The sequence below is a fragment of the Mustela erminea genome, chromosome 19 (assembly GCF_009829155.1).
Source record: "Mustela erminea isolate mMusErm1 chromosome 19, mMusErm1.Pri, whole genome shotgun sequence".
NCBI lineage: Eukaryota > Metazoa > Chordata > Mammalia > Carnivora > Mustelidae > Mustela > Mustela erminea.
Window position 1 is genome coordinate 9,869,601 of NC_045632.1, and position 70,665 is coordinate 9,940,265.

The 70,665-nt window shown below is 46.3% G+C and overlaps 3 protein-coding genes, 1 non-coding gene and 1 pseudogene across 4 annotated transcripts; 2 read left to right on the forward strand and 3 right to left on the reverse strand.

The window, feature by feature from the left end:
- Positions 1-2,213: 2,213 nt before the first annotated feature.
- Positions 2,214-16,787, forward strand: ZNF331 (zinc finger protein 331). The gene is given in 6 exon segments (XM_032324535.1): positions 2,214-2,446; positions 3,155-3,218; positions 9,625-9,669; positions 10,903-11,029; positions 13,496-14,673; positions 14,675-16,787. Coding segments are annotated over 4 exon segments (1,473 nt in total). The 5' UTR covers positions 2,214-2,446; positions 3,155-3,218; positions 9,625-9,660; the 3' UTR covers positions 14,834-16,787.
- Positions 16,788-23,923: 7,136 nt separating this feature from the next.
- Positions 23,924-27,804, reverse strand: LOC116580077 (cationic amino acid transporter 3-like). Its single transcript, XM_032326106.1, has 10 exons — positions 27,480-27,804; positions 26,533-26,710; positions 26,218-26,330; positions 25,836-26,058; positions 25,550-25,689; positions 25,227-25,346; positions 24,954-25,076; positions 24,612-24,778; positions 24,213-24,321; positions 23,924-24,045 (listed from the first exon to the last, which is right to left on the reverse strand). The coding sequence occupies exons 1-10, from the start codon at positions 27,802-27,804 to the stop codon at positions 23,924-23,926; spliced, it is 1,620 nt and encodes a 539-aa protein (XP_032181997.1).
- A 112-nt stretch (positions 27,805-27,916) lies between these two features.
- On the forward strand, positions 27,917-49,602 carry DPRX (divergent-paired related homeobox). Its single transcript, XM_032324536.1, has 3 exons — positions 27,917-28,579; positions 47,826-47,980; positions 48,807-49,602. Exons 1-3 carry the CDS (start codon positions 27,991-27,993, stop codon positions 49,155-49,157), a joined length of 1,095 nt encoding a protein of 364 aa, XP_032180427.1. The 5' UTR covers positions 27,917-27,990; the 3' UTR covers positions 49,158-49,602.
- LOC116580416 lies at positions 43,930-44,036 on the reverse strand. The gene has a single exon (XR_004281651.1). It is a non-coding gene; the product is annotated as a U6 spliceosomal RNA (small nuclear RNA).
- A 13,267-nt stretch (positions 49,603-62,869) lies between the features above and the next one.
- LOC116580079 lies at positions 62,870-65,681 on the reverse strand (annotated as a pseudogene).
- Between the last annotated feature and the right edge of the window lie 4,984 nt (positions 65,682-70,665).

Below are 70,665 nucleotides of genomic sequence, written 5' to 3' on the forward strand. Positions count from 1 at the left end.
TCTCTCTCACTCACTCACTCTCTCAAATAAATAAGTAAAATCTTTTATTTACTTACGTATTTGATTGATTGATTTGCGCAAGACAGAACATGAGCGGAGGGAGGAGCAGAGAGACAAGCAGATCCCTGCTAAGCACAGGCCCTGACATGGGACTCAGTCCCAGGACCCTGAGATCATGACCTGAGTCTTTGTCAGGTGCTTCAACAACTGAGCCACCCAGGTGCCCCATCGGCTTTACCCATTCTAAAGACAAAAGGAATTACAGAGAACATTTCCAACTTTCTTAGTTACATCACTCATAGTACTATTGACATTATTATTCTGAAAGTATATATTGTAGGTAACAGGAAATAATTGTGTTATAAAGTTGATGATGTGGGAAACAAAGGAAGAAGAAAAATTATTAAATTCCCTTACCACCTACAGCCCATTGACAAGTGCTTGAAACAAGCAGAGTGACATTCCTCTAGGAACTGCCTCAATGTTAATACTTTGCTAAGGGCAAAAGGCAACCAACTGTCATCTAACCCCCAGGATCCTGTAAGTCTATTTAAACATATAGAAATCCCATTGGAGGGGCACCTGGTGGCTCAGTGGGTTAAAGCCTCTGCCTTCAGCTCAGGTCGTGATCCCAGGGTGCTGGGATCGAGCCCCACATCAGGCTCTCTGCTCAGCAAGGAGCCTGTTTCCCTGGCCCTTTCTCTGCCTGCCTCTCTGCCTGCTTGTGATCTCTGTCTGTCAAATAAATAAATAAAATATTTTTTTAAAAATCCCATTGGAAACTTCGTTTGTATTTACCCTTCAAGATACAGATGGGCAATCATCCCCCAAACACATGATCCACCGATATACATCTGAAGGGTCTCATGACTCAGGTTTTAAAGATTTTTATTTATTTGACAGACAGACCACAAGTAGGCAGAGAGGCAGGCAGAGAGAGAGGAGGAAGCAGGCTCCCTGCGGAGTAGAGAGCCCGATGCGAGGCTCGATCCCAGGACCCTGGGATCATGACCTGAGCTGAAGGCAGAGGCTTTAACCACTGAGCCACCCAGGCGCCCCATGACTCAGGTTTTATTAGTAATAAATAACTTTCTCCCAACAATAGTGAGCCCACTAAAGGTCTTGGAAACCTTGGAAACCTTGGCTTCCAAAATTTCTTAGAGACTGGTACTATCCCTAACCCCCTCCCAATTTGAAAGTGTATAATGGGCCACTCCTCATGACCCCAGGGTAGCTCTTTCTGCCCCTGGGTCCTGTCCCCATGCTTTAATAAAACAACCTTTTGGCACAAAGACATCTCAAGAATTCTTTTTTGGCCTTTGACTTCGGACCCTAATGAGGGAACAATGCTATAAGATTAAGTTTTATTTGAAAATACTTGAATAGAAACAAAAGGATTCTTTTCCCACTTCTGTTCACTGGAAATACCTAAAAGGATTGTCAACCCAAAAGTACAGAGTTTGTGTTCTCTAATGTCATTTCCAAACAACAGGAGCCAGGGATTTTTGGAGAAGTGGCTGGTTCTGCATCTGGGACAGAGAAGGAATAAAGTAAGCCTACAAGAGGGGGCCTGGGTGGCTCAATTGGTTAAGCCTCTGCCTTTAGCTCAGGTCATGATCCCAGAGTCCTGAGATCAGGCCCCACGTGGGGCTCCCTGCTCCCTGGTCGGTGGAGAGCCTGCTTCTCCCTCTCCCTCTGCCCTTCCCCACACCCCACTTGTGTACACACACTCTCAGATAAATAAAATCTCTGAGAAAAAATGAAGTGTGCCTACAAGAAAAAGCCAGAGACAACTTATCATCACTAAAGGTAGCTTTTAAAAATGACTGATGACTCTAAAAAGGGTTAAGAAGACAAAGATGCTGCCTTTACAAGGGATCAATACTAGAGTAGAACCACATAGTCCACCTTTGTAAGGGAAAGCCTTACTTTCCCTTATAATGGATATTAATGGATGTAGAAGGGATGTCAGAATTAGAAAAACGGGTTTTTTTTTTTAATCAAATAACGAAGGACAAGTCTGAATCACTCTAAAATCAATTACTGATCAATGAGTAACGTCACACAGATGGCTAGCCACCCTTACGTAAGAGAGCGAAATGCATGTTGGGAGCAGGGCTGGTCTCTCGTCCCCAAGCAAGTCTTTGCTCTGAACTATATTTCCCAGAAGTCTGTGAGGCACAGCTCCTTGTGGGCCGCGTAGGGTTCCATGCTGGCGAAGTAGACCGCCTCATGTGCAGCTCCGCGTATTCCCGGGCTGCTGAACTACATTTCCCAGAGACCCCTGCGCCGCTCCCTCCCCGGAGTCGGAGCGCCCGGAGGTGCCGCCTGGGAGAGGTTTACTGCGCGGAGGATTGTCTGGGTTCAGCATCCCGTGGCCGCGGTCCCGAGTTGACATCCAGCCTTGCGCCCCCTCCCGACGCCCTGAGTCCTGGGGTCCCGAGAGGTGAGTGACTGGCCTCCTGGCAGGAAACCCATGCGCGCTGCGGCGGGAAAGGGCGGCCAGGAGGGCGCCCCGGGAGAGGAGGCCGGACGCGGAGCCGGGGCCCGCCGCCCGGTAGAGGAGTGCGGTGGTGGCGGGGGTGTTGGGGCCCGGGGACCCCGGGGAGGGGACAGTCCCCGGCTCCGTGGCTGTGACGCACTTCGGGGAGTGTGTGGGGGCGGGGCGGCGCTGCCCGGCAGCGGCTGCGCGCGGGGAGGGACCCCTGCGCTGCCGCGGGGGTGGCCGCGGGACCGATTGGGGGGACCGGCCGGGGCGGGGGGACAGTGCAGCCTGCAGCTCTGAGGTCCGACTGCCTTCTCCGGCCTCGCAGGCCAACTCAGGGGCAGTGGTCTCGGAGGGAGGAGAGAGCCCGCGCCCCGCAGATAGTGACCAGCAGGAAGGGCGCAGGCACAGGGCTGAGATGACTGAGGGGAGCAGCGCTCTCCTGGCTCCCTGAGTAGCAGGAGGGAACGGGGAGATGCGGGCAGGGGGCTGCTGCATACCTCAGAACCCCTTTTACTGCGGCCTGGTCCCCAGAAAGCTCAGAGATACCAGATCGCAGTTCCCCCTTGTTTGCGATCGGGTTGAGTTAGGGTGCGTTGGTCTGGACGGAGCTTTCTGATTCCACGTGTGCTCCAGAAAGGCCCTAGTATCTCCTTCTCTTTCCCCCAGGCAAGCCGTCCTCCGGAACAAGCACCCTGAAGGAAGAAGACTCGTAGCGCATCTTAAAGTCAAGGTTCAGATGAGTTACCTTTTCGTTCGGTACATGTCTGGTGTTGAGAGGACTCTGGAATATTTGCTCTCCCTGGCCTGAAATGCCCCCCACCAAGACGAATTCTTTGCCGAGAGGCGAGATGGGGCCTTGCATTTGTATGCGCAGAACAGAAGGACAGGGCCGGGAGGTTCGCGTTGTGCTTGATTTTAGCCTGTGGTTTGGTTAGGAAGATACTTGTTTTAAGGTGGGATTCTGTCTTTCCCACAGGCCTGACTGTCAGAGTACAGTGAGAACAGAGAAGGTTTGATTCTTGTGGCCACTAAATAACAACGTTTCCAGCTTGGTGATGCTTTTAAATTTAAAAATTTTAAAAGTGGGGTTTGAGTGGCGCCTGGCTGGCCCAGTGAGTAGAGTGTGCAACTATTAGGAAGTGTGCTGCCCCAGCGAGCAGGTGGGCGTGGAGCTCCTGATCCCTGGGTTGTGAGTTCCAGCCCCACGTTTGCCAAGGAGCCCACTTAAACTTTTAAAAAATAAAATGAAATAAAATTCTAAGGAATTGAGCCATTATTTTAATAAGTAAATAAATAAAAATGGGGTTTGAACAAAGGTCTTTATCATCAAAGGCAGGGTTGTTTTTTTTTTTTTCACTGATCAGTAAATAGAAATTTGTTGTATTGTCCACATCTTTTTGGAAGTCTGACAGCTTCAGTCTGTTTCAGTTGCATCTTTGCATGAACTGCGAGAAGCAATGTGGCTTGATGTTAAGTGTGAGTTCTGAGACTTAGAGCAGGGCTTGGCAGGCTTTCCCTCTGAAAGGTCACATATCGAACAGTTCATGCTTTGTAGGCTACGTATGGTTCCATATTCTTCTTATTCAATTGATCTTGTTAATTTTTACAGTGGTTTTAGATTTGCAGAAAAAATTGCAAAGTTGGTAGGGAGAATTCCCCGATACCCTGTACCCACTGTCCCGTTGTTAACAACTTACCTTAGTATGGGATAGTAGTTAAAATTGGTGAGCCTGTTCTGATATGTTAACTGAAGTTCATGCTTTATTCAGATTTCCTTAGTTTTTATGTAACATTCTTCATGTATTCCAGGATGCGATCCCGGAGATCACATTACATTTCATTGTCATGTGTCCTTAAGCTCCTCTTGGCTATGACAGTTTCTCAGACTTATCTTGTTTCTGATGACCCTGAAGGTTTTAAGAGGTACAGGTGTTTGGTAGGATGCCCCTGTCTTGGAACCTGGTGCTTTTCTCGTGATTGGCCTGGGCCTTTGGTTTTGGGAGTGGGAGATCACTACTTTCGTCATGTCGTGGCAGGAAGACAAACCGTCAGCATGATTTATGATTGCGGAGTGTGTGCTTGGTTATCTAGCTGAGGTGGTTTGTCAGTTTTCTCTACTATGAAGCTACTCCCATTTTTCAAAGACCAGGTCTCCCCAGGGAACAGCTGCATGTTTCAGAAATCCTGTCTAGACTAGAACCTAGTCACACTGATCCTGACCCTGCCTCGGTGGTCACATCTTTCTTTCTTCTCTCCCGCTCATTCGCTTGTAAGGACCCCTGCAATTATGTTGGGCCTACCTGGCGTAATTTGGGCCACGTCCCTGTCTTGAAGTCAGCCGACCAGCAACCCCGAGTCCAAGGCAACTTAACTCCCCTTTGCCATGTAATATAATGTGTTCACAGGCTCCAGGGTTGGGACACGGACATGTTGGGGAGACAGGCCTATCCACACCCAGTTAGGCTCATGACCACAATATACCCACTCCCCCATAACTGTGGATTTTTTCTTTATTGATTTGTTTTAAACTGGGGACTATCTTAAATCCTGTTTCTTATCATGGAATTAATACAGGCCTGCAGCAAAAGGTTGTTTCCTAAGGAGCTCGTAAAGAAGACACTTGAAATTACCCATAGCTGTACCATCCAGAGATAATTGCTGTTAATATTTTGGTATGTGTGTTTCCAGCCCTTCCCCCACCCCATGCATGGGTGTGTGCATATATGTCTCCAGAGCATTGGATCCTGCTGATACATAATTGAACCAAACAGTCTCCAAATCTTGGTTTATAGAGGAGTCCAGCTCAGTTGTGGGTCACGTGATACCTGTGTGCATGTGGAGAGGAGAGTGGTGTACTGGTGGGTCGCATCTTGCTTTCCAAAAACCTCTCATACATTTACACCTTAAAGGATTAGAAAGACATCATTTGAAACTAATGCCACGAACACATGATCAGTAAAGACAGGCTTTCAAAATTTGATTTTCTAGGATTTTAATTTTTCTTTCACAGAGCATGACAGGAGTCACTGATACTATAAATACAAACTGCATGTAACATTTCCATGAGTGGATATTTGAGAAAAATGTAAGAAGACAGTAGTTTAAAATGTTCACGTAAACAGAGGCACCTGGCTGGCTTAGTGGAACATGCGACCCTTAGAGTCATGGGTTCAAACCCCATATTGGGTTTAGAGATTGTTTATTTTTTTTAAATTAAAGTGTTCACAGAAATCTTCCTTGGAATAAAAGATCTGGCCACTTGCTAGTGTTCTCAGTTTGGCCTCTCCTCAGTTTGTTTTATTTTATTTATTTTAGACAGAGAGTGTGAGCAGGGGAGTTGCAGAGGGAGAGCCTCAAACAGACTCCATGCCCAGCATGGAGCCTGTTGGGGGGCTCGATCTCACAACCCAGAGATCATGACCTGAGCCAGAACAAAGGGTTGGACACTTAAGACTGAACCACCCAGGTGCCCCTCAGTTTACATTCTTTGAGCTGGATTTTCCATGCAGAAGCATGTCTGTCCCTCTCTGCGGATGGAGAGGAACATTTCCTCCTTATATGTCTTAGACCCTTCTTTTTTTGCTAATGTTAATATAAAAGAACTTCGTTTTTAAGAGGCTCTGAAAGTTTTGAGTTAGTGTGGATTATAGAGGCCACAGTTGTGAGTGCGTGTTTTAGCATAAGAAGAAAGGAGAAGGCGGGCTTGAGTTTTTTCTATAAAATCAGATTAAGGGTTGTGTAATTTACTGATTTTCAATTATAACTGCTAAATTGTATTAAGTAACTGTTGATATTACTGTGTTTCATGTAGATTATCTTCCTAAAAGTTCAGTGCAGTCTTAACCTGGCAGGTGCTGTTTCTAACCCCAGTCTTCCGCGGGGAAGAGACAGTATGGGGTTAGTAATGGTCAGAGCTCAGATTCACATCCTGAAAGTCAGACCACAGAGCCTTATTCTTACTTTCACCAAGAGCTCTCCTCCCACATTATGCATACATTATTAAACCTACCTTCTTCACTTAGCACTTCAGCTTAAATTTCTTTCTCAAATAGTATAAATCAGTGTCGTTATTAGTAAGCACATTAGATGCAATTATAGCAGACATAATTTATTTAATCTCTTTTATATGAGATATTTCTGCTTTTTTTTTTCTTTCATTTTTAAAAATGATTCTCTGGAAAATCTGAATAAAATTGGTGGATGACATCAGTATCAATGTCCTGGTCGTTACATCGTACTACATATTTGTGATGGATTACCATTGGGGTCAGTCGGGGGAAGGGTGCGGGATCCTGCGGTATTATTGCTTACAGCTGCACATGAATCTACACTTAGTTCAGAAAGTTTTTTGGAACCTAGCCCTTGAACATTCTGATACATACATTTGTGCACTACTCTACCTGTTTCCAAGGGATAAGTCCAGAAAGTAGAATGCTGCAGCCGAGCCATACTCTTGTTAAGTGCCTGCAATACGATAGCAGTGCTTAGAACAGCAGGTGACTGAGAGGACGTTGTTCCCTGCCCATTTCTTATGAACCAGCTGGAAAGGGAAACTGAATGGAAGCCCAGGGCAGCCTGTGGTCACGGCCTATGGAGACTTCTAGGTGACTGTGCCATGAGAGGTGCTGGGAAGGGGACATCATTCTCTTGTCAGGTCATGACAGGATCATTCTGAACACATGGGCTCTGTGTGGAGTACAGTGGAATTTGTTTGCTAAGTGTTACACCATACATGTTTTATAATGATGTTGATGCAAAGTGAAGCCTACAGGGTCCCGTGGTGTAGGGTTCCACAGGACGCCATGGCTGGAGGAAAAAGCTCAGTCAAGTTCAGCCTCCCACCCAGATAGCTGTCAGCACGCACAGAACGTCCTTCAGAATCTTAGTCATTTTTCTAGTCAGTGCCCTGACATATGTGGGTGTAGGTAGACATCAAAGAGTTGCTTTAGGGGTTAGGAAGCAAAAGGAAACAAAAGTTGTGAGTAAAATAATGCAAAGATACCTCAGAGGGAAACTGTTTAAAAAGAAGTTTCTCTGAGAGTCTGTCGTTTCATGAATTAAAAAGAAACGCACACACATACACATGTCAGGCCAATGTCTTGCTCCTCTTAGACACCCCATGAGGTGTACTTAAAAAGAAGAAAAGCAAGGTCAAACGGTGTGTCTGGGTGTCACCAGGACCACCACCAGGTTCTTGTTTCTCTGGGTGGACTCACAGGATTCAACACGTAGTCCTGTCCAAGGCCAGGATTTATGCAATGAAAGGATACATAGTACCATCAGCAGAGGGACAGGTGCATGGGACAGACGACACCAGAAGGAAACCGGGCACGTGCTTCCCAGAGCGCTCTCCCAGTGCAGGCAAGTAGGACACGCATAATCACTCCAGCAGCAAGTTACAGCAACACCCTCGAAGCCTTGTCCACCAGGGAAGCTCATGTGGGCAGGGAAGGCCAGGGTTTTTATCAGTCACAGAGGACCCTCTCTCTGGCACATACCAAAGTTCCAGACTCCCAGAGGAAAGCACAGGCTCAGCAGGATAAACCACATCATTCATACAAACAGCTGAAGAGCCATGAGCCACTCCTGTCAGGCAGGGAACCGCGGGGACCCTCTGGAGGTCCAGTCATAGGCCAGTCTCACAAGCAGTTTTTGCTCGTTACTCTTTCTGCACAAGGGATCATGACCTTTCCAGGCCTTTTCTTTTTCTTTTCTTTTTTTTTTTTTTTTTTTGCTGTTTCTCTGTTTCTGTTTTATATCTCTCTCGGAACTAGAAGGATTCCTAGAAGTCCCTTGAGACCCGTTCTACTCAGAGTTCCCAGTAAATACAGGGAGAGGATATAGATTCACCCCAGCCAGGGAAACAAGCCTATAAACTCAAGTCCCGGAGTATCCCCAGCATGGAGCTTCCAGTGTCCTCTCCCACTGGAGTTGGGACTGGGTGCTCTGTTGGCATCGATGTAGAACAGTATGCATAGAGGATTGCCAACCGGGGAAGGTCACCGAGCTTCACGACCCAGAGTTTCCGCTGGGGCTTCAGCACTTAGGCACAGTTCACTGATCGATCATCCAGATGTGGCTGACTCATCTACGTGTCAGTCTCAGTTCCCAGGCCAGTTGATACCACATGACCCAAAGCGCCACCCTGAATCTCCTGGTGGGTCTTCTTGGTGTAGTCAGTTCCCGCCCTACGACTGGTCAAAACCAAGACCTTCCTATCAGGTATAATGTAGATTACCTCTTGGAAGTAGGGGACAAAAAACAAAAAGGAATGAGATCTTGCCACTTGCAACAAGATGGATGCACCTAGAGAGTATGATGCTCAGTGAAAAGAGAAAGGTAAAAACCATATGACTTCACTTATACGTGGCATCTAAATAATAAATCATACGAACAAACGTAAACAAGAACAAACCCATAAATCCAGAAAACAGATAAACATAGTTTCCAGGGGGCAGGGGGGCCAAAATGGGTGAAGGGGAGCCGGAGGCCCAGGCTTCCAATTATGGAGTGAGTCCTGGGGAGGGAAGTCACCGCATAGGGAACATAGTCCATGGTGACGTGTGGTGACGGAAGGCAGCTACACCTGTGGCGTGTACAGTATAATGTACAGATTTGTGGAATCGCCGTGTTGTACACCTGACACTAACTAATACCGTGTGTCAGCATAGTTCAGGTAAGAAAAAACATGTTGAGGGGTGCCTGGCTGGCTTATTCGGTGGAGAATGCAACTCTCAATCTAAGGGTCATGAGTTCAAGCCCCATGTGGGCAGTAGAGCATACCTCAAAAAAAAAATTGTTTTTAAGTTACATTGAGAAACAACAGATAAAAATAGGTATGACTTCAAGGCAAAAACAAATAAAAACTCTTCTGTGTGCACAGCTGGGTTTTACAGGGCTTCAGGAAGGTTATTTTTCTGTTTTGTTCACATCCCTCTTCATCCTTTCTGGATTCATCATGTTGGTGTGTGTGTCTTGTGGGAGAGGAAACAGCCAGGGTCGGGAGGCTTGGAAACAAAGATGGAGGACCAGTAAGCTCGTATGAAGTCATTTGGGGACCAAGGTGCACTTATTTTAATGCCTGTTTTTTTCTCATCTATCTCTGGCTTCTCTGGATTTTGTGTCTTTGATAAAAGAAACCCCAAGAGGACAGATCAGTTGATTCTAGAACTATGGCACACGTAAGTATATATTTCTTTCCTTCTTAAAATGTATTTAGGTCCCGTGGCTGTTCTTGTGAAATATTCCTGAAGCCTCCTGCCCATCCCAGGCCCATGTAATGACCCACTGCCAGGTTCTTCCTATTCTGGCGAATGGCAGTGCCGTATAGCCCCTGCCCACCTCTGTGACTAATGCTCTCTTCACCCCCGAGCTGGGCATTTCGTGTCTCCTCTGTGCTCACCTTGCCGTCAAGAGGAATGCGGGAGCAGGACGGGAGGAGAGTCCCTTGGGAGAAATACGAGTCATGGGTGTGGTTTATGAGTTGCAGATGTTGGTCCCCGTTTGACCGCATGCAAAAACGGAAACTCCCTGCCGTTCTCCACCGGCGTTTTTCCCCGGCGGAGGGGAGGGAAAGTTCACGTTGGCGGCTCTCCGGGTCAGTGGTGGTGAGAGCTGGAGCTCCGTGAGGCTTTTGGGATTGGCTTGGACTGTGATGGGGGCCCGAGCGCTGAGAGGCCGCGAGGTTACCAGGGGATATGAAGGGTGCCTGTTGAGCACACCCTCCACACCCGCCAGCGTCCACAGCGTCTGACAGCAGTTCTCTCAATCAGGAGCAGAGAAAAGCCCGGGGTGGTGGGTTGTCACGGCCACCCAGTGCAGAAGTTGCAGGTGATCATATACCCCCAGAATTGGGGAAAACCTTAGATGTTTGGTTGTACCTAAGTGTACAACTAAGAATTAAGTCCAGTCCATCCCTGCGATGGAATAAGAAAATGCTTTTGTCGTCACGTAGGAAGAATGCTTAAAACCTTGGCAAAATGATGACCTTGAGGCTGAGAATATTCAGGCACATAAACCCTCGTTTCAAAAATAAAAGCTCTCACTTCACACTTCAGAATCAAAAGCCTAGGCCTTTTCCTTCCCTGGGAGGGTGGAAAGGTGCCGCAGGCATCCACGCTTGCCGAGATGTGACGAGGCAGGCCCGTAGCGGGCCCCGTGCTTGTGAACAGGAGCAGCCCGGGATGGTTTCGTGCCTCCTGACAGCTTGGGGTGATGAGGTGTTGCGCAGGGTGTGCGCTTTCTCTGCAGCAGCGAGCTCTTCAGGAGCATTAGGGGCTCTGCTCTGTCCCAGTCCCCACTGTGCCCCACCTACCTCACAGGCCTGTGGTCTGCTGCTGGGTCCAGCCCAACCCAGAGCAGAGCCCTCTCTGTGCTGTCCTTCTCCTCAGGGACATGTGGGTTTGTGTTTTCAGGGTTTGGTGACATTCTCAGACGTAGCCATCAACTTCTCTCAGGAGGAGTGGGCGTGCCTGAACTCCTCACAGAGGGACCTGTACTGGGACGTGATGTTGGAGAACTACAGTAACCTGGTCTCCCTGGGTGAGTTGCCTGTCCGCAGGAATGTCTGTTCCCTCCACTGCGAGTGTCAGGACTGACTTCCAAGAATGGGTTGAATTTCTTCCTCTTCTCAAGAAGTGTCTTGAGCCTTGTCTCATCTAAAATGGGCATCACGCACCTCCATCTCCTCACCCTCTTCCCATCTTGGCCGGGCCCTTCCTCTAAGCCCCTCTCCTCCTCAGTGACCAGAGGGTGAATTCCAGTTCTAACCGTCTTCAGAGTTGAGCTGCACCCCGGCTTGGTGTGTTCATGCCCGACTGCTGCTAGTGGTCTGCGGCACTCTGGGGGGCCACCTCAGGGAGCTTGACTTCCTCTAGTAAGCCAGCCTGCATTGGAAGTGGAGCGAAGCGGCGTTTTCCAGGGGCTGTGCTTTGTACCTGAGGTGAGGCGGAAAGTTACAATTCCTGAATTCTGAGTTACAGTTTGGAGGAAACATCTTATATGCATCTCAGGCTATGTCTTGTTTTTCTATTAGAGAGGTAACAGCCGTAATAGTAGTGGCTGATTGCTACACTTGGCCTCAGTCCCACGAGTTTGTGGGGTAGGCACGATTGCTGTGTCGAACTTGTGGGTGGGTTTATTCAGATACGGAGTAACTTGATCAGACAGGGGAGGCAGAACCAAGAATCCACACTGTCACCTCCCCTCTTGTCCTGCCTCCAAAGGTAAGACCCTCGGAATTTGAAATAAGACCTTTCTTCTCTGGTTGCCTGTTCTTTAATCCCTTTTCTTTTCTGCATTCTCATCATTTTGACTTTCAGCTTGACATAAATTTCTACGTCTCCATCAAAGGTTTTTTTGTGTTTTTTGTTTTGTTTTGTTTTTAAGGTTTCATTTATTCATTTGAGAGAGAGAGAGCATGGCGGGGGGTTGGGGAGTAGCAGGCAGAGGGAGAGGCAGGCTCCCTGCTGAGCAGAGAGCCCCAGAGGCAGGACTTGATCCCAAGATCTGGAAATCACAGCCTGAGCCGAAGGCAGATGCTTAACCCTCTGAGCTACCCAGGCGTTCCTCCAAAGAACTTTTGAGCATATAATTTTTTTCTCAAATTCTACACCATGTGACATTTCTTTTTGTGAAAGCAGGACCTTTCATTTCTAAGCCAGATGTGACTTGCTGTGTTGGGGAACAAGGGAAAGAGCCTTGATGGCTGAGAGGGAGCACAGTGCCGAGGAGAATGACAGCTGTGCTGACTGGGACAAGCCATCGCTGCAGTAAACAGCTCTGTGAGGCAGGAATGGGTGTACCCCTTGGGCATTTGGAAAGCTCCCTATGAAGGCCACGGATGGCCTCTGGGGAAGAAGTCACCACCATGAACCTGATCTTCGTCCCATTCCCCTCTTACTGGTTTGCTTCTTGCTTACTCCTGCTTCCCATGTTGCTGATGCTGCTGGTCCGTGGGCCACGCCTTGAGTAGCAGGGGTGCAGACCGCATGACCCCGTGCCCTTCGTAGCTCCTGCGAGGTGGTTGGTATCCCAGCCTTGAGTGCTCTTTTCCTTTTCTCTAATGTTCGCTAATGCTCCTTCCTGGATGCTGTTACATTCTGACGTCACAGGACGTCATCCAGTATGGTTCTTCCTGTGCGGTTAGCCCTCACCGACACCCAGTATGCAGACCCACAGCTCAGCGGGCATGCACCGAGCGCCCTTCTGTTACTGCTTTGTTTGTTTGCGCTCCCAGTTCTTACAGAGAACTGTGCTGTATCTGCTATTTGGTTATGTAGTGACACTGTTCGTAACGAATAAAAATGTTGTTTTTAAAGGAAAAACTGTTAGTTCTTATAATAAAGGGCTGGTTGGCTCGCTTGCCCCAAAGCTAATCATCTGACGCTTTCTGGCACCATTATGAAGTCATGCACTTAAGTGCGTTCTGGGTTTTGCAGCCTGGTGGAGTTAAGCGTCCCCATTGACGGTCAGATCCCCCAAAACATTCCCTCACAGGCGTTGACCATGTTTGTTGCAGTTACTCCTACAATGTCCCTTTCATTGCCTTTGATGGTGGGTCTTTTTTTCCAGAATCGTTTTCGTTATGTGACTAACAGGTACCTTAACTTCAGAATGTTAGTTTTATACCCAGGTTATTTTCTTGTTTTTCACATTAGTTCTATATTTGATTTTCCTGGGTTTGTCCAGGTGCATCATCACATCATCCACACGTTGTGTTCTGTTTTTGAGATCTGCCCCTCCGATTGCTTTTTCCTTAATTATGGCAGCTGATAGGAAATCGGCGGGCTAAGAGGCGGTTCCTCTTCCTTGTCTGACTTCAGCAGGAGCGTCTGCGATGTTTCCTCATTAAGTACAGTGGAGCCATACATTTAATGAGAGCCCTAGGTGACTTGTGTTGTTCTCCTAGAAAAGTTTTATTTCTGTCAGAGAAGTTTTTGGTTTGTGGTTAGGTTCGTTTGCGTTTTAATTTTCCTTAAAATGAAACAAACTGTTAATTTTTTCCAGATTTAGAGTCACCATATGGGACCAAGAGTTTGCCTACAGAAAAGGGCCTTTATGAAATGAATTTATCCAAATGGAACTCAAATGGAAAATGTAAATCCCTTGGCCTTGACTGGATGTGTGAAGGTGAGTGTGAAAGACCACGGGGCCCTCAAGAGGGCTGTTTCAATCAAATGATAATCAACTGTGAGAAAACGCCTGCTTGTAGAGAAAATACCTCTGTTAGACCACAGCAGAGACTTCATACTAGGGAGAATTCCTATGAATGTAAGGAATGTGGGAAGGCCTTTAGTCGTGGCTACCAGCTCACTCAGCATCAGAAAATTCACACGGGTGAGAAACCCTATGAATGTAAGGACTGTAAAAAGGCCTTTCGTTGGGGTAATCAGCTCACTCAGCATCAGAAAATCCACACTGGTGAGAAACCCTATGAATGTAAGGACTGTGGGAAGGCCTTTAGATGGGGTTCGAGCCTCGTCATTCATAAGAGAATCCATACGGGAGAGAAACCCTATGAATGTAAGGACTGCGGGAAAGCCTTTAGACGTGGTGACGAACTCACTCAGCACCAGAGATTTCACACTGGGGAGAAAGACTATGAATGCAAAGACTGCGGCAAGACCTTTAGCCGTGTGTATAAACTAATTCAGCACAAGAGAATTCATAGTGGTGAAAAACCCTATGAATGTAAGGACTGTGGGAAGGCCTTTATCTGTGGCTCGAGCCTCGTTCAGCATAAGAGAATTCATACTGGTGAGAAGCCCTACGAATGTCAGGAATGTGGGAAGGCCTTCACTCGAGTCAATTATCTCACCCAGCATCAGAAAATCCACACTGGTGAGAAACCTCACGAATGTAAGGAGTGTGGGAAGGCCTTTCGCTGGGGTTCGAGCCTGGTTAAACATGAGAGAATTCATACTGGTGAGAAGCCATATAAATGCACAGAATGTGGGAAGGCCTTTAATTGTGGCTACCACCTCACCCAGCACGAGAGAATCCACACGGGTGAGACGCCTTACAAGTGCAAGGAGTGTGGGAAGGCCTTCATCTATGGGTCAAGCCTCGTTAAACATGAGAGGATTCATACAGGGGAAAAGCCCTATGAGTGTAAAGAGTGTGGGAAGGCCTTTAGTCATGGCCATCAACTTACACAGCATCAGAAAATTCACACTGGTGAGAAGTCCTTTTGAGTGTAAGGAATGTGGGAAGGCATGTCACCACGTGAACCATCTTAGAGAACATCCAAGTGTTCACGCTGCTGATAAACCTTTTGAACAAAAAGAAAGGACAGAAATTTCTATGCAGCATTCCTTCCTTCCACAGCACAAGGAAAATCCATGATACAGTTTAGCATGGGAAAGCCTTCACTGGTCACTCTCCTGCTTTCTTATAGCATCTCAGAATAGTCATGCTCAAGGCAGATTTGGAGAATGGAGAAATCACTTCTTCATGATCACAACACACTAAGTGTAGACTTGTTTTTTGTGGGTTTTTTTGTCTTGCTGAATTGGTTTCATGGGTAGATAGAAGCCTCCCTCCACCATTCAAGCTCTATCTCAGATTTGTTCTAGGGAATAACTCTGCTAATGGAACCCATGTGGGAGAGCGTCCCGCCATGGTACACACCCTCCCTTACCATCACCATCCCACCCCTTTACTCCTGTGACACACTGGAAAAATGACCTTGTTACCCCTGTGCGTTGTGTGTGAGATGGGGACAATCACACCTGCCTAATACTGCTGTTGTGGTGACTGAGTTTGGTACATGTAAACTCCGGCGGTGTATCTGGAATACTGTGTATGCTCAATAAATATTAGCTGTTGTTCTTACCATCATCACCGTTAGTGTTGCTCTTAGTGAACTCCTACAGGAACACCCCCCGTGGGCACAAGAATTTAGAAAAGACGGTCCAACTTGTAGAAGGAAATACGGGAGATTACTGTCACAGCCTTGGGTGGACGGTGTTCCTTAGTACACAGAAGATGCGAAACATAAAAAGTTTATACGTTGGACTTCATCGAAAGTACAGAGTTCTGTTCATCGAGTGACACCTCAAAGACTGAAAAAAGTCAGAGGCATACTGGGCAATGTAATAATTCTCCATGCACCTGACAGAGGACGCATATAGAACACAGAATCCCCCAAGTCAGTAAAAAGTCTGTTTTAAAGGGGTGAGGGGACTTAAATAACCACTTCCAAGAGAAGTTGGCCAAATGGTCAGTGAGCAAGTGAAAATGGGCTCAACTTCATTTTTCATCAAGGAAATGCAAAGTAAAACCACCATGCAGCTTCACTAGACACTCACTAGAATAGTTAACATTAAAATCACGTATGAGCCTGTCACTTTGTTGGGTGGTCACATGCGATCTGTTCAGGAAGGAATGGGACCAGTACTCGGGACCTCCACCAGATCCTGGAGGTCCTGCAGCAGGGGCAAAGAGGTGATGTTTGAGGAGGGCAAGTGACTGTGTCCTGTGGGAGGGGCCAGGGCCCAGGATCCAGTCCTGGAAGAGTTGAGGGAGCTGTTAGACTCAGGATGGGCCTAAGCCATCTGAAGTTGTCAGCCCTGGAGAGAAGGGTGTGGGTCCTTTTGTGGAAAGAACCAGAGCCCACAGGAGTGAGTTGAGAAGCAGGAAGAGGGGTGGAAGGGCCTGGTGTTGGGGGGAGGAATGGCTAGTGCTCAGGTCCTGGGAGACCCAAGGAGAGTCCAGGGTAGCCTTCAAGAGCTGGAAGACTTGAATGCTCATGAGTGTGGCCTGGGAGACCTAAGGAGAGCCTTGGCACCATGCTGGCTGTGTGGTTAGAGCACAGAGGAGTGTCTCACAGAGGTCAACAAGGATCCAGAGTCGGGGGTACAAATAGGGCTTATGTGTGGTTTGCCCCAGGGCTGGGGTGCCAGTATCCATAGACTACAGGTGTGGGTGGGTGCTGTCCTGAATAAATGGAGGAGGTGGAGGAGTAAGGAGAGGAGTGTGGTGGGGAAAGGACATGAGGGGATAGAATTGGAAGGGTAGCATGGGGGGCCATAAAGAGGAGGAACAGGAGGGTCACAGTGGAGACAACACCGACAGACTGGAAGCCCCAGGGGAGATGCAGGACACTGTCTGGACACACAAGGGTGATCCGCAGAATGAAACCAGAAGATTGTATGTCCATCAGGACTCCTAGTTCAAGGAACAAAAACCTATTGAAAGTAGCCAAAGGGAGTAGGGTGGGGAGAAAAAAAATGGGCTTGTGCAGAGGAGTCACTGTGATATAGCCTCTACACAACACCTCAAGATACCTGCCCTGAGTTTGTGCTCTGCTTTCCTAGGGTAGCTTTTCTGCTGGTGCTGCACACGGTGGTCCTGACCATGTCAGGTTCATCATTCTTAGGACTCATAACACCAAGAGAAAGTCTCCCAGACCCTTCCACAGGTTTTGCAGAATGGAGTCTCGCTGACTGACTAGTTCATGAATCTATCCTGGAAACTTTGCCCATGGCAGGATGGATTGGAAACATCTCAGTTGCCACCCAAGCCTTATAACCACTCTGGAGCTCACCTAAAGCTTATGGACACAGGGTGGGGCTGGGAAACCTAATGCCAGGAGCCCTCACATACGTCAGCCAGATACCAGACACCAGAATCAGCAGCTCTCCACACCAGGCCAGGAATCAGAACGTTCCTGCAACTAGATGAGGGCATGGATTCGGAAGTGGCTGACAACCCCTCTGCCGGTCTGTGTAGGGGCAGGAAGTGGAGGCAGCTTCTCAGCTCTTCTGTCCCTCTTCAGTTTTAAAATCACCCTTACAGAGCAGTGCAATCCTGGATCGGAGATGAAAGGAGGTCTGTAAAAGCCAAGAGTTTAAGTAACTAGTCACATGGTGCACCCTTGGCCTGGCCTCCTTTTCTGTTTACAGGTGCTCCAGAGTTCATCATAAAATTGCAGCTTCCAATTTACACAGAACATTCCTGTACTCCACTAATCCATCAAGGATTAGAAGCATATGCTGTGTGAATGCCCAGTGTAATTTTCTAACACCATATTTTATACTTCTGACACATCCGTCTGAAAGTGGTCCATTTTATGGGCCTCCAGCACACACTGTATTACTTTGTTTGCCACGTCCTGCACTCAGTTCAGATTCTTTTTTCTAGTGCTAGCACTGCTTACCTGAAAATCACCAAAGTTCCCAGTATTGTGCTACTCAACAAAGGTTTCCATTTTTGGCCTGGGAGCCAGACCCATCTCAGAATTTCATACTCTACATTTGACTTCCATTTCCTTTACAACAAAGCCCCCCATTTGTTCCACAATTTCAACATTAAAAACCTTCAAACTCTGCTTTCTTTGGACTCTTTTTTTAATCTAGTTTTGAAGAGTGCAGTCTCCCAGCAGTTGCCACTCTGGCATCAGAGTTCTGGGAAGTTTTCTTCTTGCTGCATATCAAAGTGTAAGTACATAACCCTTGCTTCAGGCTCAGTTGTTGAAAGACTGAGGTTTAAGGCATCTTGTTGCAGCTCTCTCTGTTATATCACTATTCCTTTGCTTCTGGTGCATATCCAAAACTGAAGATTCTACTGGTTCAGTAGTTTATTGTCTGCGTTCTCCATTAGAGTGTGAGTTCTTGAATCCTGTGACCTGTCTTGGCTTGCTCACCTCTGACTCCTTACCCCTTTGAACAGTGAGAACCATATACATTGTAGGCAGTCAAGAAATGTTTGTTTCACAAATGAATTTTGTTGAGCCTCATTAATGCATGAATTGCTGATTCTCTTCTATATGAGTATAAGACATACTTTATCATTAAGGATATGTCTAAAAGGGACTGCAAGACTTCATGAGGTCTCATGGCAGGGAGGAATGATACGAGGTGCTGAAAGAAAAGGCTGCCAACCAAGAATTCTTTATCTCTCAAAACTGTCCTTCAAAAACAAGAGAGAGGGGCACCTGGGTGGCTCAGTGGGTTAAACCTCTGCCTTTGGTTCAGGTCATGGTCCCAGGATCCTGGGATCAAGTCCTGCATCAGGCTCTCTGCTCAGCAGGGATCCTTCTTCCCCCTCTCCCTCTGCCTTCCTTTCTGCCTGCTTGTGATCTCTCTCTCTATGTGTCAAGTAAATAAAGTCTTTAAAAAAAAGAAATTAAGACAAAAGGAAAAGGAGTTTGCTTGCTAACAGATCTGCCCTATAAGAAATACCGAAGAGTAGTCCTTCAGGCTGAAACAAAAGGACCTTCAACCATAATTTGAAGGCATATAAAGAAACAGTAACTACTCAGGTAAATATGAAACACAGTGAGTGATACGCCTTTTGTTTGTAATCCCTCTTATTTCCTACGTGATTTAAAGGATAAATGCATAAGAAATGATGAGTCTGTGTTAATGGCGCTACATGTCTAAAGCTGTAACTGACCATGATAAGCAGGCATTGGGTAAGAGCTAAGTGGGAGCACAGTGTCTCTGTTACTGATTCTAGTAATCTAATCAAACTAGATTGTTGCAAACATAAGATGTCAGTTATAATTGCCATGGTAATCACTAAGAAAATATCTTTATAAGTATGAATTCCTCATCCACTAGATAGCTGGAGTGGCTACATTAATCAGACAAAACAGGCCTCAAGTCTAAAACTTCTATAGGAAACAAAGGATATCGTATATTAATATACTGAGTTCATATACCAACTATATACACATCAAAGGAACCTTCAAATACATGAAATGAACGTTGATCACCAAAGAAACAGTTCTACAGTCATAGTTAAAGATTTCAGTACCCCCACTTTCAACCACAGTTAGAACATCTGGATGAGAGATTGATTTGAAAAAATAGAAGACCGGCACCTGGGTGGCTCAGTCAGTTAAGCAACCAACAATTGATTTTGGCTCCACACTGAGCAAGGGGTCTGCTTAAGGATTCTCTCTCTCCCTTTGCCCTCCCTTGTTCATCCACTCACATGCATGCCCTACCCCCCACCTCCCCATCGCTCCCTAAAATAAATCCTATAAAACTCCCTCTGCACCTCCCCTTGCTCACACACTCTCACATAAATAAATAAGTCTATTTAAAAATAAGGAGACTGCTTCTCCCTCTCCAGCTCCCCTGTGCTTGTGTTCCCTCTCTATCTCTCTTTGTCATAAATAAATAAACTCTTTTAAAAAATAGGGCGCCTGGGTGGCTCAGTGGGTTAAGCCGCTGCCTTCGGCTCAGGTCATGATCTCAGGGTCCTGGGATCGAGTCCCGCATCGGGTTCTCTGCTCCGCGGGGAGCCTGCTTCCTCCTCTCTCTCTCTCTGCCTGCCTCTCTGCCTACTTGTGATCTCTCTGTGTCAAATGAATAAATAAAATCTTTAAAAAAATAAAATAAAATAAAAATAAAAATAAATATACAAAAATAACAAAAAATAAAAGACCACCGTACAGACTCAAGTAGACCTAACAGACAGCACCACCAGCAACAGAATACACACAGAACCTTCTCCAGGATAGATCATGTTAGGCCACAAAGCAAGTCTCAACAAACTGAAAAGTAGGGCATCCTAGCATCTTGTCCAACCACAAGGGAAATCAAATGAGAAATCAACAGAAAGAGAAGAAAATGCTATGTGGAGATTAAACCACACTACAACAAACAGGTCAAAGAAGAGCTCACAAGGAAACTAGAAAACGGGAGTAAAAATCAAGATAAATGGGATGCTGTGAAAGCAGTGCTCAGAAGGACACTTAGAGCAGTAAACACCTGTGTTTGAAAAGATAGGAAACCAGGAAAAGAAGAGCAAACTAAACACAAAGTTAGCAGAAGGAAGAAAATAGCAGGGACTGGAGTGGAGGAAAAATGAAATAGAGAATAGAAAAATGGCACAAAGGGGGACCTGGGTGGCTCAGTTGGTTAAGCGTCCGACTCTTGATCTGAGCTAAGGTCTTGATCTCAGGGTTGTGAGTTCAGCCCCTGTTGGGCTCCATGCCCATGGGTATGGAGCCTACTTTAAAAAATAAATAAAAGAGGTTCAAAGAATTAACGGAACAAAAAATTGATTCTTTGGGGAAAAAAAATCAGCAAAATTGACAAGGCTTTGACCAGGCTAAGAGAAGAAAGTAATAAAGTAATTATCCAAAGAAAAGCCAGAGATCACTAGCGATGCTTCTGATCTCTTCTAGGCATAGGTGGCTAAAGTGAAGGTCCTCCAAACCCAAGGTCAATCTGAGCTCATCAACACAGCACATGCACGAACACACCTGAACACATTCTGTTCCTGCAAACCCACAGTTGCCAAGCTTTGTCTACCAAGAACCAAATAGTAAATACTTAAGGCTTTGCAGGCCACATGTGCTCATCCTCTTTTTTTTTTTTTTTAACAAGTTTTTAAAAATAAAAAGTACTCTTAGTCTCTAGACCATACAAAAATAGGTCCACAAGCAGTATTGGGGCCATGGACTATAGATTACCTGACTGCTGCACTAAACCAACATTTGAGCATGGGAGAAAATTCTAGAACAGCATTATCCAGTGTGGTAGCCAGTAGCTTCATACCACCATTGGGCTCTTGAAATGTGGCTAGGTGGTAAACTAAGTGTAGAATATATACTAGGATTTGCAGACTGTCCAGAAATAAAAAAGTAAAATAGTTCATTAATAATTTTTACATGTAGGGGCGCCTGGGTGGCTCAGTGGGTTAAAGCCTCTGCCTTCGGCTCAGGTCATGATCCCAGGGTCCTGGGATCGAGCCCCGCATCGGGCTCTCTGCTCAGCAGGGAGCCTGCTTCCTCCCCTCTTTCTCTGCCTGCCTCTCTGCCTACTTGTAATCTCTGTCTGTCAAATAAAATAAATAAAATCTTTAAAAAAATAATAATAATAATAATTTTTACATGTATTACATGTGGAAATAACATTTTGGATATACTGAGCTAAATAAAATCTATTACTAAAATTAATTCCACCTGTTTTTTTGCCCCTTTTAAAGAAGATTTTATTTACTTACTTGACAGAGATCACAAGTAGGCAGAGAGGCAGACAGAGAGAGGGGGAAACAGGCTCCCTGCTGAGGCAGAGAGCCCAATGCGGGGCTCAGTCCCAGGACCCTGGGATCATGACCCGAGCCTAAGGCAGAGGCTTTAACCCACTGAGCCACCCAGGGGCCCCACCTTTTTTTTTTTTTAACATGAAACTAGAACACTTCAATTACTCTTTAGGTCTGTTTGGACAGCACAATACTCTGCTGCTGCAGTTTGGCGAAATTTGCCAAAACTTTTAAGTGTATATGGTCTGACTCAGCCTTTCCACTTATAAGAATATATTATTTTTATACCATTACACATATCACCTTTCCAGAGAACCTCCTCTTATTCTCAGGGTCTCCTTGGTGAAAATTTCATTGATCATTGACTTCCCCTGGAGAGTTGGGGGAGGGGAGATTGTGTGGTTTGATTATGTTCTGATTCCTTTTGTCACGAACACTTTATGGATAGCACTGTTGCCTATGGCAGCCCTCTAGGATGCACATGTATCTGGTTGTCCCATGTTAGTGGTGACAATGGTAATCAACCTTTTTCCATCAGACTTTCATCTTAATTTGTCCCATTAACCAATGCTGCCCTAGCCCTATCATTTCCCTAGGACTTGCAGAATGGTGCTATTTCTAATGCCGCTAATCCTCCACCTACATTTTTAAATTCACTGAATGACTTTGCTACTCCATTTCTTTGACCTCCATCCCTGCAATGGTCACTCTCCCTGAGTCGTTCACCCCACAGACAATTCTGTCCTTGACCATTACCAACATCTTTAGCATCTAGAATCTCAGTTTCACGCATTGTGTTCTGCTGTCTTGTCTTCTCATTCCACCCAACGGCACCCACTGATCAACCACCATTACTTCCCACACTGCCCCCACTTCTGGAAATGCTGTTTTCTTCAACTCAACAACTTTTCTTCATCAGCCTCTCTAGGAGTACCACAGAAATGCAAAGAAAAATGATCTCTTTGGGGCGCCTGGGTGGCTCAGTGGGTTAAAGCCTCTGCCTTCGGCTCAGGTCATGATCCCAGGGTCCTGGGATCGAGCCCCGCATCGGGCTCTCTGCTCATCTCTACCTGCCTCTGCCTACTTGTGATCTCTCTCTCTGTCAAATAAATAAATAAAATCTTTAAAAAAAAAAAAAAGAAAGAAAGAAAGATGATCACTTACATGAGGTTATAAGTCAGTCATATCTCAATAAAGCTGGTAGGAAAATAAAAACAACCAGTTCTCTTGGGCATTTTGAAATGATCCACTTCATGTGATATTATGCTCTTTTTTAGTCTACTTTGTCTGACACTAACATAGCTATGCCAGCTTCCTGTTAGCACTTGCAAGATGTGTCTCTTCCTTTTGCTTCCAGTCTGTTAGGGCCCTAATTTTTTTAAAATTTATTTATTTATTTATTTGTTTGTTTGTTTGTTTAACAGAGACACAGCGAGAGAGGTAACACAAGCAGGGGGAGTGAGAGAGGGAGAACAGGCTTCCCATGGAGCAGGGAGCCTGACACGGCTCGATTCCAGGACCCTGCGATCATGACTTGAGCCAAAGGCAGACACTTAATGACTGAGCCACCCAGGCACCCGGGGGCCCTAAAACTTAATGTACAATTCTTCAGGGGCACCTGGCTGGCTCAGTTGGTAGAGCACACAAATTGTGATTGCAGAGTCATGAGTCTGAGCCCTGTGCTGGGTATAGAGAGTATTTTTTTTTTTAATTTTTTATTTTTTATAAACATATATTTTTATCCCCAGGGGTACAGGTCTGTGAATCACCAGGTTTACACACTTCACAGAGAGTATTTTTTTAACTAAATTTAAAAAATAAAAAATTAGGGCACCTGGGTGGCTCAGTGGGTTAAGCCGCTGCCTTTGGCTCAGGTCATGATCTCAGGGTCCTGGGATCGAGTCCCACATCGGGCTCTCTGCTCAGCAGGGAGCCTGCTTCCTCCTCTCTCTCTCTGCCTACTTGTGATCTCTCTCTCTGTCGAATAAATAAATAAAATCTTTAAAAAAAAAATAAAAAATAAAAAAATAAAAAATAAATAAATAATTAAGTACAATTCTTGACACAATACAGAGGAGAAACCTGCATTTTCTTCCCATGTGGCAATCTCTGTTTTCGCTGGAAATAGGCACAAGAAGGCAGTTCTTACGTGCAGGTAATATTTTACCTTTCCTCTAGTTGCTGGTTACATTGTTGGTACCTTGTGAAAATTCATCCCACTGCACATTTATGAAGTATGCAATTTTTTTTTATTTTATGCTTTCAAAGGTTTACTTAAATTTTAAACAAGATTAAGGGTATTTTTGTCCACTGGCAATAAATACAGTGCTCTAAACACACAGAGGCTCACTCCATAGAGGCTCAAAGTCTCCCTTGAAACAGAAGATACCTCCAGTGTACAGAGGAATTCCACACAGCATCTATTTCCTGTGGTTAAGCTAATTCAGCACTAGGGATGTTTTTGCCAAGAGTTTGGGAGCTTGAGGCAGGTGGCTGTTGATCACTGTCCTTCTCCAAGCTGTGTCGGATCCCGTAACCAAAGTATATGGCAAATCCTAGTAGAGAAATGAGACAAATCATGGAAAAGTAGGCACTCCGCCCACTTAGAAGTGCCCAACAGGCCTTCTACCATGGCCTCTGAGACAGTTTTGGGGAAAGGCAGTAGCAAGAGGGTTGAGTGGTAGCCCTTGAGAAGCCTCTTTTCCCCCAGAAAGCCACTTACCCATCACCATCCAGATGCCAAATCGGGCCCAGGTCCCAGCGGTCATCTGCATCATTAAGTAAACATTCACAAAGATGCTCAGCAGTGGGAGCACAGGCAAAGCAGGAACCTGTGGGCAACACGGCACAGATGTCTGAAGGGAGATCCCTACCCCACCTGGGTGGGAAGAAAGACCCCAGTCCTACGCTGCACCTTCAGTGCCTACTCTTATCCCACTGAGTGCTCCCAAAGGAGTGGGTGTTGGTGAATGGAGGTAGCCAAGTACTGAATGCGAAACAATAGTTTCTTGTTTTAGCAACTGACCATTTTCTTCCCTGACCCAGCCAAGAGTGGTAGACTTCAAAGCATACAGAGTTCATTCACTCAGGGTGGAGAGTCGGGGGACAAAAGGTCACCTACCTTGAAGTGAAGAGGAGTGGGGTTGTGGGGCTGTCTCCAGATGATGAAAGTGAGCCCAATAATGAGCAGCAGCAGCAGCACAGCCCCTGTGGTATACACCGGGTCTCCAGACAGCAGGTGGCTGGGCCATTGGGCCAGTATTAGGCCCAGGATCATCAGCAGGAGAGCTGCAAGGGTCAAGTTGGAGGACAACAGGTCCAACTCCAGAAGCCAAATATGTCAAGACACCCCACCCCAAAACTGCCCCATCTAGAAGGGCCACCGACTCTCTGAGCTTCCTCCTCAGCTGCCAAAGACACACTCCCACCCTCTCCCTCCACAGACAGAAACCCCACTGCTCACCAAGCAGTAAGCTGCATGCGTAGACAATGCGGCCAGATTTCAGAGTTGGGGTGGTCTTGTCTGGGTTATGCAGACTGGGCGGAGCCTGCACGATTCCTGTTTCAGGTACAGGTTGCAAAGAACCTGCTCAAGGTGCAGGCTTTATCTCAACTATTTCCACCCCTGTTTTCTTGTTCTTACTTAAATTTTCATCAGGCTGGTACCTGAATGAGAGGTATTAAGGCACTATGAACACCAGCCCCTGCTCGTCCAATATCAGGCATCTTGATCCACCTTTTCCTACCCTGAGTGCTGTAGTATGCTTAGGAGGCAGCATGAAGCGGAAGAGGACTAGCTCCTCATCCAGTCCCCCTGAGTCCAAGAACCCGCAGCCAAGATGCAGTGGAGTCTCACCTGAGGACAAGAACAGATAAGACCACCAGAGAGTAAGCAAGCAGGGTCCCAATTGACATGAGGTCCACAAGATCACTGAGCTCGAAGAGGAATGCCATGAGTGCTAGAATGAGGCACAAACAAGGTGGGGGAGGGGGATGAGGAACCACTGGAAATATGCAAGGTAAGGAAACTGATAAAAGGTGTGAGTTTTGTTTTCTCACCTGCAAAATTTCCAGATGCTATGGTGGCCATGATGGGAGTGCGTGTGCGGGGATGAATCTGAGTGAGTCCCCGGAAAAGGAGCCCATCGTCTGCCATTGCGTAGATCACTCGAGGCATGGGGAACATGGTACCCTGGAGGCTGGAGAAGAAAACCGGAATATACATGAGCTCTTGAAGGAGCAGAACAGACCCAAGTCAGCATGGGGTCAGATGTCTCTCTCATCTCTCAATCCCAAGGGCTGGGATACCTGAGAATCTCCCAGACAGGGAGAGGCAGACACTGACCTGGTTGAAAGAGCACAGAGGGTTCCAGCAGCCACGGCATATCTAGCAGGGGCCCATCCCACATGGAGAAACGCCTGTGGCAAGGGGCTGCCGGGATGAATCTGGTAGTAGGGCATCATGAGGGTGAGTGCCGCCGAGACACCAAAATATGCCAAAAAACAGATGAAGAGCGAGATTGTGATGCTTAAGGGGATGGAACGCTGAGGATTACGGGCTTCTTCCCCTGTGGGACAGGTGGACGTACTCAGGAAAACTCTGGGGTGAAGGCACAAATCCTCTTCCCTCTTCCACCTTCAGAAGCAGGCTACCCTCCTACCAATCCTCTGCCCAAGGGCAGCCCAAATGTGCCCAAACCCCTGATGGGGCAGAATGACCATGTTACCAGTAGTGGTGATGCAATCAAAACCAACAAATGCATAGAAACATGTCGCTGCTCCATGGAGAATCCCCTCAAAGCCAAAAGGCATAAAGCCTCCAGAGCCCAGAGGGCCCAAGCTGTGGTGAGAAGGAACAAGGAAGGACACAGGGGCCTATGTTCAGCCATCTCTACTGATTGCTCCATCCATACCATAAGTCCTGGGTTCCATTCCCCTTGCTCCCCGTGGGGATCCAGCCCACCATATTCCCTCTTTATTCCCCACCGTTCCCCAGTTGTACACCCCACACACTCTACCATGGCCAGGAGTACCCTCCTAACCTAGAAGTGTCATTGGATGCTGACATGGCCAGTTTGTAATCCTCTTCGGTGAGCTGCCAATGGTGCAGATCTCCCTTCATGAAGCCAGAGAAGATGACAATACTAAGAACTAAAAGGTTCACGCCCGTGAACACCTTGGTAACCAGGGCCGACTCACTAGCTCCCAGGGCCAGAAGTCCTGTGGGGAAAATGGAATATCAAATATCCAAAATAACTAAACCCATATATACAGAGAGCAAACCAGTGGTCGCCAGGGGCTGGCGGGGACAGGGGATGGTATGAGGGTTCCTTCTGGGGATACTGGTGCTTTTGGGGTCTGGAAGGACATGGAAGGTGCATGACACTGGGCCCTCTGAGATGGTTAATTTCTTCTTATGGTCATCAGCTTGTGATATATACACATGGGCCAAATCATCATGTCTTTCACCTTGAACTTGCACAATGTTATATGTCAATTAAATCTCCATAAAGCTGGGAATAGTAAAATGAAGTGGGTTAATTGGATGTTATGTGAATTTCACCTCTATTTAAAAAAAAACCTTTGGTCTCAGTACCAAGGAAAAAACTTGTCGGTCTAAGTGAATGATTCTCGACTGGGGGTGACTTTGTTCTCTAAGGGACATTTGGTGATACCTGGAGACATTCTGACTGTCACAGTTTGGGTGGGGGGGTGCCAATGGCATCTCGGAAGTAGAGGCCAACATCCAACAATGATTCTCACACACACACACACACACACCCCACACATGTAATGCCCAGGACAGCCCTCCACACCAAAGACACTGATCCAGCCCAGAATGTCAATAACGCCCAGGGACAGAAGCAGTGGTCTAAGACTTGTCTTCCTGTCTCTCATCACAGACCCTCCCTTCCAGCGCTGCCCACCAGTCCAAACCAGCTCCCCCTCTACGCTCTGTTCTTCCCATCCTAGAGGACGCCAGCCTCACCAGTAAGCAGCAGCACCAGACCCAGCGCCAAGAAGTCCAGGTATGTGGCCAGCACGTGGGGCACCTGCAGAGAGAAACCTCCCTTCAGGAGCTGAGAGACCTGGTTCCCAATGAAGTCGTCGAAGGCGGAGCTCCAGGCCCTGGCCACACTGGCAGCACCTGTGGGGGGAGGAGGAGGAAGGTCCACTGACAAACAAAACTGAGTTCCTACTATGCACCACAAGAGCTCTTTTTTGGGGGCGAAGGGGGACGGAAACCAGACAAAATGCCTAATCTCTAAGAGTTTCCTTTCATGCAGTGGGGAGAGCAGACATAGAAGATTCATGAAATAGGTCAACTATTTAATACAGTCAGAAAGAGATCGAGGTCATCTCATGCAAGAAAACAGGGGGAAGCTGGGGGTCATGGGGGATGAGCCTTCCCAAACTTGTCTCCCTGTGTCCTACAGTCCCTATTCCTTCCTGGTTCCCCAGTCCTGTCGTTCTAGGAAAGCAGGACAGAGTTCAGTAGAATGAAGTTTGGGGGTTTCCTGTACTATGGCCCAGCTCCCCCAACCTTCCCCTGCCACCTCACCAATGACATAGGAGAGTATGAGGTTCCAACCAGTGATGAAAGCACACAACTGTCCAACTGTGACATAGCTGTAGAGATAGGCAGAACCGGAGCCTGGCACACGGGTCCCAAACTCTGCATAGCAGAGCCCGGACAGCACGGAAGACAGGGCAGCCACGAGGAAGCAGATGGTGATGGCCGGCCCAGCTTTGTACTTGGCCATTTCGCGGGCCAGGATATACACGCCTGCTCCCAGGGTGCTGCCCACGCCCAAGGCCACCAGATCGAGGGTGCTCAGGCACCGGGCCAAGCCACTCTCAACCCCCTCCCTCGGCCCCAGGGGCCGCCTGCACACCAGCTTCCGGCCAAACTGACAAATGTGGTGATGCAGCATCCTCGTGGAGTGGAGGAGAGGAAGGGGAGGCCAATATCTGCAAAGAAAATGAGAGACCACCATCAAGAACATCCATCCCCCGGGGCCCTGGGAGTCTATCCCCCGGGGCCCTGGGAGTCCTCGGACAGAAGACCCATCCCACAGAGCGAGGGTGGTAAGACAGACTTTGAGTATGTTGCAAAGTTTCCGGGAGGGTTACTTGAAAAGAAGCAAGCAAAACCTTGCAGGACGTTTAAGTTTATCCCCATTAGCTGAGGAGACAAGAGCCCTGACCTCCAAAGCCAGACCCTCCAGGTTCTCGTATCAGCCATCTCGATCTCCCATGAGCCACCTGCCACTCTTGGCCCTCCCCTCCGTAAAACAGGGGAAAGTCATCATGATGGCCATTACTCCCTGCCTCCCTTGTTACGTGTGAAGCAATGCTTGCTTTGAGGAACTGGGCAGAGAGCTCACACCCCAGACATTTCTGCACCAAGGATCCTGATAACTTTGCCTCCTCCGCCTGCAGAGCAAAATGCAACTGGAATTTTGAGCTGGGGCAGAATGAGATGGAATTTGCAGGGAGGGAGAGACTAGCCTGGCTGAGGGAGAGCAGGAAACCTGAGTGACCTCCCAGTTGCCTGGAGGTAGGGAGGACTGACCTTCCCTCCAAGGCAGAAGAGACAGACTTGCCATCTGCTCCTTTGGGGCAAGGGAAGGTCTCCTCACTGCTCTGCAGGGCGAGACTGAGCCAGCCAACACCAGTATTGTCAAGGGCTTCTGCCGATGATAATCCAAAGGACAAGATCAGCGTGTTGGTGAAGAGCAGTACTTCTTCCTTCCCTAATGCTGCCGATGAATCATGCACCGTTACCAAGCACGTAAGAGGGTCCAGCTGCTGTGGGTAAGATGCAGCTCTTCAAACAATTAAAATGGAACAACCGTATGACCCAGCAATTCCACTTCAGGGTGTATCTATCCAAAAGAAAGTAGAACGGTGGTTGCGGGACTCCTGGGTGGCTCAGTTGGTTAAGCAGCTGCCTTCAGCTCAGGTCATCATCCCAGCATCATGGGATCGAGTCCCACATCGGGCTCCTTGCTCCGCAGGGAGCCTGCTTCTCCCTCTGACTCTGCCTGCCACTCTGTCTGCCTGTGCTTGCTCTCACTCGCTATCTCTCTGACAAATAAATAAAATCTTTAAAAAAAAAAAAGAACGGTGGTTGCCATGGGTTCAAGGGAGCGATGGTAAGCATTGTTTGATGGATACAGAGTTTTTCCCCCCTTGATGAAGAGTCCTGGAGATGGGTTGCACAATGTACATTTAAGAAACGGTTTAAAGCAATAAATTTTATGTGTATTTTACCACCACTTTTTAAAAAAATGCTGCTGATAGGACACCTGGGTGGCTCAGTTGGTTAAGCATCTGCCTTTGGCTCAGGTCATGATCTCAGGGTCCTGGAATCGAGTCCCGCATTGGGCTCCCTGCTCAGCAAGGAGTAGGCTTCTCCCTCTCCCTCTGCCCCTCCACCTGCTTGAGCTCTCGCTCTCAAACAAATAAATAGAATCTATAAATAAATAAATGAAATGCTGCTGAAGCTAATAATGAAGGCAGCCTCATTGCACTGTTGTGTGTACCAAACGAATGACCAGACATGAGGCTAAAATCACAACCGCCTTATAAGGTTTAATCTCTAATACTGTTTGAACACAAGTCAAAGAAAGCGAGTCTAAGAGCTTCCAGACACCTGTCCAGTCTTTCCCACCCAGGGAAGAACACAGCACCACGCTCCTCCTTTCATGTGGAAAACAGGTCCTACCACCCTCCACCCGGAGCCTGGCCAAGCAACCCCACACTTGGGTTGCAGGTCTCTTTAGGAGTATCTGCACTGTGCACCTGGATCCCTTAGGGAAGATGGGCCACCAGCTTACCAGGTGGTGGGAGCAGACCCTGGAGCATGGGGTCTGTCAGCAGAGCAGAGTTCTGCCGAGCTGGGCTGGAGCGGGTCGGGCTCTAACACCTGGAGCTGGGAGCCCACAGGCAGGAAAGACAACTCGGATTGCCTGGTAGGTGGGGTGGGGATGGGTAGGGCAGGGTGCCTCCGCAGCAATGCTGTCTGACAGGGACACTCCGTGGTTCCACAGAGTTTTTTTAAAGACCTTTTTTTCAATTGTGGTCAAATACACATAATTTAAAATTTGTCTTCTGAGCCATTTTTAAGTGTATGGTTCACTCGTGTAAGTGTATGGTACGGTCATATTTTGTACGACTGTCACCAGCGTCCGTCTCCAGAAAGCTTCCTCTTGCAGAACTGAAACTCTTCCCCATTAAACAATTCGCTCGTCCCCCTCCCCCAGCTCATGGGAGTCACCATTCAGCTTATTCAAGTTTCTGTCTGTGTGGGGTTGACGTCTAGGTGCTTCATAGAGGTAGAATCAAACAATAATTTTCCTTTTCAGTAAGTCTTCGCTTATTCCTAAATCATCAAAATGTGCTTGTACATTGTCTTCTAAAAACATACTGTTCTGCCTTCTGACTTTAGGTTTGTAAGTCATTCATACTGGATTTTTGTGTGGGGAAATACAGGGTCAAGGTCAGTTGGTTATGCCCTAATGTGTGGCAAGGGGGGATTTCATTCTGCAGATCTGATTCTTAAAGGATGTATGAAGATTCATCTGTAAGTGTCTACCATGACGCTATGGGGAATGTCTTAAATAGTCTTGATTAACACAGATCCTTAATTTTAATATAAGAAAATGTTTCAGCCTTTTTCCTTTATGGTTAATATTTTTGCCTTCTGTTTAAGAGATGTTTGCCTAGTCCTGAAGTCAGGAAGTTCTTCTGTAAGCTTTCGTGTCCTGCCTTTCACATTTAAGTCCTACAATCAACTAGAATTAATTTTGTGCGTAGGGTGAGGTAGAGGTCCAGTACTTTTTTTCCTCACGTGGATATTCAGTTGTCCCAGCACCACTTACTGGGAAGACCATCCTTCCCCCTTCCCACAGTGTTTTTTTCAAACAGCTCACCATAACAAATGAGTGGATCATGAAATTAGTGTATTGATTATGTTCAGATTTTGGGAAACATAGGCAGAATAGATTAGAAACATCAAAGCACAACTGTCCAAGTTTGTATATTGGGTCATGTTGAAAAATATATTTGTTATTAGGAGACCCAGACAAGACTCTGAAAGTCATGATATACAGGCTCAGTGGTCAATGTGTTCCATGCTCCCATGAACTCTGTTCAACCAAGGTGTTTTCCAGCAACCAAGATGCTTCCTTGAGTACAGAACCTGTCCACACTAGGGGCTCTATCAATGCAAGCTTGACCCCATCCCACAGATTTCCTCAGAGTCTCCCCCTTTAGGATAATCCCTGAGGACCCCTGACTCCAGATCACATTCAGAGTTCTGTAAGCTGGATCATGCTGACCACACTCCAGGGCCTTTACTGAAACCCACTGAAGAGCCTCTGGGATGGATCCATTTTTCTTTCTTTCCATCCTCCTACAGAGTTCTTGATCTTTCCTCTTTCTTCCAATCTCTTCACTTCTACTTCCCATCTCCTTTACTACTTCTGGGAAAACCTAGCTAGGGGCAAGTGTGGACGGGTCCTCTTCATTTCATCTGGGATGAGGAGATGTGCACCAAATGTTGCTGCCTGGTGGCAGCTGCCTCCTAAAAAATAAGGAAAACTCTCCAGGTGCAGCCCATGCTCTCCACATTCTCCAGTCCTGGTCTACTAGGCGATGGACTCCATCCAGAGACAAGAGAGGCATAAAAGCTGTTGCAGGAAGAACAGCAGTAAATACTTGGATGGTGAGTCAAGGTCAGTATGAGTATGACCAAGACCAAGGCAAATCTATACCTCCCACCCCAGACACCACCTCCCTCCACACATGCCTTTCCTGCCTCCATTTCTGCGGATACTGCTATCGGTTTCAGAGCCACAGGATCCCTGCAGGCCAGCCTGGGAACTACCAGACCTCATGTTTGGTTCCAGTTCCACAATACATAACACCCTATCCCTGGCTTTTTAGAAAAAAAAAAAAAAAAATTATGTTATTTCTTTTTGTTTTAGCCCTGGTGTTTTGAACTCCTAAGTGCTACTGTTGATTTGCAATCTCACCTATGAGCTACATTATCTTCGATCAGAATAGGAGTCACCATAGATAGGCTTTCTTGAATGGACTTGCAGAAGGATGCAGGAACAGACTTGGGATTGCTGGGGGGACTTTTGTTATTTCTTTATGAACAGTTCTTGTCTTCACCATATATACATCAATTGACTCTTGATGCACCCTAGAGAAATTATCTTAAGTGTAATGTAAGAATTCAGAGACGGTATGAATAACTGGGGAGAAAGAAGAGAATTGCAAAAGCAATTGCACTAACCCATTTCTTTACGTTTTTCTATCCCTGAGTCTTTTGTACTCTGGTAATTTTATCCATAACTGAATTTTTTTTTTTTTTTAGGGAAATGGAGATCTTTCACTTCTGTCTGTTTCTTGCATCTCTTCCTCATCCTGTTTATCAGAATAGTAATACCGCCTTAATCTGAATTTCCCAAATCAGAGCCTGATACAGGGACTTGAGTTCAAGATTTGGACTTTATTTGGAAAATGATCCCCCAAAACAAGAAGGAGGTAGCAAGGAGAATAGAGGAAGATGGGGGAAGGAAGAGGCTAACGCAAGGATAAGGGATTGAAATCCATGGTGTGAGCCATGGTGGGGTGGTTCATCCCTTTGAATCCTATGAAAGAGCATATATGATGCCTTATATAATCCCCTGAGGGAAAGACGGGAGTTTAGGGCATTTATGTACCAAGTTTAACCCTTCCCCCATTGGCTAGGAGTTTTCCTAGGAGGCACTGACTTCCTGGATAGTTCTGGGTTAGCACCAGAAAAGACTCCAGAGATGAATACAGTAGGATGAATGGTCCATTTTTGAGGTTAAGATTATGGCAGAACAAGGGGAGCCCGTGTTTGCATGAGACTATGCATCAAAGCCCAGGCTGACGTTCCAGGTGCACCAAGGGGATACGATGTGACATCTGCTACTACACAACCCTCTCACTTCTCAAATATCATCATTTCCACCTTAAGCCCACCCAGTGGTTGAATCCTTAAGGTTTCAACCACTGTCTACACGGAATTCTTACTTCAGTGTGGTTAGTGAACGAGCCATAATCTCCACTGCACCTTGGACCCAAGACCACTAGTGTTACTTATCTCTCTCTTTTCCACCATGCCTTCTAGATTCTTGTGGTGGGTCAGCACTGTGTTTTTGTCTATCATTTGTCAGGTGGAGTGATTGGTGCTTTCCTTTTTTTTAAATTTAATTTTATTTAGTTAGTTATTTTATCTTATTGAATTCAATTAATTAACATATAGTGTATTATTCATGTCAGAGGTAGAGGTTAGTGATTCATCAGCTGCATATAACACCCAGTGCTTTCATTCCATCACATGCCCTCCTTAACGTCCATCATCCAGTTACCCCAGCCCCCCACTTACCTCCTTCCATCAACCCTCAGTTTGTTCCCTAGAGTTAAGAGTCTCTTACAGTTTGTCTCGCACTCTGATTTTGTCTTGTTTTATTTTTCCCTCTCTTCCCCTATGATCCTGTTTTGTTTCTTAAATTCCATATATGAGTGAAGTCATACAATAATTGTCTTTCTCTGATTGACTTATTTCACTTAGCATAGTACCCTTTAGTTCCATCCATGTCCTTGCCAATCATAAGATTTCATTTTTTTTTAAAGATTTTATTTATTTATTTGACAGAGATCACAAGTAGGCAGAGAGACAGGCAGAGAGAGAGGGAGGAAGCAGGCTCCCTGCTGAGTGGGGAGCCTGATGTGGGGCTGGATCCCAGGATGCTGGGATCATAACCTGAGCCAAAGGCAGAGGCTTTAACCCACTGAGCCACAGGTGCCCCAAGATTTCTTTTATTTTTTTTTTTATGGCTGAGTAGTAAGTATTCCATTGTATATAGATACCACATCTTCTTTATCTATTCATCTGTCGATGGACATCAAGTCTCTTTCCATAGTTGGATTATGGGCCCTCCTTTCTGAAAGGTCTGAATTGTGGAGTGCTAGAAAGGAATGAGTTAGCATCTGGTCTATGATCCACTCTTCCTATCCTGACTTATAAAGATGCTTATCAGACTTTCTCCTGGTATCAGAGAAACCTAACTAGAATCCTTATCTATGAAATGCTTTTCAGGGGACACACCTGGACCTTCTGGACAGCTTATAGTAAATGCACCCAGGATGTTTGGATTTATGGGGCAATGACCATTGGAAAATGGGTCTTCTATTTAATTATCAGAGAATTGGGGGGCAGGAGATTGATCAAAGGAACTTCTTTGTGTAAGTGAGGCCCAATATACATCACTTAAATGAGGACCTCATATCTTTTTTTTTTTTTTTTTTTTTTTAAAGATTTTATTTATTTATTTGACAGAGAGAAATCACAAGTAGACAGAGAGGCAGGCAGAGAGAGAGAGAGGGAAGCAGGCTCCCTGCTGAGCAGAGAGCCCGATGCGGGACTCGATCCCAGGACCCTGAGATCATGACCCGAGCCGAAGGCAGCGGCTCAACCCACTGAGCCACCCAGGCGCCCAGAGGACCTCATATCTTAAATCGAGGGTCGTTCCAATGGGACGAGGAGGGGTTGAAGCAGTTGCGTTAGTTGCCTCTGACTTTCTCTGTGCTTTACCTGTGTGTTGCAATTATCTGTGTCCTTGGAATTATTAATACATTTTGATGCTGTAGTGAAATTCTCTGACCTACCTGAGTCTTATTTCACCATCCCTTGGGGTAATCTCAGCAACTTTGCTTTTACTAGGTCTCAGACATGCAGTTTCCTTGTCCCCATGACTGTAGCGCACAGAACATCTTCTGGGCCCCAGAGACAGGTGTTCCCGACCCCATTATGTTGCAGTAACCCTAGTCGCTGATAGTTGTCATGGTTCACTATCCCTGCCAGTCAAGTAGCCGATTTCTCTGCCACTGATTCATCAGCACAGAGAGCCCAAAGTAACCAAGCAGGGAGCTCTTCCTGGTTCCTGGTGGAAAGTCTCACCCTTCTGAAAATAAAGGTTCCTCATCCAGCAGACCCTGAGGTTGGGGGGCAGGAAGCACAGATTCGTCAAGTGAGTCCTTAGAAATGAGAGTGAGGAGAGTGAGGAGAGCCAATCCTACTGTAACCCCTGAGAGCTAGAGTTGTGTGTCCAGCTGTTAGGAGCACAGCACCTGACCGTGAGCCTTGCCAGCTCACGCATAGAGCACCCTACCCCCACAGGATGTCATCCCAGAACCAAGCCTTTCACAGGCCACCCCGCCATGGCAGCTGGTGCTGTGGAGTGCCATCCATGATCACGGTGGATTCACAGCCACACACGTACTGATAGGCCCTTGCAGCCCAAAAGGAACTTCTCAGCATGAGGTGGTGGTTTGTCAGACCCCACATCAGGGCTCAAGATGCAAGTGTTTGTCTGAGGAAGGAAATGACCTCACATCCACCAGACAGAGCATAGATTGTCTACCCGGTTGCTGAGGGCCTTCTCTGCAGGGGGGTGCCCCTGGAGGGCATGAACACGAGACACAGAGTTCTACACGCTCCGTGTGCTTTTTCACAGGTCCCCCAACCTGCCTTGTCAACAGACCGCTCTGACTCCCATCTTTCAATCTTCTTTGTTTCCCCAACTTATAAGCCAGGCAGTTTTCCACATCCCAGAAGTCCACCTCTAACCAGATTTCAGAACAGGTCTCCCTCTATACAGAGCGGGAAGCTAAGGGTATCGCTCACAGCCTGGACACGTTGCAGGGTCCGCCCAAAACCAGCAGCCTTTGCGTCACCCTAGAAATAAACTGGGGGAGACTTTCTAAATAGAACCATCTCAAGGGGTCCTTTGGCGCCCATTATTTGGGGACAGTTAGGACCCAGTGTATGCATCAGGGTATATCCTTCTCAACCTTTGATTCTCTCCAGTGAGGGGCATCCTTGATAAGCCCAAAATACTGTCCCGACCTCACATCCTTCCCAGGCATACTCCACTGCTTCATCCCGCTCTGTTCTCTCCGGCGCTCATCATTTTCTAAAAATGCGAATTTCTGCACGTTTATTAACTTATCAGCAGAGTGCCCCGCCAGGAAGTAAAAAGCCTCCACAAGGGCAATGACTCTGATCCTTCCTGTCTCCCCAGACACTTGCAGCCGGAGCTCATTAATTACCGAAAAGGACATGGACAAGTTAACTGACTGCCTGAATCAGCTCAGAACATTCCCATCCTTTAGCTGCATTCTGCTTTAAAAGTTGACACCACCTCCTTAAACCATAAACTCACATGGGTTTGTCTGTGTGTCCTGGACCTCTGGAGTTTACAGCAGTGATTGGTATCATCAGCCCATTAACACCTGTTGAAGAAATGGGTGAATTCAGGGGCGCCTGGGTGGCTCAGTTGGTTAAGCAGCTGCCTTCGGCTCAGGTCATGATCCCAGCGTCCTGGGATCGAGTCCCACATCGGGTTCCTTGCTCCGCAGGGAGCCTGCTTCTCCCTCTGACTCTGCCTTCCACTCTGTCTGCCTGTGCTCGCTCTCGCTCGCTCTCTGTCTGACAAATAAATAAATAAAATCTTTAAAAAAAAAAAAAAAAAAAAAAAGAAATGGGTGAATTCATTGGGGGAACAAAGAGACCCTGATTCCATACATATTACGTTCCAGTAAACAAGACAGGCAACAAAGAGATATAAAATGCAATACCAGGAAATGATAAGTGTGCTAGAGAAAAATAAGGCAGTGCAAAGGGATGAAGACTGATGGATACTGTTAAGATAGGATGCTTCCCTGAGCATTTACCTGTTTTGGTCTTGAGATGGAGGGGGATCTGTTGTGCTTGAGTAGGTGGCAGATCTGGATGAAGTTGAGAGATGCCGTGTGACTATCTGGTAGACCATTCTAGTCTTCTGTCTATAAAAAGAGGTCGTCACGATGAGGCTAGAGAACCTCGCTAAGGAAATCCAGTGGATGGGACAAACTAAGGCCAAGTTTCTCAACCACATTACTACTGACTATTAGGTCCGTTATTAAACAAAATGAGACTGAGACAAAGTGAAAGTTATTTAAAGTTTTATTTTATGATAAGTATTAGAAGTTAGACTGATCGGCTAGGGGAACGAGACTGAGACAAGGTGAGTTATGCAAAGCTCTATTCTATGCTAAGCATTAGAAGTCAGACTGACCGGTCAGGGCCACGTCCGAAGATAGCGACCACCCCCAGTTTACAGGCTTAAAATTGACTGACTGACCGGTCAGGGCCCTCTCCGAAGAGAGCACCCCCTCCCCATCTTACAGGCTACCTTTTATTGGGTGAAACTGCAACCATATCTTGGTATCTCAACCCACCGGGTTTGTGTGTCTCTTGCTGATTGGCTAGTTCCATCGGTCTGGTGACGTGTTATTCAAGATTACCCCAAACCAGGAGCTGTTACAAACAGTACTTTCTGGGAAGGCTTAGTCAGTTAATGTATTCAGTGTAAATAATAAGATGGTCATCCTTCCCAAGATGGAGTCATTTAGGATTGGGCAAGACCTTCTCACTGTTAAAAACAGTACTTCATACTGATTAGATGTCTCCGTCTGGCCTGACTCGACTTTGGATTCTGGGCTCTGTTATCAGGAACTAGCCGACTACATTTTACTGGTTTCCCGGACTCGTTTCTAAGTAAGTTTCTCCGAGGAGGGGGAGAGTCACTTTAAGTTTACTGCACAAACAACAAAATGGCTATTTACCCAAGATGGAGTCTCTCTGGCTAAATAGGTCCTTACACTGACACTCAGGGACTGATGATTCTTCTCTGTGGGGGGCTGTCGTGTGAATTGTGGGATGTTTAGCATCATCTTTGGCTTCTGACCCACTAGATGGCAGTGGAATCCTCCCCTCCCTGGATGTCCCAACCAAAACATGTCTCCAGACATTGCCAAAGGTCTACCCAAGGACAAGATTTACCCTTGTCAAGAGCCGTCGGTCTGGGCAGCAAACGCTGCAGTCTAACCGCGTGTTTTAAATTCGTGGGCTCTGTTTAAGGATGAAGGGTGAGCAATAGATTTCAGCACCGAAGAGCAGTGAGTACATATTGCACCCCACAATGGGATGTGGACAGATAACAACCCTCCACTCACTTTGGAGGGAAAAACCAAATCTTTGGGGATTTTAGAGCAAGAGTGTGAAAGCTTAGTGAGAGAAGATTGAAAATGCCAGTGGGGGTAGCTGAAGTCAAACCACTGATGCCAGCAGGCTTGGGGAAATGGTTTACAGGGAAAGATGGGCGGGGATTGCCTCCAATTATAAAAGATCTGACAGTCATTATAAGATTAGAGACAAGCCAGGCACTGATAAGAGCTTAATCCCATTGATTGGGGGAGTAATGGCCAACCTCTAGTGCTGGGCCTGGTCCCCCAGGTAGGCAATGAGTGTTAGCTAGGGGGACACCTGGGTGGCTCAGTCAGCTAAGCATCTGCCTTTGGCTCGGGTCATGATCCCAGGGTCTCAGGATCGAGTCCCACCTAAAGCTCCTTGCTCAGTGGGGAGCATGCTTCTCCCTCTGCCTGCCGCTCCCCCTGCTTGTGGGCTCTCTTGTCTCTCTGACAAATAAATAAAATCTTCAAATAAATTAATTTAATAAATTTTAAAAGTTAAAAAACAAAAATGAGTGTTAGCTAGAGGGTGCTGCTGTCACAGGACATCCCAAGGAGTCCGTGGCACACCTAGATTCCCCAGGCTCCAAGGTGAATTCCTGGAGACACCAGCTTAATCCTTCTAAAGATTAAGCAATTTCCAGTACCACCTAGGCTCTGGAATCCTTGAGGATGACATGCAAATCTTTATACTCAGGCCCCACCTGCAAAGATTTGGGTTGACTGACCCTGGGGTAGAGCCCCAGGCATCTTTAGAAATTCTGCAGAAGATGACAACATACAGCCCTGGGTGAAAAACACCACTAACTCAGTTTCAACAGTGTTCCTCTTTCTCCCTGAAGTGGCAGGCATATCTTTGAGGTGGGCTTTCTCCAGACTCAGATGGAATTTCTGAAACCATTTCATTTTTAAAGTTTAGGCCCTTCGCTCCACCCATTCAACAGACCACCAGATCTTGTGTGGTACCAGTGGCCATCTCTGAGATGCATTATAGCAGGATAACCAGAGCAAGACAGCCCTGGTAAAAACGTCACCCCTGACACTTACTGGTTCTGGGACATCGGCCAAGTCCATTAAATTTCCTTTTTTACCAGTTTCCACATCTGTAAAATAAGATTAAGTGGCTTAAACAAATTAGTACCTGTAGGTGCTTAGAACAGTGTCAGGCATATTCTAGCCACTCCACATGCTACCAGAGCGAGCTGGGGCTCCCAACACTGAGCCCCAGCACCTGGGAGCTCCCCAGGTGGTAGCATGACCCTCAGGCTCCAGCAGCTGGTGTTTCAGCGAGCGCTCCAGGGGATCCTGAGTTTCCCTTCTGCTCAGAGCCCTTGGTCTGAGGCACAGTGATGCTCCTCAGTCTCTAGTCAAATCGCCTGGGCTCTTGGGAAAGGCAGACTGGGACTCAGCAGCTCCCGAGAATCCGTGGTTGTTTCCAGTTTCCTTGAGATGCAGTCCAACTTGTGTACAAGTTGCAGCAGGTTGCAACAAGACTGCTTAGCCATTATAGTAGCTAAGCCCTCAATCCGGTCACATACTTACCTTTTCTTTTTTTGTGGTGGGAACATTTAAGACCTACTCGCTCAGCAACCATCAAGTCTATAATACAGCATTATTAGTTAGTTCCAGTCACCATGCTGTACATTAGATTACCAGAGTTTGTTCATCTTATAACTGGAAGTTCCCACCCTTTGACCAATACCTGAAGATTCTCCATTGAGCAAGCTCCTTGGTGGCGCTGACTCTGCTAGGTGTGGACTTCACATCAGACAACCAACGAGCAGACAACCAGGGGCCTGAGAACCCAGGGATCGGATTAATGGATTGGAGGTGGGGGGGGGGGGGGATGGGACTAGGGTGTGGCTGCCGAGGGATGTATTTAAGTCATGATACCAACCTTGCTAGCTCTTGACACAAGACTAGAGCATGGGGACACAGCTAGATCTCGGGATGTCCAGCACAGGGGACCTTCCTAAAGGTAAGCCGAGGGATGGGAGCTGAAGGGTATTACATGAAAGCATGGAGAGCTGCTGACGCAAGTAGTGGAGACAAGGCTGTCCTCCACAGGGAAACCCAGTAGAGACAAACCCAATTCTCTTTGAATTCCAGATCTTCCCCTTATTAGCTATGTCACATTTCCGACAATCCTTTGGAAATGGGGCTTCTGATCCCTACTGGAATGATTAACTCCTAGAACAGAGGCTTAGCCAAGATATCTGGTTATGATTTCTGGAAATCTGGAAATCTCATCATTTCACCAAGCATTGACTTGATTCCCTGGCTTGTGCTAAACCACTTTCAGGCACAACCAAGCATTAAAATCTTCTAAAGTGGTTACAACCAGAGGCACCCATCTGGCTCAGTCCACGGCGAGCATGTGACTCCTGTTCTCAGGGTTGCAAGTTCCAGCCCCACACTGGGTGTAGAAATTACTTACAAATAAAATATTTTATTTTTTAAAAAGATTTTCTTTATTGGGGCACCTGGGCGGCTCAGTCATTATGCATCTGCCTTCAGCTCAGGTCATGATCCCGGGGTCCTAGGATCGAGCCCCGCATCGGGCTCTCTGCTCAGCAGGGAGCCTGCTTCCCCCTTCTCTGCCTGCCTCTCTGCTTACTTGTGATCTCTCGATCTGTCAAATAACTAAATAAAATCTTTTTAAAAAATGAATAAATAAAATCTTTTAAGAAAAAGATTTTATTTATTTGTCAGAGAGAGAGAGCACGAACAGGGGGAGCCTCAGGCAGAGGAAAAGGCAGGCTTCCCGCTGAGCAAGGAACCTGATGTGGGTCTTGATCCCAGGGCTCTGGTATCACTGACTGAGCCACCAAGGTATCCGCAAATAAAATATTTTTAAAAAATAATAAAGCGGTTACAGCCAGAAGTCTCAGTTTTACAGAGAACATTGTATGTCTCCAAAGCTGTGCAGCAGGTAAGCAGGAAGGCTAGGACTCTATCACTGGTGCCCAGTTCAGTAAACTGTACTAAGTATGTGTTGGCCACCAATTCTCAAGAGATGGACCATAGCTCAGCCTCAAACCCATCACTTAATCTCCTGGTGCCTCAGTTTACACATCTGTACCAACCACATGGGGAACATTAAGAATTGAGTCAGTTAATATTCAAAAGCGCTTAGAAAAGTGCCTGACGTGCAGTGAGGCTTTGAATTTCTTTGCTTTTGAAGAGTCAAATAATGGACACATAACATTGTGTAAATTTAAGGTGTACAATGCATTGATTTGATATGTTTATGTATTTGATATGATTACCACCAGCTCTTAGCTAACACCTCTATCACTGCATATAATTGCCCTTTCCTTTTTTGTGGTGAGAACATTTCAAATCTAGTCACTTAGCAATTTTGAATTTTATACTAGAGTATTGTTGACTGTAATCACTATACTGGGCGTTCTAACTTCAAGACTTACGTATCTACTAGTTACCAGTCTGTACCCTATAACAGCATCTCCCCAACCCACCCAACCCGCTCTGTGCCTGGGAACCACCATCCTGTTTCTACAAGTTCAGCTTTTCTAGTTCCCACGTGTAAGTGGTACCATACAGTATTTGTCTTTTTCTGATGATTTCATTTATTATAATGCCCTCAAGATCCAACTGTGTTGTTGCAAATGGCAGGATTTCCTTCTTTCTCCTGGAGGAATACTCCATTCCATTGATATATGTATGTAAATATTGATATTCATAGATCTTCTGCATCCATGTATCTGTGGGCACACACTTGGGTTGTTTCCAGGTCTTGGCCATTGTGAATCAGGCTGCAGTGAGTACAAGGGGTGAAGAACTCTCTTTGACGGCATTTGTTCCCTCAGATATATTCGCAGAAGTGCAACAGCTGGGTCAGACAGCGGTTCTACTTTTAATTTTTTAGAGAAACTCCTGCCTTCTCACAGATTCACAAGTGTGGTTTGACTCACAAGATCACAGCTAAGACAGCTTTGCTGGTTCTCCTCATTACAAAGATCTTCCAGTTTGTTTCACTCCCTTAGGAAATCTCTGAATAGAACTTATTAATTTTAAGGTAGTTAAATGTATCCTTTTCACTTTCATGGTTTGCTCATGTTGTGTCTAATTCCGAAATCATTCCCTAGTCAGAGGTCATAAAAATATCCCAAAAAATGTCCTTGAACGGTTTTAAGCTGTGACTTTCTCACTCAAGTCCTGGGGGGGGGTTATGTCCTCTTATGTAATTTCATCTGTAGATATCTTGGAGTTTTGGACTGGCTTTGTGAATGCCTTTTTTTCTTCTCCACTTTTATTTCTAGTTGGACATGGCTTGCAGAGAAATGTTGTAGGTGTTCTAAGTAGCAACATTGCTTAACTCTCAATAGTTCTAAAAGCCTATCTGTTGATCCTGATGGATTTTTGAGTAAATACTGTGATCTACAAAGAATCCATTTTATCTCTTCCCTTCTGATCTTAATATTTTTTTCCTTCCCGGACAGTAGAACTACATTACACTGTCAGGTGCTTGTAAAATCCCTTTCATGTTCCTGACACTCGAAGAACCGCACATGGTTTCTCCATTAGGTATAATGCTTGCTTGAGGGATTTGGTATATAACTTTCAAAGTATGGCAAGATGGTTTCCTCCTTGATTTGTTAAGATTTTCCTTTCCAAGTTAAAAAAAAAAATCAGCTCTGTTGATGTGTAATTTGTAACAGAGTCTACCCATTTTTAAATGTACACTTCAGTCAGTTTTGACAAATGTGTTTACCTACCATCCCAGTGGAAACACAGAACATCTCCATTACCCTAAAAAGGGTCCCATCCCATTGTGGTCATCATCTCCACACCCACTCCAACACAAAACACAACACTTTTGCCACTGCCCCAGGCACTATCTGATCTGCGTTCTTGCCCCTACAGATGACTTGCCTGCCTAGGACTGCATGCAAATCAACATATACGGTATATGATCTTTTGTGTCTGCTTTCTTTGGCTCAGCGTGTTTTGGGCATACATTTGTGATATATACGTATCAGTGGCTAATTCCTTTTTCATAGGTTAGTGCTATTCCATTATATGAATACAACACAATTTGGCTAGCCATTACTTGCTGATGAATATGGGATTTTTTTTCTCACAAATTTTTGGCTACTATGAATAAAACTGGTAGGAACATTCACATAAAGCCTTTGTGTGGGCATTTCTACTTATCTTATACTTATCGAGAGTAGAATTGTGAGGTCATAGGATTGTTTGTATGTTCTGGATGTGAATTTGTCTGATACATGAGTTATTAATATTTTCTTCTGTTCTTCTGTTATGTGCTTGCCTCTTTGTTTTCCTCTTTTTTTTTTTTAAATATGGAACGCTTCACGAATTTGCATGTCATCCTTGCACAGGGGCCATGCTAATCTTCTCTGTGTCGTTCCAATTTTAGTATATGTGCTGCCGAAGCAAGCACTCGCCTCTTTGTTTCCTAAAGGCAGTCTTTTGAAGAACAAACGTTTTATTTTTGATAAGCCCAATGCATCTATTTTTACTTTTATGCTTTGTGTTCTTTTTTTTTTTTTTTAAATATTTAATTTATTTATTTGACAGACAGAGATCACAAGTAGGCAGACAGGCAGGCAGAGAGAGAGAGAGGGGGAAGCAGGCTCCCTGCTGAGCAGAGAGCCTGATGCAGGGCTCGATCCCAGGACCCTGAGATCATGACCTGAGCCAAAGGCGGAGGCTTAACCCACTGAGCCACCTAGGTACCCCTGTGTTGTTGTTGTTGTTGTTGTTGTTTTTAAGATCTTATTTATTTATTTGACAGACAAAGATCACAAGTAGGCAGAGAAGCAGGCAGAGAGAGAGGAGGAAACAGGCTCCCTGCTGAGCAGAGAGCCCAATGCAGGGCTCAATCAGGACCTGAGCCGAAGGCAGAGGCTTTAACCCACTGGGCCACCCAGGCGCCCCTGTTCTTTTTTTTTTTTTTAAGATTTTATTTATTTATTTGAGAGAGAGAGAGCACAAGCAGGGGGAGGAGCAGAGGGAGAAGCAGACTCCCCACCAAGCAGAGAGCCCTATGCAGAACTCGATCCCAGAATCCTGGGATCATGACCTGAGCCAAAGGCAGCTGCTTAACTGACTGAGCCACCCAGGCGCCTTATACTTTGTGTCCTTGACAGCTTTGCCTGACCCAAGGTCTCAAAAGACTTTCTCCGATATTTTCTTCCAGAAGTTTTAGAGTTAGACTTTATATTTATGTCTGAAATCTACCTGTAATTCATTTTTGCACGTGGCTCAAGATGAGGTTGATTTTTCTCCCCATATGGGTATCCAGTTTAATCCAACACCATTTGCTTTCTTCTTTGTCCCCTGTTTGATTCAGAAATATGTTTAATCTCCAGACACTGCGGGAGAGATGTTAGTTATTTTGTTACATATTTCTATCTTAACTCCACTATTTTCAGAGAACATATTTTGTATGATTTAAATCATTTAAAATGTTCTGAGACTTGGTTTGCAGCATGGTGTACACTCTGTCCCGATGAATGTTCCATATGCACCGGAAAGAATATAACTTCCTCCATCGCTGGGTATAGTGTCCTATAAATAATCAAGCTGGCTCGTAAGATTTTCATAGAACTTCCCTTACCTCAGGGATCACAACCTTGCACATGTGAAAACAGTTTCCTATGTTTTGTCCAATTTTGCTTTTTAAAATCATACATAGGTGTGAATCTTCAGAGACAATCTTGCATTGATTGTGATCATTATTTTTATGCTTTAACTTATTAACACGGTGAATTCTTTTGATATTTCTTTCTTTCTGATATTAAATAGCCTTTCCCTTCTGAGATAAAACTTACTTGCTCTTGATATGTTTATTTTTAAAACAATGTTGGGTTCAACTAACATATTTTAAGGACTTTTGAAACTACTTTTGTAAGTGAAATTGGCCTATATTCATCTTTTCCTTATTCCTGTTCTTTATTTCTTTATCTTTCCTTATTGTTCTTAACTGGTACAGAGCAAAGCCGCATTGACCTGAGAATTCCTGGTGGATGACTTTGAAAGGGATCAGCGGAAACTGGGGATAGATGGGTAAAATGCATTGTCTTGATGGTGGAGAGGATTTCATGAATGTGTCAATATACACATAACAAAATTTATTGAGATAGCACACTTTAAATACAGAGTTTATTGTATATCAACTATATGGAGTCCATAAAATTGCTAAAAATTCATGGTGGAGTTCAGTTCAGGGTCTCATGCTCTTGCAACAAGCCATCAACAGGAATGCCGTCAGCTAAGGCTGAACTGAGCCCAGACAATCTATCCACTTCCCAAGATGGCTCACTCACAAAGTTTTTGGCTAGAGGCCTCAGTTCCTCACTCACTTTAGACCTGAGGTCCTTGCCAAGAGGGCCTTGTAATAGGGATGGTCAAAATGCTTTTCCCTGGAGCAAGTGATCCAAAAGAGGGAAAGTGTCCAAGACAGAAAGCACAGAGACTTAGAAGCTCAGAAGAGACATCCCATGGCATTTTCTAGACTCTACGGGCTACCCAGACCAAGTCAGGCGCCATGTTGGATGGAAGTGCACCTCCCCTATACAGTAATATTCATCTTTCTTTTTTTTTAGACAATTCAGTTTTCTCTCTTTTTGAGGTTTTTTTAATTAATTATTTTTATTTATTTATTTTTTTAAAGATTTTATTTATTTATTTGACAGAGAGAGATCACAAGTAGGCAGAGAGACAGGCAGAGAGAGAGAGAGGAGGAAGCAGGCTCCCTGCTGAGCAGAGAGCCTGACGTGGGACTCGATCCCAGCACCCTGAGATCATAACCTGAGCCGAAGGCAGCGGCTTAACCCACTGAGCCACCCAGGCACCCCATAATTATTTTTATTAACATATAATGTATTCTTTTCCCACAGGCATACAGGTCTGTGAATCGTCAGGCTCACACACTTCACAGCACTCACCATAGTATATACCCTCCTCAATGTCTATCACCCAACCACCCTCTCCATACCTCCCTCCCCTCATTTTTTAAAGATTTTATTTATCTGACAGAGAGATCACACAAGCAGGCAGAGAGAGAGGAGAAACAGGCTCCTTGATGAGCAGAGAGCCCGACATGAGGCTCGATCCCAGGACCCCGAGATCATGACCTGAGTCAAAGGCCACTTTGACTGAGCTCAATCCACTGAGCCACCCAGGCACCCCTAATATTTATCTCTTTATTGCCCTGCAAGGAGTCTGCATTTCCCCCTGTAGATAAACACATGGCTCACTCCCTCACCTCCTCCAGAAAGACCTTCAGAAAGACCTTCACTCACAGGTCATTAAAACTAACCCCCCCCACCCAAATTCCTTATCCCCGTGCCTAATTTTTTTCTCTGTAGAGTACTTAGCACTGCATAATGTACTATGTACTTTAACACTTTTGGTTTCTGTATAGGTATGTCTTCACTAAATAACATCCATGAGAGCAATGTTTTTTTTTTATTATTATTATTAGTGGACTATTTTTGGAGCAGTTTTAGTCTCACAGCAAAACTGAGGCATAAGGTACGGAGATTTCCCTCATACCCTCCCCCCACTACACACACACACACACACACACACACACACACACACACACACAGAATCTAAGAGTAGACACACAAGGGATCCTTATTTAAATAACCCTTTCCTGGGGCACTTGGCTGGTTCAGTCAGCAGTATGTGACTCTTGATCTCAGGGTTGGAAGTTCAAAACCCAGGTTGAGTGTAGAAATTACTGAAAATCTTTTAAATTGATTAAATAAATACATATTAAATAAATACGTACATATGACCTTTTTCTGTGCTGAATAGTTGGAAGAACAACAAAATGAGGCCTAGGAAACCTGGCAGGAAAGTCATCCAGGCTGTGTCTAGGTATCTGGGAGTCTTCAATTTCTTTTTTTCTTTTTTTTTTTTTTAAAGATTTTTATTTATTTATTTGAGAGAGAGAGCGAGCATGAGAGGGGAGAAGGTCAGAGGGACAAGCAGACTCCCCATGGAGCTGGGAGCCCGATGCAGGACTCGATCCTGGGACTCCGGGATCATGACCTGAGCCGAAGGCAGTCGCCCAACCAACTGAGCCACCCAGGCGCCCAGGGAGTCTTCAATTTCTTGACGGGCATGCTTGTTGACCTCTATGGAGAAGGATGGGGGTTCGGGCTTTTGAGGATGGAACTGTTTTAGCACCTCATCTGTGCCTTTCTCTCCTTCCCAGGAAAGCACCAGAAGCATTCACAAAGGAAACGGACCATGTTCACTGAGAAACAACTGGCCGATTTGGAATCCTTGTTCAGCAAGAACCCATACCCCGCTCCCAGCCTTCAGAAAGAAATGGCCTCGAAACTGGAGATCCATCCCACCGTACTGCAGGTTGGAAGCTACCTCCCCAAAAGACACTACACTCAGAGACCCTGGGACAATTCCTGAAGCTTCATACTACTCCAGTCCCCCAGACTCCTACCCTAAAATCCTCTCCCCAACACACAAAGCAAGGATCAGCAAACTTGTCCTGTAAAGAGCCAGGCAGTAAACATTTTAGTGGGCCATATGTATGGTCTCTGCCAAAATTATTCAGCTTTTCAGGGATAATGTGAAAGCAGCCATCAACGATACCTAAAGAAACAGGTGTGCCTGCTACATCCCTATAAAATTTTATGGACACACATTTGAAGGTCATATAACTTTCACATGTCACAAATATTCTTTGTATTTTTTTTCTTCAACCATTTAAAAATGTAAAACCTGTTCTTTGGGGCGTCTGGCTGTCTCCGTTGAAAGAGCGGGTGACTCTTGATCTCAGGGTCATTGAGTTCGGGTCCCAATGGGTAGGTGTAGACATTATTTATTTTAATAAATAAAAACTTTAGAAAACAAAAAACAAAAAAAATCCCTGTTCTTAGTTCATGGGCCATACAAAATCAGTCACAGATCCAGTTTGGCCATGAGCTAAGTGTGCTGACATTAGTCTCTCCTGCTCTGGGGGTTCAGATCCCTGCCTCACTTTCTGTCCCCATTGCCTCCCATTTCCACTCCCTCCTGCACATGGGCTGGGAGAGTTTCCAGCAATAGGATCTAAAAGGAAGAGAAGTGGAACTAACTGTTCTCACTGAACAGTATCCATGGTATCAGGTAAAATGAAAACATCTGGAAGCTCATTTGGATTTATCCACCTACTACTGCTCTCTTTTCTCTGTAGGTGTGGTTCAAGAACCACAGAGCAAAACTCAAGAAAGCCAAACAGCAATTAGCTGGAGCAGAAGTCAAGACCCACTCTTCCAAGGGACCCATGGATGCCCCTCCAGGATGCCCCCGTGGTGCCCACCAAGCCTCCCTGGTTTATACAGATCACCCAACACCTTCCTTCCAACTCAGCATATGCTCCAGTCTGAAGGTTCTCCCAGACCATTCTGTTGGCCACAAAATAGTCCACTTTGGCTGCTGCCGAGACCCTAACATCTACTCCCTTTGTCCCATTATGGAATCTCAAATTCTTCCCACAAGCTTCACTGCTTATTCTCTTGATTCTTCATCTCCACAAAGAACTTAATGAGCAAAGCCAGATGCAAAAGGTCACATACTATAATGATTCACGACGATTCCCGTACAAGAGATTCAAAGATCCATGCACCATGGATGCATTCCAGAAACACGCTCCGTGAAACCAAAGAAAGACACACAAGTGCCCGTTGGGTAGAACTGAGTGGAGAGAGGCACTCAACAAACTTACAGTGACAGGAATGTTTCGTGTTGTAATTAGGATGACAGGGACCTGCACTAAATTCACCCAAAGACACAGAATGGCAATATGTATTACATACACCACAAAAAGCAATCATGGGGCAGGATGAAGGCACCAGCCATGGCGGTAATCATTTTGCAATCTATAAATGTATCAAATCAATGCACTGTACACCTTACACTTGTATCTCAGTCAAGCTGGAGACAATGTTTATTGTTTAAATTCTATCTCAATAAACATATACAATGAGACTATTAGGGACAGGTATTTATCCTGCTTCTTTGTCTTGATTTTGCTTTTTCTTCACCATTGTTCAGCTAAAAAGACTTAGTCAATGTCAGTAAGTGGGCAGTTGGCTTATTCTTCTACTTTCTACTTGTTGTTTTTTTTTTCTTGGTCACCTCCTCAGCCATCATTTTATGTCCTGATCACCCAAATATCTCCATTCTCCCAATCCTCCCAATTTCCTTTTTTTCCCCCAGCTTCTGCCTCTATCCTCTTTCCTTTTCTTTTTCTTTTTATGAGATTTCATTTGTCAGAAAGAGTACCGTGTGTGTTCTCCTCCTGGGGCAGGTGTGGCTTTAGGAGGATTAGTTTCTCTCTCTCTCTCTCTGTTGTCTTCCCCGCCAGAGACAACCATTCCAGCATGCGTCGTCCTGGTGTCTCAGCCTGTGGCATGTTCCTCCAAAGTAAGCTCTCCTAAACCCTCTATGGCACCTGACCCCTACCCCAGAAGGAACCATAGCTTTGACTTTTGCCCATTCCGAAATTCAACATGATTGACTCATTCTGCAGGAACCCTGTGTGGCTTCCATTACTTATGTGTAATGAGGGAAACCCTTGCCTATTGTGGACAGTACGGGGTTATCTCAAGGACTCCTTGTCTAGCACAGTAGTTCCCAGTCAGGGGTGGGATAACATCTGGCACTTCCAGTAGACATTTGGGTTGTTGGGCTGGGGGAAGGAGTGGCCACTAGCATGTATCCAAAAGGATTGTGAACATCTCACAATTCAAGGTCAGGCCCTGCACCAGTTATGCTGCCCAAAAGGTTGAGAGTACCATCCAGACTCAGAAGGTCAGGTATAGTCTGAGACTGGACAGGCAAGTGGGCAGGAGCCAGAACAGGTCTGAGAATTCTGACCCATAACCTCTATAGCCATCAACCCAAAAGGGCCCCAAGCAGCCAGGACCTAATGGTCACCCCTACCCTCACTTTCACCATAGGGCCAACCAGTAAAGCCAAATATGTCCCCCTCACCAATCACGTAGGGTGCCCCAATTACTTAGATGATCGGGGTGTTAAATAATTCTGCCCCTCCTCCCACAATCAGCAGAGAGCTGCTCCTGCTTGTGGAACATTTCTCATTAATTATCACAAAATAATGGTAGCTGATGGAGAAATAGATTCCATACAGAACTACGGGTTAAAATTTTAATTCTTCCTTTAAAAAAAAATTATTTGTTTGAGACACAGAGCACAAGCTGGGGAGAGAGGCAGAGGGAAAGAGAGAAGCAGGCTCCCCACTGAGCAGGGAGACTGATGTAAGGCTGGATCCCAGGACCTGGAGATCATGCCCTGAGACGGGGGCAAACGCTCAACCAACTGAGCCACCCAGGAGCCCTGAAAGCTTAATTCTTCCTTGGTCAGAATGAAGAACTCTACATCCTTGTTGATTCCAAAAATGAAAAACTAGTTCAATTATTCTTTTTCTGGTTAATTTCTTCTTTCAGTTTCATCTGGAACCCATGGTTGGATGTTCTCAAAGGGCAGGTGTGCACTGACTGCCTGGGACCTCACACCAGGGTATAAGTTGACCGTGAGCAGAGCTCTCTCCCGTGTCCCGCCCTAGCCCAGTTTTGGGAACAGAGCATGCCACCAAGTAGGTTTTCAAAATGTTTTTGGAAGGAAAGCAAAAGGGAGGAGAGGAAGATTGGTTGCTACGATGAGTGGCTTCGTAGTGCCTTTCCGTCAGAGTCCTTCCTTATATCTAGGCCCCTCCTACCACCTACCTGTCCTGAAAGGCACAAACCTGCTGACCTGATAAGGAACACCTGAGGAGCTTTCAAAGCCCAGACTGCAGGAATGGAAGCTGTGGTCCCCAGAAGTGTGTGCCAGTCTGCCCAGGCTGGCTGTTCTTCCCGCCCACGGGTCCTATCCCTGTACTTTAATAAACTACCTTTTTGCACCAAAAAGAGAGTCCAAAGTCCAAGAGACACACCCAAGCCTAACTGGTCCAGAGAGATGCCCGTCCTGAGAAGACTCAGAGTCATCCCTCGAGGAAGTCCCCACGGTGAGCCAGAGGGTGGCTAGGGCTGGAGCCCAACAGGTGGGTTCGGGGCTGGGACACCTGGGGCTGGGGGGCTCAGTGCCGGATGCCTCTCACAGCCCTGAGGCTAGGAACACTTGGAGACCCCAAAGCTACGCCAAAGCTGGTCTTACATCCTGTCTTCTAACAATGAGTGGAGGAGACCCATCTCCACTGTGGGGAATCGCTTACCCTCTTGTAGGCGTTTGCATAAAACATGCTCAGATGTCCTCTCCCTCACCCCAGAGAGAGCCACTGACCACCTCCACTCACTGCTTGCTTTGCCTGTGGCTGAACTTGAAAAAGACTGAAACACAACGTAGGAACTCGTGTGTGTGTGTGTGTGTGTGTGTGTGCGCGCGCGCGTGCATGTGTTCTTTCGCTCACCATCTCACTGGTGAGACTCATGTTAGAGTGACTACAGTATTCAGAGTTTTTTTAAAAACGTCCTTGGTAGGGGCACCGGTCTGTCTCAGTAGAGAATGGGACCTTTGATCTCAGGATCGTGAGTCTGAGCCCCACGCTAGGTGAAGAGTTTATTTAAAAAAAAAAAAAAATCAAGGGGCGCCTGGGTGGCTCAGTGGGTTAAAGCCTCTGCCTTCAGCTTGGGTCATGATCCCAGAGTCCTGGGATCGAGCCCCACATCAGGCTCTCTGCTTGTCAGGGAGCCTGCTTCCCTCTCTCTCTCTGCCTGCCTCTCTGCCTACTTGTGACCTCTGTCAAGTAAATAAATAAAATCGTTAAAAAAATAAAAAATAAATTTTAAATTGAAAAATCAAAATCTTAATAAAAGTAAAAAAAGCCCTTGGTAAACGTAATACCGGGTGATTTTCACATTTCCGTGGTGGTTCTCAAAGCAACTTCTTAAAGCTGGTGTGGGTTTGGAGGGTTTGGTTTTTGTTTTGGTGCAAAAAGGTGGTTTTATTAAAGCACAGGGATAGGACCCGTGGGCGGGAAGAACAGCCAAAGCTGGTTGTTTAAATCCACACACAGGTAATGTTATGTCGGAGCTTACAAATGCATGGAAACAAATTCAGTCATTTCTTCCACAATTACTAGACAGACAGCTTCTGCTTGTAAGAACTTTTCCTTGTCCATTATCCCTAACACAGCAGTAGTAACTAATGAGGCCCTCGAATACACACAGGAAATAGGTCTGTCACAAAGTAAGCTTTCAGGACACTTGGGTGGCTCAGTCGTTAAGCGTCTGCTTTCAGTTCAGGTCCTGATCTCAGGATCCTGGGATCGACCTGCTCAGCGGGAAGCCTGCTTCTCCCTCTCCCACTCCCCCTGCTTGTGTTCCGTCTCTTGCTGTCTCTCTGTGTGTCAAATGAATAAAATCCTTTAAAATATTAATAAAATCCTTTAAATGAATAAAATGCTTTTTTAAAAAAATGAATGAATAAAATCCTTTAAAAAAAAACACACATGCAAGCTTTCAAGAAATATTCTAGAAAGGAAGGAAAGAATGGTTTCCTGGCATCCTCAGAATGACAGCCATTTGTTTTGTTTTGTTTTATTTTGTTTGCATCAACTCCTGCTCTGTCCCTTTCTGCCGCCTTCCCAAAACTGCCTGATGATAAGAAATCTTCTGAAGCCAGATTCTGGGACATCTCTCCTGCAAGGGGGGCTCCAAGTATGTGTTTCATATGTGAGTGAGTGTGTGTCTGTCTGTCTGCATAGATACACCCAGGTGCCAGGAACTCTCAGGAGCTCTTGTTCAAACACAGGCCACCCATGTTTTCACTTAGCTTCACAAGTGACCAAGCGCTATCCAGGTTGCTCCTGCTGCCCCACATTCTCTTCTCACGGACCGTCCCCTCCTCTCTGTCCTTTTCAGTAGAAATAGTGGCTCCTCGGGGAGCTTCCCTAGCGTTCCCTGTGGATTGTCGCCCTATTTCCAGACCCTCCTCACCTCCCTGATCGCACCTGCGGAAGGACAGTTGGAATTCGGGCCAGCCCGGACAAGGGGCCCCACTCTAAGAGGCGACTGCCCTTAAAAGGATTTTACATCAGCTTGGAGGGAGCCCTCCACCCTTTCCTGCAAGGTAGATAGATGACAAAAATCTGATTGGATGACAGGCACAGAGTGAGTTAATCAGATTAAAACAGCCACCGACAGGTGGGTAAAACCCCTAGACTTCAGAAACTCAAGTGGTAACCCCTTCGGGTGCCCTCCCCCCCGGGAGGTTTGTAAGATCAATTTGCTGTCGTGCCATAAACCTTGCTTTGCTGCGTGCCACTCTGTCTGGTTGTGTGGTCCGCCCCCATGACCAAGAAGATCCCGAAACAGTTGCTGTGGATGAACGTTCTTTTATCTGGTTGGCTGGAGAGGGGAAATTCGCAGAGCAGGTCATCAGGGTGAGAAGGACTGGGAAGGATTAAGGGTGGGGAGAAGTCTGGGCAGGAGGGGGCTGAGAACTGGGGGCTGGCGGGCTCATTGTGCCTGTGTCTGAGTCCAGCACCCCTCATGTAGGGCTTAAGCCCTCTTCACCCAACTTGTCTCAACCTGGTTAATAGGAATAATGATCCGCACTGGAGGACCGACGTGGACCAGCTTACTCTGGGCTGACAACAGGACAGTTGCAGGACCTTTGAGCAGCCCCTATGAACACCCCCACACTAAGGAAATAAAACTCAGGAAGGTGACCTTGAGCCAAGGACTCAGAACTGGTGGGTGATGTGTCCTCGTTGCCCCTTAGAAGGACCACGAAGCCAACAGCCCATCCGTCCCACAGACACTCGCATACCATCCAGTCCTCGAGGACCCCTGCCCTGCCCATCATGTCCGCTCCACTGACCCCGCTGGTTCTCTGGCTCCCACGGCAACCCCAGCAGGAAAGCCCAGCATCCTTCCAGGGCGTCTGAGCTGCCCTGGCTTCTGTTCTCCTCTCTGTTCCCCTCATCCATCCGCAGCTGGAGCTCCAGCTCTAACCTTGAGGACAGGAAGAGCATGAGCCGGCAAAAATTCTACACAGTCAGATGGTAAATAACTTAAGCTTCCTCTGCCATGCATGATCCGTCCCCTGTTCTTGTCCCCTTCCTCATCCTTGTCTGTCTGCCCCCAGCTCTCTCCCCTCGCCACCCTCCCCTGCACCCCCTCCCCTGCCACCCTTCCCTTAACCCTCCCCCAGACCATCCTCATCTCCACGCCTACCCTACCCCTGCCCTCATCCTCCCTACACACCCTCCTTTCTTCTCTACACCTCTACAAAATGCAAAACCAGTCTTTACTCACCACATGACTAGCTGAGAAGAGTACTGGCCAACCTTTGGTCCAGAACCTGGGTGACTCCCTGTCCCAGTTTCTTTGCCTCTAAGACGTTCTGCAAATCTAGCCCTTTGGGGCGAAAACTGAAAAGCACCCCCCAACAAATCAGGATGTGTTGATTATCTTACCTAGAAGGGCTGAGGACTCATACCTTCCCAAAGGGCATCTACCAAAGTATAAATGAGGTTGGGGAGGAATAATCTCGTTATTTCTTACTTTCCTTCCTCATCTCATCAAGTAACTTCTCTGCCTCAACCCTAATGTGAAACTGGGAATGGAACCATGGCTGGTCTGTAAATTACAAGAGTTTAAATGCAGTGATATGGGAAGGAGGTCGGGTGGTGTCCAGATCGAGCTAGCTCGTACACTTCTCTCCCTGGAATCGGAGGAAGACGGGCTGCACTGTCTGAGCAAGTGTCCACCCTCTCCAGGGCACCCGGAGGAAGGACAAGGGCTAGAGCTGAGGCGAACAGGGTCTAGCTGGGCAGTGCACATGGTGCATGTCCGTGGCTACTCTGTTTCCCCAGTCGGCTGTTTCCCTCCTTCCTAGGACAGCAAGGGCACTGCACGGCCAACAGCCTTGGCTTCCTAACACCAGCAGAGGAGCAAGACTGTCTACCTAACCAACTCCCAACTTAAGGAACTATCGGTATTGTCCCCCAGCTTTAAGGAAGTCCAATTTGACAAATTTAAATGGTACAAGTTTAAGGTGGTTTGATATGTGCACACACTGTGAAATGATCACAGTCGGGTGCCTGGGTGGCCAAGTGTCTTGGTTTCGATGGCAGTGCTCTGAGATCAAGCCCTGCCTCAGGCTGCATGCTGGGCATGAACCCTGTTTGGGGTTTTCTCCCTCCCTCTCCCCCACAAAAAGAAAAAAAAGAAATGACCACTACTATCAAGTTTATTAACCCGGCCACCGCCTCACACAGTTTCCATGTGGACTTGCGGTCTTTGCAGTTATCAGTTCCGCAGTCCACACAGTAGTGGTAACTGTCATCACTGTGCTGTACGTGACATCCCCAGAACTCCACCTCACAGTTACCAGAAGTCTGTACCCGTTGACCAGCGTCCGCCATTTCCCACCCCACTCCTCAACCACTTTTCTACTCCCTGGTTCTAGGATGTGGGCATTTCTAAACTCCACATAGAAGAGCTCATACAGTATGTCTTTCTCTGGTTTGTCCCACTTACCATCATGCCCTCCAGGTTTATCCACATTTTCACAAATGGCAGGATCTCCTCCTTTCTCAGGACTGAATGATATTTAAACAAACCTTTAGTCAGGCTCCTGGCCCAGCGGGGTATCTGTTTCTCCCCTGCCCCAATACATAAAATCTCTTTAAAAAAATAAATCTTGGGGCACCTGGGTGGCTCAGTGAGTTAAAGCCTCTGCCTTCAGCTCAGGTCATGATCCCAGGGTCCTGGGATGGAGCCCTGCATTGGGCTCTCTGCTCTGAGGGGAGCCTGCTTCCCCCCCTCTCTCTGCCTGCCTTTCTGCCTACTTGTGATCTCTCTCTCTGTCAAATAAATAAATAAAATTTTTAAATAAATAAATAGATCATTAAAAATAAATTAGGGGCTCCTGGGTGGCTCAGTGGGTTATGCCTCTGCCTTCAGCTCAGGTCATGATCTCAGGGTCCTGGGATCAAGGCCTGCATCGGGCTCTCTGCTTCACTGGGAACCTGCTTCCCCTCCTCTCTCTCTGCCTGCTGCTCTGCCTACTTGTGATCTCTGTCTGTCAAATAAATAAATATATATATATATTTATTTTAAAAAATTAGTTAATCTTTAAACTCACTCTGCACAATCACATAACTGAGGTCTGTGAGGTTAGGTCCTCCAACCCCAATTTTTCTTCCTATTCGTGAGTCCAGAAACACCACCAGAAGAACGTTAGGGGCCCCTAGGTCAGCCCCATCCCATTCATATCCCATTAATCTCTGAGGCAGCATCTTTCTGCCCCAAACCCATAATTTCCCTACCCACAGAGGCCCACAGGGAAAGAGCTGTGGCATTCTAGCCTTCCAGCAGGACCCCAGCCTCACCACGACACCCACAGCCTCTGTGCCTCCCCAAGGCTCCATGCTTTTCCCCATGCCTCCCTTCTGGAGCTTGAGTCATAGCAGGAGTTGGACCCCAGGCCCCTGACTGGATCCAGAGGAAGAGATGGGGGCTCTGTGATTCTTTGGGAAGGCAGCTTCTGTCCTGGGAAACATGGGAGCGGCCCCGAGGACGCTTTCCATACCCTCTCACCCTGACTCACATGTTCTCTCCTCAGATTTGGTCTAAGAACAAAAGAACCAGAGCAGGAAAGTCAGGGCCTTCAACGCCAGGAGGACCGGGCCAGAGTGCAGAAGGTGGACAGACATGCCAGCCGCCGTCTCTGCTGACGCGTGCCCCTCTGCCTCCACGGTCCGGCGCCTTGCCAGCGATGCAGGCCTCCTTACCCTGCAAACCAGGGCCTGGGCTGGTCTTGCATGTCCACGCCGACATCCGCAGTGGCAGGGTTCCCCCATCCTCAGCACCGCCCCCCACCCCGCCTCTGATGCCAGCCCCCTAGCCCCGCTCCACGGTCCACTCACCTGCCCAGCGCCCACCTGCACCTGCCTCCTGAGAGGCCGGTTTCTTGCCATCCTCATCCCTGTGCAGCGTCCTGGCGCTTTGAGTTCCCAGCGCTGCTCCCGCCCATCCTCACCCCCCACACATGCCCAGTCCACCCACAGTGCCAGTGGGGCCGGCTCCACGCACTGCCCCGCCGGTCTCCTCATGCAGCTCCCTGCCCGATGTTGGGACGCCAGCCCTGGGCGTCTCCTCCATTTCGCCTGTCTCCTGGGCCCTCACTCCCCGATGCTCTCAAGGCGGTCCCCTATCTGACACACACCAAATCCAGGCCTCTCTCTGGCCCCCGGAACCTAGAGCTTGTTGAGAGGTCGGAACTTGCACGATTGCTGGGTCATAGCGTAGCTCTACTTCTAAGTTTTTCCGGACCCTGCATACTGGTTTCCACAATGGCTGTGCAGATGTTTATTCCTACCAACAGCACTCGAGGGCTCCTTTTCCCCCCACACCCTCAGCAATGCTCCCTGTTTCCTGTCTGATAACTGCCATTCATGCTGCCAGGTGTGGGGTGATGCCCTGCGGAGGTTTGGGTTCGCACTTGCTTCATGAGGAGTGATGTCGAGCACCTTTTCATTGACCTGTTGGCCAACTGTGTTTTCTTTGGAAAAATATCTATTCAGATTTACTTCCCATTTCTTAATTAGACTGCACTTTTTAAAGTTTTATTTTAATTTTTATTTATTTATTTGACAGACAAATCACAAGTAGGCAGAGAGGCAGGCAGAGAGAGAGGAGAAAGCAGGCTCCCTGTTGAGCAGAGAGCCCGATGCGGGGCTCGATCCCAGGACCCTGAGATCATGACCTGTGTTGAAGGCAGACACTTAACTACTGAGCCACCCAGTCACCCCTAAAACCGTAACTTCTGAAATCTATGGGCTTAACCATCCTGGCAGGTCTCTGGAATTTCCAGCTTGCTCCTGTCCTAGACAGATCAATAGTCTTACAGAGCTGAGTGGCTGGGACAGGACCAGCTAGCGGGACTCTGGCCCCGGCTGACACTCGGTCTGGGAGAGGTACTGATAAAGGCAGGTGAAGGTGTTGGAACTCTCCTCCTCTCCCAGACACCCATAAGCTTCCAGCACCTGGCTTATGTCGTAAGGGGCAGAGGACAAGGCGGGCACTGTGGCCACCAGCCTGTCCAGCTCAGGGTCACAGTCTCCAGCACCTGCCTCTGGGGGACGGGGACATTTGGGGAGAGTGAGTCTGCTGTGGGCCAGGTGTGTGGGTGCTGGGGCTGTGTTCCTCCTGGCTGCAGGGGTGGGGCGTGGAAGCCCCGCTTCTTGTCCTTTCTTGACACTCTTTCTCCATTTAACTCGGCGGTTCTTAAACCAGACCTGTGGAGTGAAGAGGGGAGATTGGGGTGTGGGGGGGTGTGAATCCAGAAAGTGAAAGGGACCCAGGATGGTGGCCGTTCATCTTCCTTGGGAACCAGTCTTCCTTGGGGAGGCAAGGGGTCTTCTGCACACTGTACCTGAGGCTGGGGAGGAGCTATTTCTCACCCGTGGCCAGGATGGAGAAAGAAGAAAGAAGGGGAGGGCTTGGACCCCAGAGCAGGAGTCAGGGGGACTCTGCCAAATGCCAGGAGCTCTCTGCAGGACAAAGGGTCAGGGCTCCATAGGACAGTATACAGTAAGGGGTCTGGCTAAGGAGGTCCTCAAGAAGGATCTTTGTTATCCTCTCTGATGGATGCACACAGAAGAGGAGCATTCCAGAAGGAGCAATGCCCTGGGTGTGATTCTAGCTGGAGACCTCTGGTCTGGTTGCTTAGTGCCCTTACTGAGCAAGTCCCGGCGACGAGCTTCTGCAAACAATGGCATGTCTGACTCTAAAGGATGGCCCTTCTGGTCTTTGTGGTTTTGTGTGCGGCACAGTATAGGACAAGTGCTCCACAGGCAGAAAAGTTCCATGCTGACAGTGCCGGAGAAGCTACCATGCCATTTTGTGCCTCAGTTTATCCCCCGTGTAAAATGGGTATTTCTAGCACAAGAGTCGGGTTACTGACGCTTGCTCCATACAGGAGGGTTAGTTGTGATTATTTGGTCTCGAGACAAAGGGAAGGGAGAGGAAGCCGGCATTCAGGGGAAGCGTCTGGGGAGCACTGGGCAGGCCTGGCACACGCCCCAGGGGATCAGACCTGCACTACCGTGCATTGCAAATTGATTTTTGATGCCAGTGACTCCTGGGTGACATAATCTGGAAACTGAGTCAGACTAAACAAGGCTTCCAGCTCTGCTTTCTGATGGGAGGTGAAGGAGGTACGTTCTCGGCTTCTCTTCAGTTTGGCTGAGGAGAAGGGGACACTTGGTTAGCCCAAACCCGCCATCTCGCTGTGCTGTGTGAGCACAGACCCTGGAACTCAGTCTGGCCCCTCATTAGCCCAGCTCTTTGCCCCGGCGCTTTGGTTCCTGCTCAGCGCTGACGTGTGCTGCGTGGGAGAATCTGTTCTAAACAAGAAAAGGCCAGTCTCTCCAGTGCTGTGTCCACTTTTCCTCTCCCATTTTTGACTCAAGGAAACCATGTGCCTCTGGGTGTCACTCTTCCCCCGTTTAATCTGGGCTCACAACAGTCCCATCCAGACTGGGATCCTAAGCAGTCTCCTGGATCTCTGGGTGCCTCTTAGAAGGAAGTGAAATTTGGTAGTTAGAGGAAGGGCTCTTTTTTCGGAGAGAATGTACATTTACCAAATTTGGCCAAACACTGTGGACGCTGAGGCTGTATTAACCTCAAAAGAAAAATATTCACAGTTGCACCCAAAATATTACATGGGGGGTGGATTTAAATGGGTAAGATTTCCTAATTTTTAAGGAAAGACCACTCCATGATACAGTGAATTATTCCAGATGGGAAAAAAAGAAGTTATCACCTCCCAGCCAGCGTTGGGATCCCATCACCTTCGAGTGGTAGCTCAGATCAATGCGTACTGGCTCACTACTGTTAAATGGTCACGTGTTTCGCAAACCTCAATGCATCGGCGGCCTGAGATCCAATATTTTTGGAGTGTTTGCATCACCGTAATTGGCAGACAGTACAGATTCGGGCCCCTTACCTGCTGGCCGGTGTGCCATTCCTGCTTGGGTGGTAGGAAGCCTTTGCTCAGACCTGCTGCTGTCCTCATCTGTTCCTTGGGTGGGAGTACAAAGGATGTAAATCCAAAGGCCCTGCATTTCCCCAGATCCCCCCGCCACCCCCTCTGAAAGGCCACTCCCCGGCATGCTTCCATCCATCCACTCAGAGGCCCCCAGTACAGCAGGGAACAGGAAATACATGTTACCAATACAGGAATGTGACTAAGGATGTGGAGGACCGGCCCCTACAACAGAAAATCATCCAGTGCCCGGCATCAGTACTGCCCGGACTGCAAAACCCTCATGTAATCCAATATTTTTGCTAAGATTTAATTTTGAAATATATCAAAAATACCTCTCACGGGGTGCCGGGTGGCTGAGTCATTAAGCACCTGCCTTTAGCTCAGGTCATGATCCCAGGGTCTCGGGATGGAGCCCCGCATCAGGCTCCCTGCTCAACGGGAAGCCTGCTTCTCCCTCTCCCACTCCCCCTGCTTGTGTTCCCTCTCTTGCTGTCTCTCTCTGTCAAATAAATAAATAAAATCTTTTTTTTAGGGCGCCTGGGTGGCTCAGAGGGTTAAGCCTCTGCCTTCAGCTCAGGTCATGATCCCAGGGTCCTGGGATGGAGCCCCGCATTGGGATCTCTGCTCAGCAGGGAGCCTGCTTCCTCTCTCTCTCTCTCTGCCTGCCTCTCTACCTGCTTGTGATCTCTGTCTGTCAAATAAATAAATAAAATCTTTAAAAAAAAATCTTTTTTTAATGTATCTGCCTTAATTTTCATAATATTTTACTTTATTTTTAAAAGATTTTATTTATTAGCGTTCAGAGCAGGGTGAGAAGGGGTGGCAGAGGGAGAGGGAGAAGCAGACCCCCCACCGATCAGGGAGCCCGATGCGGACCTCCATCCCTGGACTTTGAGATCATGACCTGAGCCAAAGGCAGACGCTTAACTAACTGAGCCACCCAGACACCCCGGCAATTTTTTAAAAATCTGATCTCCAGGTGACCCCAGGAGCACGAGGTTTTGCCTGATTTTTCTTCCTTTTTGAGTCAGTGATACTGTCTAGCCATTGTGAGGATCAGGCAAGGGGTAGGTGGGCTGCGGGGGGCCTCTGTTGTACTGTGGCCTCAATTATTCTTAAAGTTGCGAGGTCAGACTTTAGTTAAGAACTTGAAGGACCGACAGCATGCAGCCCACCGACCAAAGTTGACCTTGGCCCTTTATTTACATTCTGTAAATAGTCTGGTCTTTAAAAGGGAAAAGATCGGGGCGCCTGGGTGGCTCAGTGGGTTAAGCTGCTGCCTTTAGCCCAGGTCATGATCTCAAGGTCCTGGGATCGAGTCCCGCATCGGGCTCTCTGCTCAGCAGGGAGCCTGCTTCCCTCTCTCTCTCTCTCTGCCTGCCTCTCCATCTACTTGTGATTTCTCTCTGTCAAATAAATAAATAAAATCTTTAAAATAAACAAATAAACAAACAAATAAATAATTAAATAAAAAGGAAAATATCTGCCCCCTAAGAGAAAAAGCTCTCGTTGATCCCCCCCCCAGTCATTAAAGGTCACTCAATGTGGTCATCAATACTTCTCTCTCTCTCTCTTTTTTTTTTTTTGGAGGTCATTAATATTTTTCTAGAGAATTGTCAGGTTTTTCTATTTTTTACATTTAGCAGCCAAGAGATATTTCTATCTTTTTATTTCTGGTATGTTTTTTGGTGCCTTTTTCTACGCTCTTGTTCGGTATCTGTAGATGTTTATTTTGTCTTTTTTTTTTTTTTTTTTTTTTAAGCGCAAGCATTCTCACATTTAATAGCACCTTTAAAATAAGCATCACTAAAAAATAAAATAAAATAAGCATCACCACATTTTAAAAGTTTCCAAAATGAATCTATAAATGGTAATATAAATTTGAAAATGCAGACTTAAATTTAACCTTCACTATGGTATCAGAAATGTTAAACACAGTGAATCATTGCCTGGGAGTCGTTAAAATGTCCTTAAACAGGACGCCAGCATCTTACCAGCACCTTGGAAACGACATGGCCATGAGTCTCAGACTTGTATGATCTATACCTGATACTGTGTGGGCCACTGTGGTCTTCAGTGGGTAGTCAATGCTATGATTTCCAGAATTAAGTCCCCAAGTCTTGGTTTTCAATAGATCTTAACTTCTTTTCATACCTAGTGTTGAACACAGGGCTCTTCCCAAATGAGGCAAAGTGCATCTAGTTTAGAGATCCATTTAGAGAGTCCATGGGCTTATTGGACTGAAACCACCTGTGGCAGGTGACCTCATAAAACTAAGGGATCTCTCTGTTTCAGAGGCTGTGAGAACCTTTTAAGGCAATGAGTTTCTCTCCAGGTCACTTTGATACTACTTTTGATCTGGCCCAGTTAATATTGTTTTACTTTGGGCGCCTGGGTGGCTCAGTGGTTTAATAAGCCTCTGTCTTCAGCTCAGGTCATGATCTCAGGATCCTGGGATCGAGCCCCGCATTGGGCTCTCCTCTCGGCAGGGATCCTGCTTTCCCCTCTCTCTCTGCCGCCTCTCTGCCTACTTGTAATCTCTGTCTGTCAAATAAATAAATAAAATCTTTTAAAAATATATTGTTTTACTTTACTTTTCTTTCTTTTTTTCTTTCTTTCTTTTTTTTTTAAAGTAAGCACTACACCTAACATGGGGTTTGAGCTCAACCCCCAGGTCAAGAGTTGCATGCTCAAAAAAAAAAAAAAAAAAGTTGCTGCATGCTCTACCAACTGAACCACCCTGTTTTTTCCTTAAAGCATCCTCACACGCCTTTCAGTAAAATCTTCAGAACAGATTGGTAGTTTATTGTGAAGCCTGAAAAGTTTGGGGTCACTGGCTGTTTCAGATAGGAATACCTAGGCAACTTCCAAAGGCTCCTGATTCCTGGTTGTACGTACAGATCCCTAGAATGCTGTCTAAAGCATTTGGGGTCTGCTGGATCCCAAAGCATTGGAAATGCCACCTGTCAGGTCTTCTGTGTATCTTCAATACCAGCTTCAGCTGGGTTTAGCTGATCTCTCTGTGAGTCACCCTGACCCTTGTCTTAGCATAAGGGGAGGTTGAATTGTTCCTGAAGCTCCTCATGGACACGACCATCTGAAGTACGTGAAACAGCAAAGATCGTAATTTTGGTCAAAATTCATGATTCTGTCCTTCATCCCATACGTGTCAAAGTATGGCTCCATATAGGTAATCTGAGTATATTCCTCATTGAGGTCTAATGTGCACTTGTCTATAGGGTTGGAACCCTTGAATACCTCAACCACATGCTCTCCAACTCTCTCCACAAAATCCCTCCAGCCTGTGAGAGAGTGGTATCTCTGCACACTGGGTGTTGCGGGCTCCTCGTACACAAACCCCTGTCCGTCCACATTCCCAAGCCAGCACTGTAAGAACCAACACAAAAGCAGGTACTCACTGCAGTATTCTTTTAAGTTAATTTCTGCTCTTAATTTTATCACTTCCTACTTTCCCGTTTTACTGATCACTCCCATGTCTTTACATTCATAGAGGCTGCGGCTGCCCCTCCCAAGCTCCGAAGCCTAATTACTTTGCTGTCACTTGGCCCTCCAGTTCTCATTTTCTTTAGTTTCCAGATGAATGAGGGGTTGCGTCTTTAGGAGTTTGCTTCTGTTTGTGATTGCATTAGGTTCTTTGTTTGTTTGTTTGTTTACTGTGGTTAAAATATACATAACATTTACCATTTCTACCCTTTTTAAGTGTACAAGCTCAGTGCCAATAAGTGTATTCCCACTGTTGTACAGTCATCCCCAAAATTTCATCATCCCAAACTGAAACTCTGTACCCATTAATAAAACGGTAACTTCACATTTCCCCCCATCCTCTGGCAACCACCATGCTACTTTCCATCTACAGACACATCTAGAGACTTCGTATAAGTGAAGTTGTACGATATTTGTACTTTGGGTATCAGCTCCCTTCACCCAGCAGTGTTTCCCATAACATGGGGGTCCACCCATTTGTAGCATGTGTCAGTGTCTCCTACCTTTTTAAGGCTGGATAGTATTCTGTTATATGTGTATATCACATTCTGTTTATCCATTCAGGCCATTGATATGTGGGTTGTCTCCACCTTTTGGCTCAGGCGTTATGTTTTTGTTACATGCGTTGCTTCAGAAAATATGGTCCATATAATCAACATCATGATGTGTTGAGGCTTCTTTAGTATGCTGCGTCTTTAATTAAGATGGAATGCATGCTAATAGAGTCTATGAATTCTGTATTCAGTCCATACCAAACAGTTACCTCTGGTGTAACCAAATAGTGCTCAAACAGTCACCTACAGAGCAATAAGCACTGGGAAGGGGTAAAACTTGCGGCTTAGATAGAGTCTCAAGAGAAACTTTTGATTTTTCTTCATGTTTGAAGTCCCCCCAACCCCTATTAAGGCTACTGATTATAGTTTGAATGCTAAAATGCAGTTTTGTTTGCATTGGAAAGTTGTTTCCTAGGGAGAGGTAGTACCTCGACTTCCCTGGAAATATGTTGAAAGAGTCTATGAATGCCAGCAGGTTCCCTCTTTTTTATTTTTTTTTTAAGGATTTTATTTTTATTTATTTGTCAGAGAGAGCGCACACGCACAGGCAGGCAGAGTGCCATGCAGAGGCAGAGGGAGAAGCAGGCTCCCTGCCAAGCAAGGAGCCTGATGTGGGACTCGATCTCAGGACACTGGGATCATGACCCAAGCCAAAGGCAGACACTTAACTGACTGAGCCACCCAGGCATCCCAGCAGGTTCCCTCTTGACCCATCTGGAGCCCTATTCTCTTCTCCTCTGGAAAATGAGCTACAACCAAAGCCAGAGGTTCATGGTGTTGATTCTTGGAACATAAAGGGTGCCAGGGTGGCTCAGTCCATTAAGCCTTGGACTTCGGCTCAAGTGATGATCTCAGGGTCCTGGGATTGAGTCTTGTCTCAGGCTCCCTGCCCTGTGAGTCTCCCTCTGCTTGTGTGTCTGTGTGTCTCATAGGGCTTACTTTAAAAAAAAAAAATTGGAAGTACTCAAAGTGCTTACCTGTAACATAAGTGTTTCTAAAATATGGCATGTTCATTCTAAGATATTCTAGGCTGCAGAATGAAGGAAGCTCAACTAGATTACCTGGTGGAAAAGAAAAGAAAAATTTTTTTCAAATCAACAGCAAGTATTCCATTTACATAGAAAAACAAAACGTAAATGTTCAGAGAAAGTTCGGGCCATAAGTTTGAATGGAAAGGAAGCCTTCTGGGGCACCTGGGTAGTTCAGTGGGTTAAGCCTCTGCCTTCAGCTCAGGTTACGATCCCAGGGTCCTGGGATCGAGCCCCACATAGGGCTCTCTGCTCAGCAGGGAGCCTGCTTCCCCCTCTCTCTCTGCCTGCCACTCTGCATACTTGTGATCTCACTGTCAAATAAATAAATAAATAAATAAAATCTTTAAAAAAAGGAAAAGAGGCCTTTTTTTATTCTTTGGGTCTTGATTTATTATTTTTTTTAAAAGATTTTATTTATTTATTTGACAGAGATCACAAGTAGGCAGAGAGAGAGGAGGAAGCAGGCTCTCTGCTGAGCAGAGAGCCTGATGCAGGACTCGATCCCAGGATCCTGGGATCATGACCTGAGCCTAAGGCAGAGGCTTTAACCCAGTGAGCCACCCAGGCGCCCCTTGATTTATTTTGTTTTTTTTTTTAATAGGGAATCTTTTTTTATTTAAAATTTTATTTATTCGAGGGACACCTGGATGGCTTAGCCATTAAGTGTCTGCCTTCAGCTCAGGTCATGATCCCGGGGTCCTGGGATCAAGCCCCATGTCAGGCTTCCTGCTCAGCGGGAAGCCTGCTTGTCGCTCTCCCACTCCCCCTGCTTGTGTTCCCTCTCTCGCTGTGTGTCTCTCTCTCTGACAAATAAATAAATAAAATATTTTAATAAAATAAAATAAAATTGTATTTATTTGAGAGAGAGAGTATGAGGCAGGGGAGAGTGGCAGAGAGAGAGGGAGAAGCAGGCTTCCTGCTGAGCAGGAATCAGACCTCGTGCTCAATCCCAGGATACCGAGACTGACCTGAGCTGAAGGCAGCTGCTTAACCAACTGAGCCACCCAGGTGCCCCTCTTTAGGTCTTAATTTAAAATGGGAATAGAGGGACGCCTGGGTGGCTCAGTTGGTTAAGCAGCTGCCTTCGGCTTGGGTCATGATCCCAGCGTCCTGGGATCGAGTCCCACAATCGGGCTCCTTGCTCGGCGGGGAGCCTGCTTCTCCCTCTGCCTCTGCCTGCCATTCTGTCTGCCTGTGCTTGCTCTCTCCCCCCCCCTCTCTCTGATAAATAAATAAAATCTTTAATAAATAAATAAATAAATAAAATGGGAATAGATGAGGGTACCTGGCTGGCTCTCTTGATGTCCAGGTCATGAGTTCAAGCCCCACACTGGGTGTAGAGATTAAATCAAAAACTTAAAAATAAATAAATAAATAAAAGGAATAGAATTCCTGTCTCTAGGAAAGCTTTTCCTTATGGAAGCATTCCAGTGAATAAATACAAAAAGAATGAAAGAAATACAAAGTCAACCACAGGACTGATTGTTGTATGCAAGAGTCATTAATGACCCTAAAATCCATCAGCAGAAGTGTGAGGAAAAGCAGATTATTCACATAGTCACACAGCATATCCCTAACAAATGTTTTTCATTGGAAAGGAAAAGTTGTCACCACCTTAGCCAAAAGATTACCAATGACAAGTTTATCAGCATCATGTACTTCCAGTCACGATGCCCTAAGAAGGACACACACCATTTCCGTAGTCATCTTGCCAAGAAAGGATAACGTGAATGCAGTCAGGAGAAAGCATCAGGCAAATCAGACTGAGGGACTTTATACAAGGTCACTGACCACGACCCTTCCAAAATGTCAGGGTCAACACGGACAAGAAAGGACTGAAGAAATGTCACAGATTGGAGGAGGAGGAAGGGGACAGGACAGCTAAATGCTAAGTGAGATCTTGGATTTGATCCCGCGGCATTAGAACAACATTGTTGGAAAAACTGGTGAAATGTAAAGAAAGTCTGTGGCTCAGGTCATAGTACTGATCCAGTGTTAACTTCCTGGTTTGATACTTGTACTGTGATTCTGAAAGACCACGGGGCAGCTGCCTGGTTCAGTCAGTGGAGCAGGTGACTCTTGATCTCAGGGTTGTAAGTTTGAGCCCCACGTTGGGTGTAGATATTACTTACAAATAAATTCTTTAAGGGGCACCTGGGTGGCTCAGTGGGTTAAGCCTCTGCCTCGGCTCAGGTCATGATCTCAGGGTCCTGGGATCGAGCCCAGAGTCGGGCTCTCTGCTCAGCAGGGAGCCTGCTTCTCCCCTCTCTCTGCCTACTTGTGATCTCTCTCTCTGTCAAATAAATAAAATCTTTGGGGAAAAAGAAACTTAAAAAAATAAATAAAATCTTTTAAAAAAATTAAAAATGAAAGATCATATCAGGAGAAGCTGGAGGAACAGTCTACAGCAAGTCTTGTACTATTTTTGCAACTGTTGTATAATCTAAAATTCTCGAACTAAAAATGCCTTTTTTAAAAAAGATTTTATTTATTTATTTGACAGACAGAGATCACAAGTAGGCAGAGAGGCAGGCAGAGAGAGAGAGAGAGGAGGAAGCAGGCTCCCCACAGAGCAGAGAGCCCGATGCGGGAAGCCCCTAAAAATTCTTTTTAAATTTTTAAATAGTGCAAACTTAAGTATAAATTCTATCATGCTCTATGTCTTGTTTAGCAACTAATATTCTTAAAAATAAGTCCGGAGGGGCACGTGGGTGGCTCAATGGGTTAAAGCCTCTGCCTTCGACTCAGGTCATGATCCCGGGATCCTGGGATCGAGTCCCACATCGGGCTCTCTGCTCAGTGGGAAACCTGCTTCCTCCTCTCTCTCTCTCTCCCTACTTGTGATCTGTCTGTCAAATAAATAAATAAAATCTTAAAAAAAAAAAAGGTGGGGGCGCCTGGGTGGCTCAGTGGGTTAAGCCTCTGCCTTCGGCTCAGGTCATGATCTCAGGGTCCTGGGATCGAGCCCCGCATCGGGCCCTCTGCTCAGCAGGGAGCCTGCTTCCCTCTCTCTCTCTCTCTCTGCCTGCCTCTCCATCTACTTGTGATTTCTCTCTCTAAAATAAATAAATAAAATCTTAAAAAAAAAAAAAACTTTAAAAAAAAAAAAGTCTGAAGCACTGGTCTATGGCCAGATTTTAAGAGCCACATATACCCCACCATAGAAATGCACCATGATATAAGTTACCAGAACTTACACATAGACACTTAGATTGTTTCCACGATTCTGCTTACATGGATCCTGTCATGAACTTGAATGTGTGTACCTCTCTGTATGTATGAGCATGTATTCTTCAAAAGTAGATTGCTAAGAATTTGGGGGGATTAAGAATAAAGACCTGCCTTTCCACACTGTTGGTGGGCATGTGGAACAGTGCACCCATTATGGAAAAAAATACCAAGGTTCCTCAAAGATTCTATATCTCGTCACGTGGGAAGATATGGATGAAACTTGAGGACATGCTAGGCGAGATAAACCAGTCCCAAAAGGAAACTATGGTGTGAACCTACTCATGAAGCATCCAAAGTTGTCAAAGTCCTAGAAATAGAAAGTAGAGAAGTGGTTGCCAAGGGCAGGGGGGAGGGGAGGTGTTAGTGTGTAATGGGTGTAAGGTCAGTTTTAGGAGATCGGTCTAGTTTAGTTCCAGAGATAGGCACAACCTTATGTGATGAGCCTAACAATAGGAGCTATACAGTTAAAAATGGTTGAGATGGCAATTTAAAGTTAGGTGGTTTTTGGGTGCCTGGGTGGCTCAGTGGGTTAAAGCCTCTGCCTTCGGCTCAGGTCGTGATCCCAGGGTCCCGGGATCGAGCCCCACATCGGGCTCTCTGCTCAGCAGGGAGCCTGCTTCCTCCTCTCTCTCTGCCAGCCTCTCTGCCTACTTGAGATGTCTATCAAATAAATAAATACAATATTTAAAAAAAAATAAAATAAAATAAAGTTAGGTGGTTTTTGCCACATTTAGAAAAAACAAAAACAACCAGACCCTAGACCTTGACGGCTGAAGTTGAAGTTCCATTTCTGGAATGGACCAGAACATGAAGGTCAACTTATTTTAGCTTCTCTGTGTCTCCTCAGGGAAAATGGTAACAATTGTTAAACCTCACAGGGTTCTTATGAGGATTAAATAAGTTGACATATAAGAATAAGAATAGTGCCCTGTGCGTTTGGAGGGCTATGAAAGCAATGGGTGTATGGTCCCTGGGAGAAAAGATAAGAGCCTCTGCATTTTAAGGGGACGAAGATAAAGAGATAAGCAAAGACAAAAGTACAAGGGTCAGTTTGTTGCTGCCCTGAGCCACAAGAAAGGCTAGATGGGGTAGGGAGATAGCCAGACCTACTTAAAAACAAAATCTCATTTATTCTGTGCTCAAACGTTCCGGGTCACACAATACCAATGTAATGTTAGGGATTTTTTTTTAAGATCTTCATTTTTTAAATAATCTCTATGCCCAAAGTGGGGCTTGAACTCACAACCCCCAGATCAAGAGTCACACACTTGACCAACTGGGCCATCCAGGTGCCCCCAAGAAAGGTTTTTTAATTAGACTTCATCAAAATTAATGACTTTTCTTCAAAACACACTCTTAAGAGAATGAAGAGGCAACCCACCAAAACTGAGTAGCAGTGTTTGCAAATCATATTTCCTATAAAGAACTTGCATACAGAATACAAAGAATTCCCATAACTCAGTAAAAAATGGAACAACTAACTACCCTGGTAAAGACCTTCTCAATTTCTTTAAAAGCTAATCATACACATTTATGACCTATCCATCCCATGCCCACATAGTTTATCAAGTGAGAATTTAATGTTTTCACAAAACCCTATATAAATGCTTAAAGCAGTTTTATTTATAATGGACAAAAACCAAAAACAACCAAAATTCCCTCAAGAGCGGAGAGGATTTTAGAAACCTTTGTATGTCCACATAAAATG

Excerpts from the sequence above, each read along its gene's own strand:
- DPRX (XM_032324536.1), top strand. The coding sequence starts at position 27,991 with ATGAAGTTTGGGGGTTTCCTGTACTATGGCCCAGCTCCCCCAACCTTC. Across the intron at positions 28,580-47,825 it reads CATCCCACAGAGCGAGGGTG|GAAAGCACCAGAAGCATTCA; the intron begins GTAAGACAGACT and ends TCTCCTTCCCAG. Across the intron at positions 47,981-48,806 it reads TCCATCCCACCGTACTGCAG|GTGTGGTTCAAGAACCACAG; the intron begins GTTGGAAGCTAC and ends TTTTCTCTGTAG.
- LOC116580077 (XM_032326106.1), bottom strand. The coding sequence starts at position 27,804 with ATGAATCTTCTATGTCTGCTCTCCCCACTGCATGAAAGGAAACTCTTA. Across the intron at positions 26,331-26,532 it reads GCATCCAATGACACTTCTAG|CTTGGGCCCTCTGGGCTCTG; the intron begins GTTAGGAGGGTA and ends TTCTCACCACAG. Across the intron at positions 24,779-24,953 it reads CGCATGCAGCTTACTGCTTG|CTCTCCTGCTGATGATCCTG; the intron begins GTGAGCAGTGGG and ends TGACCCTTGCAG.